This window comes from Eurytemora carolleeae, unplaced genomic scaffold, assembly GCF_000591075.1.
Source record: "Eurytemora carolleeae unplaced genomic scaffold, Eaff_2.0 scaffold443, whole genome shotgun sequence".
Classification (NCBI taxonomy): domain Eukaryota; kingdom Metazoa; phylum Arthropoda; class Copepoda; order Calanoida; family Temoridae; genus Eurytemora; species Eurytemora carolleeae.
Genome location: NW_019396329.1, coordinates 183748 through 252548, shown reverse-complemented (window position 1 = coordinate 252548; position 68801 = coordinate 183748). Strand labels below are relative to the sequence as shown.

Here is a 68801-nt window from a genome sequence, read left to right as displayed (position 1 = left end):
CATATGCTATCTGATCCATACGCTATCTGATCTATACGCTATCTGATCCATACGCTATCCAATCCTTACGCTATCTGATCCATACGCTATCCGTTCCATACGCTATCTGATCCATACGCTATCTGATCCATATATATCCGATCCATACGCTATAAAATGGCTGAGGTCCCCATTAACTTGTTATGAAATGAAATATTCCGTCTGTTTAAGGTACCATACGGGAATATAGATGTATCAGAACATCATTTAACAGTTTGGAATAATAAACAGATTAAATGGTTAGATCTCTCTCCAAACTATACAGGTCTGCATATATATTTAATATTTTATTGTTCAAAACCCTTATATTCATACTTGTAATGTGTTTAGAACCCTTCTATCCTTGATTGTAATGTGTTTGGAACCCTTCTATCCTTGATTATAATGTGTTCAGGACTCTTCTATCCTTGTTTGTAATGTGATGATACCCTTCTATCCTTGATTGTAATGTGTTCAGAACCCTTATATCCTTGATTTTAATGTGTTCAGGACCTTTCTATCCTTGCTTATAATTTGTTCAGAACCCTTCTATCCTTGATTGAAATGTGTTCAGAACCCTTATATCCTTGATTGTAATTTGTTCAGGATCCTTTTACCCTTGATTGTAATGTGTTCAGGATCCTTTTACCCTTGATTGTAATGTCTTAAGAACCCTTCTATCCTTGATTGTAATTTGTTCAGAACCCTTCTATTCTTGATTGTAATTTGTTCAGGACCCTTCATCCTTGATTTTAATGTGTTCAGGACCCTTCTCTCCATGATTGAAATGTGTTCAGAACCCTTCTATCCTTGATTGTACTGTGTTCAGAACCCTTCTATCCTTGATTGCAATGTGTTCAGAACCCTTCTATCCTTGATTGTAATGTGTTCAGGATCCTTCTATCCTTGATTGTATTGTGTTCAGGACCCTTCTATCATTGATCGTATTGTGTTTAGAACCCTTCTATCCTTGATTGTAATGTGTTCAGGATCCTTCTATCCTTGATTGTATTGTGTTCAGAACCCTTCTATCCTTGATTGTAATGTGTTCAGGATTTACTATCCTTGATTGTATTGTGTTCAGGATCCTTCTATCCTTGATTGTATTGTGTTCAGGATCCTTCTATCCTTGATTGTAATGTGTTCAGGACCCTTCTATCCTTGATCGTATTGTGTTTAGAACCCTTCTATCCTTGATTGTATTGTGTTCAGGATCCTTCTATCCTTGATTGTATTGTGTTCAGGACCCTTCTATCCTTGATTGTATTGTGTTTAGGATCCTTCTATCCTTGATTGTATTGTGTTCAGGATCCTTCTATCCTTGATTGTATTGTGTTCAGGACCCTTCTATCCTTGATTGTGTTGTGTTCAGAATCCTTATATCCTTGATTGTATTGTGTTCAGGATCCTTCTATCCTTGATCGTATTGTGTTTAGAACCCTTCTATCCTTGATTGTATTGTGTTCAGGATCCTTCTATCCTTGATTGTATTGTGTTCAGAACCCTTCTAACCTTGATTGTATTGTGTTCAGGTGACCTGACGAACTCTACCTATGAGAAGTTGAAGCCTAAGATGCTGGTTGACCAGACTATGTGCTACGAGAACTATCCTTGTCTAAACTATGAGATCAGCTCGGAGGATCAGGTATTAATTAATCTTTCCTTGTGATAATTATATTGTTTAAACTTGAAATCTTCATCTAATAAATATTTGATTTGATATGATTTGATTAAAGGAATTGTAGATCAATTTCAAGCGAATCTCCATTTAAAGAAATACATGCATGATTCACAACGGTACACTTTAATCTCTTCACAATGAAGAGAATAGGGTATTTTTTTCGCTTTTGTGAAGTTGATAGTACTGTAAATTACTTTTTATGTCTATGCTGCATTAATCCGCATTTAACTTTTCTAGAAAAACCACTGTCGTGTCACTTGAAAACACACTGATCAGTCTTATTATCTAATTGGAAATTGTTTGGTTTTCGATTTTCCTGTTCATGTAAAAATCTCTCTTATAGATTTATTTCTAACTTATTTTAAACATTTAAACGTTAAAAGAAAAGCAAGAAGAATGAGGGTTGGATTGAAATTTCTCTATGGCATTTTTTTACTTTCATATTTACCGGAGATATGAATGATTTCGTTCAGTATCAGACATTTTCATGGTTTTATTTAATGTTGAAATTTAAACATAATTATTAAAATCTCTTTTATTTTTGTGAGCAAAAAAATGGCAGACCACATTTTGGAAAGCGCAGGATTAGGAATATTAGTGATTATTGTAATTAATAAAAATATATTGGTAAAATTAGAAACTTATCTATGTTAAATGCCGCAAACTATTTTTAAGGTCAAAGGCGACTTTGAAGTTATCTATCAATTATCAATCTACATTATTCCGCGTTATTTAGAGTTTCACTGCAATTTAATTACTTTTTAACGCTTTGAATTGAGAGATATAAAGATTCCATAGAAGCAAATATATTATTTTACCTGTACTCCCGGTAGGCCGGTGTGCTGCCCTACCTGAACCTGGAGGAGTGGGTGGAGGGTGTGGAGTGTAGAGAGCCGGTCAATCTCAAGCGGAATTCGTTCCTTCTTCATACTCAAAACATAAACACTATTAAAAGTATTAAGGTAAATTCAGTTTTGGTTCCCCCCAAATATAATCTATATATAAATTTGGCTCGTCTGTCTTGGTGTCTGTTTGTTTGTATCCAATAAACGTCAAAACGGCTGAACCGATCGGGCCCAAATTTTTTGTGGGACCTCACGGAGTCCCAGGGAAGGTTTATGAATGATCAAAATTTCAAATATTTGCCTCCATCAAAATTCGATCTTCATTAAATTTTTGAAAATTTTGAAAATCCACGAAATTTTTTGTGAAAATCTGCAAACTATTTTTGTTCTGTTTTACGATGTACACAAAGAGAACATGTTCACAATTAATTTAGAAGATGGGCGCGAAGCGCCCTATAAGGCTAGTTATAATATACAGCGAGTAATAATTTATTTTTGAATGGGAATGTTAGCGTCTTTTTATTATTATAAGAGTTGGTAACTGCAACCGACTTAAAATAGAAGTTTTTTTTTCGGTAATGTCAATTTTTACAAGAGAATCGCTTTTAAGGGGTTATAGTAGGAATAATGCTTCTTTTTTTACAAAGGGATCTTCAGGTTTGCTCAAAAATGATGAGACTGTGAAGTCGACTTGAAATTCCTAATGGAGATTTCAAGGTCTTCTTCCTTTATTATATGCTATCATTAGTTATTCTATCATCACTTCAGAGGTTTATTTTTTAGTGAAACTTTTTTTCTTTCTAACAGCTATACAGCGCACTGATTTAAGAAAAATATCGTCTAGCTATTCCGAATTCTGTTGGGGCCCACTGTAGTAGTTTGTGATTCTTAATATTTCATTCTGCGGTGGATTTTAAAAAGCTGAAGAAAACAGGATATTATTCTTCATTACAGTTTGTCATGTTACCCTGGATATACATCGTCTCGTAGGCAGAGAAGGTTTGGGATCTGTTTCCGCTAATTCTCTTTACCCCTAAGAGAAGTGTTTAAATGGTATTTGTTTAGGTGATAAAGCAGAATATTATGGTTCTCACTCAAAACAACCAACTCTTCTCCATTAATACTCAGTTTAAAACAGTCACACATATTTCCAGGTCAAAATTTCTTTTCTTGTAATTGATGCCTATTCATCTTAGTCTAAACGCAGCAAGTTACATTTGTTTTCATAAATGTTTATTTTTACTGAAAAGCCCGTTGCAAGCTATCATTTAACACTTCTTTACTTTGGAATGAGAAAAAACAAACCTAAAGGGAAAAATACACACAACGATATATTGAAGAACTTGCACTTTTTCTATCCTAAATTTCACAAAGGAAACTTATTCTTTAACATAAAAGTTTTTAAAGTTTTAAAATTCATTTTCTGATATTATCTGAAAGTCACTAAAAATTGGAACTTCATATTTTCTCCTTTTTTATTAAGAATCTTCTTTTAGAAAATAAAATAATATTTTTAGATGTTCCGATAATCCCTGCTACGTTGTAGATAATGGTTCTGTGATGTGCTCAGGCTAAAATATGGAATTGTATAAAACTAAAACAGGCCCTTTTTCATTGCAGTTCAGTTTATGCCATACTTTACATTAGGCTAATCCTCCCTGTTTCCTGTATTGCCAACCTTCTTTCCTGTTTCCTGAACAGTCTAGCATCCTTCCTGATTCCTGTAAAGTTGACCTTTGTACCCGCGCATTTTCTGTCTTGTCTTCCTATTCTAGTGTACCCTCGGTCCTTTTTTTTGAAAAGTGTACCCTTCTCCCTACTCCAGTTTCCTTAACAGTCTACAATCATTCCTGTTTCCTGAACAGTCAGCGCTTCTTTATGTTTCCTGAAGAATCTAACCTTCCTGTTTCCTGAATAGTCTTTTTATTTTTGCTGTTTCCTAAACAGTTTACCTTCCTTCTTATTCACTGAAAAGTCTTCCATCCTCCTTCCTGTGCTCTCCTTCCTTCCTTTCTAACCCTATGTGGTAATATGTAATATACAGTATGTCTCTCGAAACATGAAAATTTAAGTATGATTTCATTTAGTTTTCTAGTTGGAAATACAGTAATTAAGATTTCTTTTCAAGAATATTTCTTATTAAAGGGACTGTAAAAGGAATAATTAAAGGGTGTATAGGCTGAAACCTAAGCTATTTAGCTATTAACACCCTCTTTCATTTTTCCTTTCCAGCCCCTCTAATGTTCAAAAGTTTGCTTTAACTGTCGATAAACAGGGATCCATTAAATATCAAAATCAAATTTGATCACTTCTTGAATTTCTTGTCTACTGCAGTATACACTATACATTTAACTTTCTTTAATTTTGGAAAGTTTTCCTCCCGACATCTTTCTTACAGATAAAGGAAATTGAAATCCTCTAAAAACAGTTTGAAGCTAATATTTCTAAATCCTCTCCACCTTCTTTCCTCAGTTTTCTCAATTTAGATTTTTCTAGAATTCCAGGGAGATATTTATTGAAAACCCCCTGGGCAAATATGGTAAACAGTCCCCAGGGACCAATACATATATTTACATAAATTTACATTTATGAAAAGAGTCAGAATGTGGTAAAATACAGAAAGGCGTAAACTGTTTTACAAATTTGTAATGCAACTCTAACGTCAGCTTGTGTCACGTGATTGACAGCTGCAAGATATTCGGCTCGACTTTAGGAGTTAGGCCCAAAGAAAATAAAACCGACCTTGGTTGGTTTTAGTGGAGAATAAGGCTTAATTTTGCGTCTTGTTCTCATAAAAACTGGGAATGCGACAATTCCTACCATGAAAATCCTCCAAATAAAATATTAAATCGGTTTTTTTAAAACTCGATTCTGTGAAAAATGAGATGCAACTTGAATCCGAAAGCTCAAGCTTTAAATAACGCCAAAGGACAGCTTAGACCCGACCCGTATTTTCCAATATTATTTAAACTCGGTCTCTGGTGATATATTGAAATATTTTTTAAAGACACTCCCTGTACAAGGACACCTTGTATATTATAAAGGTGTATGTACTAGATATATTTTGCACACTTGAGAGATGTTTTCTTCTTCTAATCCTTGATTTCGACTTTGATGACTTTGCATTTACTTTCATTCATCAGACCTTGACTACATCCAAGTTAGATATGCATCAGGAATCTCCAAGTTATTAAGAGCAATGCACTATCAGTTCACATTGCTCTAAATTTGAATTGTTTTAATTCTTTAGACTCTAACTAAGCTTTAAGATTTCAACCTAACTAATTCCAACCTTAATTAAACAGGCCTTGAACTTTATGCTTCTTACTGAATTTAATGACTCAGTCCATCCTCCTTAAATATCCATATATTGACTCCGTAAATCCTCCTTAAATATCCATATATTGACTCCGTAAATCCTCCTTGAATATCCGTATAGTGACTCCGTCATGCATCAAAGGAATATCCGTAAATTGACTCCGTCCAACCTCCTTAAGTATCCCTAGATTGACTCTGTATATCCCCCTTGAGTATCATTATATGTACTCCGTCCAACCTCCTTGAGTTTTCCTTATGTTGACTCCGTCCATCCTCCCTGAGTTTCCATATATTGACTCCATCCATCCTCCTTAAGTTTCCTTATATTGACTCCGTCCATCCTACTTGAGTATCTTCCTATAAACTCCGTCCATCCTCGCTGAGTATCCGTAAAATGAATCCGTCCATCCTCCTCGAGTATCCGTAAAATGAATCCGTCCATCCTCCCTGAGTATCTGTAAAATGACTCCGTCCATCCTCCTTGAGTATCCTCCGTAAGTTGACTCCGTCCATCCTCTTTGAGTATCCTTATACTGACTCCGTCAATCCTCTCTGTGTTTCCGTAAGTTGACTCCGTCCATTATCTATTTAGAATTGGCCTCTTACCCTGATGAAGGAAAAGACGGAAATCAAGAAGGCAATAACATGTTTTAATTGAATGGTAGAAAATAAAAATCTTTTTTCTGAAAGTTTCGTTCTCAAAAAATCTGCAGTTTTTTTCTTTGCATCCTTATAAGGAATACAAATTATAAATGTTAGGACTCAGTTATCATAGTTCACAATCCATTATCCATATTCATGATTTCTTCAGTTTCTCACAGAGTTCTAAATATATTCTACAACACAGCGCACAACCATGATAGAATATGCAGGTATTACTAACTAAGGTCAAAACTTAAGAGATAGCGCTAATCTACAGCGCTTGATCTCAACAACTTTTCAATCAGATGATAAGTGATTGATATCTCAAATTTAATCGGAGGAATTAATTCAATCCATAAGGATAACTGTTTAATCCCAGGATAAACAAAACAAAGTTTTGGACTCATTCATTCATTTATTAATTTTTAGATTTTACTGTTGGGTTAGTTTTAATTTATTATTGAATTCTTTGGAAACCCTTTCATGGTTATGAAAACTGAGTTTTGGATCTAATTGTAACTTAAGACAAATGAAATTGATATAACATAAATGCACATTGCACAAAACCTTGTCTTTACTGAAAGGGGGGGGGGGGGCAACGATGGTTTCAACCCTCCATTAGATATGTGTGAATTCGTATAAAATGCCTTTTTTTCGACTACGAAATGTGCATCCTTCAGAAGGTGGGTGGTGAGGATTGTAAAGGTCGGAGAGTGTTATGAATGCCAGAAACAAGCTAAAACAATTTATTTAATGAGAATCGATACCCATATTACTACCGTCCGTTTTTGGATAGACCCCACCCCCACCCTTGACGCTGATTCTGAATGGCAACTACCCTTACTATCACAACTACCGTCTGTTTTAGAGAGACCCCACCCCCACCGTTGAAGCTGAATCTGAATGGCAACTACCCTTACTACCTCAACTGCTGTCTGTTTGAAGCTGAATCTGTATGGGAACTACCCTCACTACCCCAACTACCTTCAGTTTTTAAAGAGACCTCATCCCCACTCTGTGTTATTCTGTGCGCAAGGTATACAATATGCAGCTGGTATCGATTCTCATTAAATCAATTGTTTTAAGCTTGTTTCTGACATTCATAACACTCTCCGACCTTTACTATCCTCACCACCCACCTTCTGAAGGGTTCAAATTTCGTCGTCGAAAAAAAGCATTTTATACATACTGTAGATATGTTGCCCCTTCCTCAATTTTTAGTGAACCCTAATCCCTTGATTCATTTGCTAGGCTCAACTGTGAAGAGTTTGAGAATATCTGTTCTCCTCTTGTCAGTCTTAACTCTACATCTGTTATAGGTAAATAGAACAGTCAAATAAAGGGAAGAAGATATAAAAAATAGGGGGGGGGGAGGAATTTTTTTTATCGCATGGATTTTCTAATGGCTTTTTTCTCAGAAAAAAAAATCAGAATATTTGTAAAACAAATTTATGTTGGAGCTGAAAGTTCTTTTACCTATATAACCATCCAAGCATTGAGAATTTTTAAAAGTATTTTTATTTTAGAAATTTAATACTCTATTCAAGGAAATAAAAAATTGATTTTTCTAAATAAAGTAGAAAATATATCGTGTTCAGCTGTTTTACAGACTTTACCTAAAATATAAGTTACCGATTTATCTTGCCAACATTTTTTAGCATGAAGGAAAATTATTATATTAGAAATATCTATTCACACACAAAGATATAAATACATATAAATGTAGTTTAAATTTGTTTAAATACATTTTGAATATATATTTTTACAAAAGAAAAAAGAAAATATGCAAAGGAACTGAGTTTTTGCCACAAACTATGATTTTACAATCGCAATATCCTTTCAACCTGATTGTGTAAACCTTTGATATTTCAAACTATTATTATTTGATCTGAAATGATTCATAGTTTGAAATATCTAAGGTTTCCGACATTCAAATGCAAAGATATGAGGATAAGAAAATCAGAGTTTGTGACAAAAACTCATTTCCTTTGTGCGCAAATATTCGACGTTGATCATTACTCATTACATAAGGTGTTTATCATTTCAGTATTACGTAATCATAGAATCCTTCAACATATAAATTATTCATTCTTGTATTTAAATATAAATTTGGCTTGTCTGTTTGTTTGTTTGTATCCAATAAACGTCAAAACGGCTGAACCGATCGGGCCCAAATTTTTTGTGGGACATCTAGGGACCACAGGGAAGGTTTATGAATGATCAAAATTTCAAATATTCGTCTCCATCAAAATTCGATCTTCGTTAAATTTTTGAAAATTTTGAAAATCCACGAAATTTTTTGTGAAAATCCGCGAATTATTTTTGTTTTGTTTTACGATGTACACAAATAGAACATGTTCACAATTAATTTAGAAGATGGGCGCGAAGCGCCCTCTAAGGCTAGTGTATTTAAAAGTTCTTGTAAAACCGGAACTTTCCATGCATGGTCCAATGGGACATCACAATATTTCATTTGTTTTTTAACTGACATTTTACTAAGATCAGAAAAATTTATAGAACAATCATTTGCAATTGAAAATAAATTTCTGCCAAGAACTGTGTTAAGGTTATTTTTGCATAAATTAGAAAGAAATCTAATGCAAAGCTTAGAACTTGCTTCAATAGTCTCATAGAAAGACACACATCTACTAGCTAACATAGTTTTTTCATTTAAACATTGTAAAACACTTTCAATCAAGTACCTGGCTATGCGTGTATTTCTAGGTACATTAAAAAGAATTCTAATAGCAGTATTTCATGCTGTATACAATTTTGACTGGACTGTTAAAATAAAATTCTTGGGTAAGAGAATTAATTTTTGAAAGAAAACAGCTCGTTTTGATATTGTTTCGATAATATCAAGATACTTTTTAATATTGTTTCGATACGTGATACACAATCGGATTATCATTATTATTCTTTTAAGAAATATCGCTTTTGCAATTATGTTAAATATGTTTTATGATATATCTAAAGAAATATTCAGTGCCAATACAAAATGTTATAACAATAGAAAGAAAAAAGACACATTTCATTCCACAGTTTTCTGGTTACAAAAGGAAATATAGTAAAAAGATCAAATTTAATGAAAAACTTATCCTAAGTTGTTTTGATTTTGAAAGTTTCCGCATTCTTATTATTAAAAATTATTTTTTTACTACTGCTCTCAATAAAAGTGAGCAAATTTAATTTTTTGATCAGACAAAAATGTTTTATCTCCTCATTTCTTATTATTATTTGATCCTTTCAACTTTAATTCATTCCATTTAACTAATGGATTCAACTTTTGCATTAAATACTGATTTTAAATCTTTTTAAAATTTTAATGAGAAAACTTTTAACAAGTCTAGTTTTTGTGTTCACTGAAAGGAAAGATAAAGTTGATTTTGAAGTTGCGAAGTTGAAAGATAATTTTTCGGTGAAAATGGTTTTTTCTTTTCTAGGCATTTTTAGGTACCAATATTTGTTGAGCAATTGATTAAAATGGTTCGGAAATACTTAGTAATGCATTATCAATTTATGGTAGAATTACATTTTACATCTCAATTAATCTTTTCAAGACACAAAATTTTGTTAAAAAAGTAGTTCTTATCCAGATTATAAGAAAACAATTGGTTATTATATAATACATACATTTCTTAGATGATATAATCTCTATAGTTTCAAGTTTGCGTGGTTAAATCAGAAACGCTCAGTATATTATAACAAAATTGGACATTGGTCAAAATTCAGACTATGCCCTGTACAAATATACTTTTTTCAATAATGTATCTGGAAAGGTAGTCGGATGTTATTTTTGAGACACGCTGTTTAAACATGTTTTTTTTCAGGAACATCCCGCGGAGGTCACCTAGTTGAGATATTTGATTTCTGGAACACTAACTGTGATACTGAGTGCCAGCATTAAAAAGATTCTTTATTATTTTTGCTGGAAAACAAATGTCGAACATTTCCTTTGCGTGGCAAGATGTCAAAAAAACTGCTCATTCGCTATTTATTAGATTTATTTATTAATTACAGTGGTAAGCGATTATATCAATACAATGAAGACGACTTACAAGTAATCAAAGAGAAGCTTTTTTAATTAATAGATTATCTTGACTTCTATGTTTAAGTTTATCCACGCTGTTTAACAGCTTCTCTTGACTTCTTTATTTAAGTTTATCCACGCTGTTTAACATTTTCTCTTGACTTCTTTATTTAAGTTTATCCACGCTGATTAACAGCTTCTCTTGCCTTCTATGTTTAAGTTTATCCACGCTGTTTAACAGCTTCTCTTGACTTCTATATTTAAGTTCATCTACGCTGTTTAACAGCTTCTCTTGACTTCTATCTTTAAGTTTATCCACGCTGTTTAGCAGCTTCTCTGGACTTCTATATTTAAGCTTATTCACGCTGTTTAACAGCTTGATTTAAATCAAAATTGAAATCGGAAGTCGTCTTCCTTGTATTGATATTATCGCCTACCACTGAAAATGAATATTTCCACAACTATGAACTCCGTTATAAATTAAGACAACGTCTCTATAGTATCCTCCGGAAAATTGAATTTTTCTCAATTTTGAACTTATGTGTTACTTATACTCAACCAAGGGACTGTAAGCTTAAATTAAAGCGACTCTCCGTGCAACGATGGCAACGCCAGATTAACAACGTTATACTAAGAAGATTTGTCTGATCAACTATTGATTCGATGTGCATGGCTTTGTTTATTTAAACTGTGGCCAAATTTAATGAATTTGAGCCGCCAAAAACCGGTTTCAATTGAGCGCCGGCTTAAATCTTGAAACATTGAATACAATTTTAAGTGGAACCAACCATATTTGAGCCGCGGCTCAAATTCTTTAAATTCTGCCTCTGTTAATATTTCCCTTTGTACTCTGCAAAATTCAGAAAAACTACCTATATATCTTTCACATTGTTTATCAGATTAAGGTTCTAGGGGTATCGTTATAAATCAGACATTACTACTTACTATGCTGTATAATGAGGGTCCCCTAAAATTACGCTTACAGTCCCTACCGAATACTTTTTCCATTAAAAAACGACAATAACATGTGTTTTAAAGTTTAAGCGCTGTAATAAATTAGAATATTTTAAATTATCTTTATATTGAAGAGAGGGGTGGATGCACATTAAATCACGAATCGACTGTTGTAAAATTTAAATTTAAATTATCATGTCCTAATTAATATCTAATTTTACAAGATATTTATATAAATGTTGGGGACTGTCGTAAAAAAAATTATCATATATTTTCTGATTATATTTCGTATATTCACAATATGCTTTGTATGTAAGTATCCTTTTATAAGATCTAGGGTCTCCCATTCTAAAGATTGAACTTAAATTAACAACCTTGAATTTGCTGGAGAACTATTAGTGGATTTCTGCTGTAAAGATGAAAATGAAAATAAAAGCGAGAATGTTTTTATTTCTATAATTTATCATGAGAAGTTGGTTGGATGAGACTTCAACGACGTCTCTGTACGGATACTTTAGTCTTCGCTCTTGGATTTGTTGCCTGCAGGCAGCAGCATTAGATTTATTTATTTGATAAATCATTTAATATAAAATGAACTATGTTTTAAATAAAAAAGTTGTACGTCATTTTTACAGTCTCATTCTTTGTAGGTAACCCTGTAAACATTATACTAGAGAGAGATGGCTTAAAGGGAGTGTTTGCGGAAAGTGATGGGGTATAAGTTTAATTGGTATTTCGCTTATAACTTGTTTACACAGCTGGGCTGGATTTTCGAACATTTCTGGAAAATATGAAATTGTCGTCTTCATTACCAAAAATCCTTGAAACAGAAATGAATGTTTTCACAAGTAACTATCGGATCATAAAAAATAAAATATTATGAAATATCAACTATATACGAATGCGTCGAATTAAAATCGATTATAGGTTTTAATATCTGAACAGAGCTGAAAAATTTAGATTATGATATCCTTAATCCCGATCGGTTAATTAATCTGAGCTGGGAACTTTAGAATGGTGGATATCGGGATTAATGCTTGATCCACTCTTTTTCTTAATCTCCAGATTAAATATTGCTTGTTGTCCTCATGAATTTAATCTCCAGATTAATTAACAGATCGGGATTAAGGATATCACATTCTAAAGTTTTCAGCTCTGGATATTAAAAACAAGAGGAGAACAAGCATTATTTAATCTCGAGATTAAGAAAAAGAGAGGATCAAGCATTAATCCCGATATCCACCATTCACAAGTTCCCAGCTCTGGAGATTAATAGCAAGAGGAGAACAAGCATTATTTAATCTTAAGATTAAGAAAGAGATAGGAACAAGCATTAATTCCGATATCCACTATTCAAAAGTTCCAAGCTCTGAAAACTTTAGAATGGTGGATATCGATATTAATGCTTGATCATGTCTTTTTGCGAATCGCAAGCAAGACTAGTTTAGTCTTTTGATTAACTTCTAGAGACTAGAGATGCTCTCTTCAGGGGCGTATGAGGGGCCCCCCTGGAAAATACATAATTAAAAGTAAATTATGTTTAAAAAGTAACACCTGACAATGACAAAGACTAAGGATTTGTCTAAATTCACTGTTAATACAAGGAGAGAAAAGTTTTAGCCTTCTAAAACGAATTCTTGATTACACAAGATGCACTATGACGGAGAGCAGACTTAACGATTTTGCACTTAAAGCTTTACACCCTATAAGGCTGTCTGAGCTCTACTGAACAAATTATTGAAATGTTTGTGCAAGCAAATCCCAGAAAATTGTAGCTTAAAAGAGTTGGTGAATATGTAGATTGAGTAAATTATATCTAAAAATTTCAGAAGAAATTTCGTTTATTAGTAAAAATATAATTTTTTTAATGATGATTTTATTATTGATTTAGTTAGCTGTGATGGAGTTAAGTGATAAATTTATTAAGTTAAAAAGTTAGTTTTTCAAGCAAAGGAATAATTTTTAGACTCTATAAGGTTAGTAACCACCCAAAAAGGTTGTCTTTTTGGTGTATTTTTATGGTGAACAAAACAAGTCCAGGTGGGAGGGGGGGAGCACAAATAATTTAAAAAGGTATCAATATTTTTTCAAAAAAGGTGTTTTTAAGGGGGAGGGGGGCACAATGTTGCCAAGGGGGGGACCCCAAATTTTTTTTTGCGCGCTTACGCATTTGTGGTGTCATATCAATTGGACTAATGATCGATTAAACGAACAGGTTTGGGATTAATGTTTATTAAGACTAATGTTTTAAAGAACTAAAGTTCTTAAATGTGATAAATATATTTTTTAATAAGTTAATATTAACATGATTAAATTTATGTTTGTTTAAATACTAAAAAACTGGCTTGTGAACAGTACTTTAGTTCAATCAGATACAGGGTGTCCCAAAAAACATGGGAATTCAGTGACGAATTCGATATCGTCTTTGTTATGAATTAGCATTGTAATACCTAATTTCAAAAGAAATAATATTATTATGTCTGCTAGAGTTTATTTTATGAAAACGGTAAAAGACTGTAAAGATGTGTCTATAATGTCTCCGCAAGATGAATAGTGAAGACGGACAAGTTTACTCTGTTTGTATACTGCAATTTTCTTGTTTTACTAAGTACAACCGTATGCAGTCAAAACATAAACAAACAAATTGTAAACATCTAGCAGACGAAACTCTTACAGATTACAGCTTTCTCATTAGGTATCACTATACTAAATCAAAGAATTATTTAAACAGACGATATCGAATTCGTCACTGAATTCCCATGTTTTTTTTTTAATGTGATATCCAACAAGAGCGGATTAAAAAGAAAATTAAAAGTTTCAATAGTGAATATTCAGATTAAGCGATCAGGATTAAGGTATCAAAAGCTGAAGTTTTCAGCTCTGAACAATTTGTTTGGAATTAAATTGTTTTTTTTACGATCCGAGTCGAATATTGCAACTTTCTTTCTTCGATATGAGTCGTTTTTAACAATTTTCTCCTTTCAGACGCAACAGATAGAAGTAAGATTAGTAGCGATCACCATCGATATTTTTTTGCCGTAATTATATTTTTTCCCTATACTCTGTAGACATAGAGAATAGAATATATAGAGAGGAATTTACTAGAAAAAGTGTAAAACGGCCATTTTGTTGTACTGTTTCCATACTGCAGGTGTACTTCACATATTTATGCTATATAACCTGTTGGGCCCTGGAATATCATTTTATAGAAAATCTAAAATTATTGTTAAAAGAAAACCAAATTATGAAATAGGCTGGTTTCATAACTGACCAACATTTCACATAGACACTTTACAAACGATGATTTTCCGTTATAACTATAAACCAAATGATGTTTTTATTCACCTAATTCATTATATAGTTTATTTAACAGTATAATTTAAGGTTTTTATAATTCTATACCGTGTGCATTATAATGTCTCATAATTTAAGGTTTTTATAACTAAAAAAAAGATTATCCAAATTTTTTAAAAATATTCAAATAAAGTTAAAGAATTAATAAACATAGTTTTTACTTTTTTTTTAATTTACTTTTAAAAATATATACTATTGAAACTTAGTCTTTTTTGATATTTGTTTAAACTATATTATCTTTACTTAACTCTATCTATAAATCTATCTACAGGGTGTCCCAATAAACATGGGAATTAAATGACTACTTCTGTATCCACGTAAATCTGCCCCTTTGGTAAACGTAAATTCAACCTATATGAAGCATAAAGTCTAACCTTGTTGCATCGGCTAGACCTGTCCATAGAGCTAGTTACAGAACAAACTGGGACCGCAAAGGTTGACCCGGCTCGGATATTCAAACGTACTACGGCTGCCCATGTATCGTCTTTGATCCAAGTGGAAATATTTTGTAAACATAATTGTGTAGTATTACAGCTAAAACATTTAATACAGAAAACTAGTAGTCTCGGGATTTCCAAAATATGGTCTACCATTTTTTCACTTTCAAAATTGACGGAAAAATTAGAAAATTCGCCCAAATTTCAGCTAATTAGAAATCAACAAAACTGTTCAAATATCTCCGTCAACTTTAAAGATAGAAAGAAGACCATATTTTGGAAAGCTCATAAGACGCTGAATTTTTTTGATGCATCTTTATTTCATTTATCAATTGTCAGAAATCAAAGACGATATTCATGTCGTCTCTCACACCCTGTAGTATACACTTTTTGGTCAAACTCATAGGAAACGGGTTTAGGATATGTATTTGAACGATGTTTTAATAATAGTGCATCAATCTGTCCTTGTAGTTTCAAGTGATGTTCCATTTAAAAAGGAAATGCCCAATTCACACAGGTACTCTTGAAACTTTTTATCTAATTAGCAATTTTGTTCCTATAGCTTGAAAAGTCATCTCTCAAACAAAAAGATTGATGTATCATGCATTCTTGATCAGGCAAACCATTTACGTTTGTGAATTAGACATCTTCCATTTGCAATTACGTCACCAAAACGCCCCTAAAATTAAACTTATTTACGATATTAATTTTTAGTAATTATGTTATAGTACAAAACAAAAAAAAATTGTTTCTTTTATATTTTAATCTTATGTGAGGCCGAATTTAAAGAATTTGAACGGCAGCTTGAATTTGAGACGAGGCTCAAATATGGTTGGTTTCACTTAAAATTAAATACATTGTTTCAAGAGTTAAGCCGGCGCTCAATTGAAACCGGTTTTTGGCAGATTTGAGAGGCGGCTAAAATTCACTCTGGTCCTTGTTTAATAAAGTAATTGAAATAAAACAATTACATTAAGGAAAGTTTAAAGAACTTGAATCAACATATAGTCTTTCTTCATTTTAAACACTTTTCTTTTATTTTAGAAAATTTAAATATAACTGTCAACAATTCCAACATTTGAAAATAGATCGTAAAATTATAGCAACTTATATAATTACTTTATCTTTGCAGCCTGCTGACGTTGTTCTATGATATTTCAAAGACTTAAGGGATTAAAAAATTAGAATGTTCAGTTCCTTTGCACGAATCTTCTGGTTCTTACCAGATTCTAAATAATTAAGAAATATACATAATTGATCTATATTAATATTTTAACCCGACTAGGGGGGGGGGGGTAGTGTGTGTGTTATCATTTAATGATTTTTCAAAGCTCACAATACATTTGTAATGTAACCCTTTAGAGAACCTTAGAAAGTAGCTGTTAGCAGTATCAATTAAATTTATTAAACTATGTTACTTCTAACCGAAGAAGCTTCTCCCCTTGAACCTCACTGTATCAATATTTAAATTCAAAGTTTTCTATGGAACGAATAGAAAAGTAACATTTATCCCCAACAATGTACATGTTAGTCAAATAATTCTTCAATTCTAAATTCTACAATAAGTTTTCAACGGTTTCAGACTTCTACTGTCTCAAGAGTCTCAAGTCCATTTAGACATATTCGACTAATTATAAGTTAGGAAGACGACCTAGTTCAACTGTTTAAAAATTAAAAATAAATATAAAGTAACGGTCAATGACATAATTATTGTAAATGTACAAATTAGAAATCGTTGAAAATGTTTGCGACGTTAATGACGACCTATCACAATGAGGCGCTATTAGGATGTCTGAACTTTTGTAAGAAAAAATGGTGGATACAAAACTGAACAATAAACTTTTTACTTTCATTTGCTTAGAGTTACGGTTTGATTTTTGCTTCCCAACAAGAGTAAAGACCCGCTTAATTGTGATAAAAGTATCCTGTTATATTGTTATAAAAGTATCCTGTTATATTGTTATAAAAGTATCCTGTTATATTGTGATAAAAGTTTCCTGTTATGTTGTGATAAAAGTATCCTGTTATATTGTGATAAAAGTATCCTGTTATATTGTGATAAAAGTATCCTGTTATATTGTGATAAAAGTATCCTGTTACATTGTGATAAAAGTATCCTGTTATCATAGAAAAGTCACTTGAAATTATGCATATATTCTTTGTATGCACATTTTGCTGAACCCTTGACCCTGGATTTAAGATGATAGCATTTTCTCAATTTAGCAAACTTCGAGTCATGCTTATCCAATATCCTTGATCTTTACATTCTTCAATCCATAGTTAGATAATTCTTCTTAAATCCATAGTTAGATAATTCTTCTTTAATCCATAGTTAGATAATGCTTCTTCAATCCATAGTTAGATAATCCTTCTTCAATCCATAGTTAGATAATACTTCTTCAATCCATAATTAGATAATTCTTCTTCAATCCAAAGTTAGATAATATTTCTTCAATCAAAAGTTAGATAATACTTCTTCAATTCATAGTTAGATAATACTTCTTCAATCCATAGTTATATAATACAATTCTTCAATCCATAGTTAGATTATACTTCTTCAATTTATAGTTAGATAATACTTCTTCAATCCATAGTTAGATAATACTTCTTCATCTATAATTAGATAATACTTCTTCAATCCATAGTTATCTATATATAAATTTGGCTTGTCTGTCTGTCTGTCTGTCTGTCTGTTTGTTTGTATCCAATAAACGTCAAAACGGCTGAACCGATCGGGCCCAAACTTTTTGTGGGACATCTAGGGACCCCAGGGAAGGNATTTTGAAAATCCACGAAATTTTTTGTGAAAATCCGCGAATTATTTTTGTTTTGTTTTACGATGTACACAAAGAGAACATGTTCACAACTAATTTAGAAGATGGGCGCGAAGCGCCCTCTAAGGCTAGAAAGAAGGGCGCGAAGCGTCTTGAATTTCTAGTATAATACAATTCTTCAATCCATAGTGCAAACCAGAAATATGTAGATACCACACAACTAATCTAGGGGGGTAGGTAAAATAGGCCTATGACAAGAAGTCTGTCATTCTTTTGAATTTAAGGCATCCAAAACACCCAAAATAACATTCCTATTCCTATTATTGAAAGCATAAAAAAAAATTAATATTGTTAGAAATATGGCTGCGCTATCAAAGTTTAAACCAGGCCGACATAAAGATAGGGGCGGGGTGGTCCTTGCCTCGGCTTACTTAGACCTGTACAGTGTACATGCGGTCGGTCCGGTTCGAATTCAAACTGACCCTGATCCACCCTGATACTTTAATTCTTAAAAATTGCCTTTTAACATTGTTTAATTCCTTTTTTATTGATATTTGAATCAGAAAATTTATATGAGGTATTGTTACGTGTCAAGAGGAAATTTTTATTTTCCCTTTAAGTCTGACTTTATGATTTTAAACTTTTTAAATCCCTTTCTAATCTTAAAATGGAAATGAATATTAACTCAGATTTCTAGATACAAATGTATATCTACTTTATATTTTAAAACTATGCTTTGAAGTTGAGAGAAATAAAGGAGAAAAATGTAAAAACTGCAATAGTTACTTTCACCTTTTTTTCAAAATAAGTTTTTTCTTGAAGTTATTAAAGACTTAATCTTTGAACTTGAAATTTTCATGATTTATTTTTCACACAATTATTTATCAACTTAAAAAGATGAATTTTTGAGAAAATGCTATGGGAAAATACCTGATGCCTTATTTAGTGCCAGCTGGACAATCCTTAGTAGTATTCCTAATAATAAGATAATCAGTCTGCTATATATGTGTTATGCATGTTATTAACCCTATGGTCTTGGGACATAGCGAAAGGTCTTTTATATTTTTCATTGAAATTACCATTCATTCATATTTTTTTATATCATACTCGGAATAGTTTTAACAGTTTTATCTTATCAGACCCAAGATGGTTTTACGGAATGTAGTTCCCACGCTGGAGAAATTAACCCTAGGTTCAATCTCAGATCTTATCATCAACAGGTTGTATATACAGATTTTTCTAAAAAAAATATTTTTTAATTTTTCTTTTATCTGAGGATTAAAAAAGCATAGATATACCAACTTAATATTTATATATGTTAACTTTTAAAATCTAGACTATAAAGTGTTTACTTCCAAGGAGATACACTGGAAATACATTAGACATTAGACATTAGACATTAGACATTAGACATTAGACATTAGACATTAGACAATCCAGGATTTTAAAAATTGAATTTGCGCACTGTCTGAACAGTTATACACTGTAAAAACATCTCTTAGGTCTCAAATGAATACTGAAAAAAATCTTTATAATACTACGTACTTTTAGCTTAATTACCATGTTTAATCCATGTATCTGAGAAACCCATTATCTAAGGTCTACAATATTAGGTTGAAATGAAATAGGGCAGTGTTTGTGACAAAGACTCAATTTCTTTATAATACCATTTATGATTGTTTCCCAGTAAAGTACTTTTTTAATAGGATTGTTCTATTGAAGAAGCTTCTAGAAAAAGTTTATTTGCACTAAGATTTACAGGGTAAACATACTTGAGATACAGANTCACCCACTCCACCACTTTCTCCTCATCTCCTTAATTTAACTCCTATTGCTAAACTAGGAAGAAAAAGCTTAATATGTAATATTGTTCCATAATTAACCATGTAAATTGGGTTAATGAAAGATTCATACATAGATTATAAAGTAATAACTAGAAATCTAAGATAATGAATTATATATGCAAATCGTGTAAATATGCAATATTGGCCAAACAACCTTTTGTTTTTAACCTTACCAGAATTTTTCGTTAGTTTTCAAAAACTGAGGCTTTTGGCCTGGGTTACCAGCACCATTCTAGAACCCTTCTAGGATATCTAACCTCCCCCCCCCCCAACAAAAATTGAAATTATAAATTATTCCGAGGTTTTTAGAATTGTTGTTTTATAACCTTTCCCATTTTTGTGATACTAAGCCAGTAGGATTGCTTGTTGATTCTATTAAATGTTTAGGATTGCATCATCAGAATTAGATTAGAAGTAAACATGAATTAGATTCAAGATTATAGCTTCAAACTACAATCTCATGTAAACTGTTTCAAATATCAGAATAAGTTTAAATTGTTATTTGAGAAATATTGATTCACAAACATCCCATCAGTGTTTAAAACAACATGATCGAACTTTAAGGGAGTGACCGTCTATGTAAGGTAATTGAACAGAGTATGCAGTGTTGTCGAAAACTTCTTTAGGATTCATTAGAGACATATTTCACTTTTTAAAAGTCTGTAAATCCTGAGTTTGAGCGCAAATTTGACGTTCTAAACTCCGGATTTAGGGGTGGATACGCTTTCAGAATTAGTTTTTTTTTAAAACTATTAATTAACGACGACATAAAATGTAAAAATATTCTACAATAAACTACAGACGCCGTGTATAGGAACATGTTGAGAAAATAAAAATTAATCTTATCATCGAAAATAAGTAATCTTGTTTAATTATCAGTTTCTATTTTCTCATTATTCTAGTTTCTCGTTATTCACAAAGATGTTCGCAGATTTTCTTTAATTATTATTGAAAAGACGACATTTAAAGAATTTGAAGAAGTCTGCGAATAAATTCAAAGAAAATTAGAAATTCAATATAATAATGAAAACGAAATAATCGATTTTAGCATTAATTTATTGACAAATTTCTGTAGTGAAATATGTTCCAAGCCATCTAATTAGATTACTACAGGGTGTCCCACGAAACATGACAATAGAAAGACGACTTGAAAGTCGTCTTTGGTATTTGAATTTATTTGTGACATTTAGTCTTCTATCTACTTTAACATGTATGATTCTTGAAACAATTATCACATAATTCTCCTAGCCCTGGCATTTCCAAAAAGTGGTCTGCGTTTTTTGTGCTTTCAATATTACCGGAGATATAAAGAATTTGGTTCAAATTTCAATTTTGTTAAATAAAAGCAAAATTGTCGAAATCTTAACGAAATTCTTCATATCTCGGGCAATATTGAAAGCACAAAAGCACATTTTGGAAATGGCAGGACAATGGAAATTTTGTGATTATTATCTCTAGAAATTTACTTCTAAAATTAGGTTGACAAAATAAACGCAGCAAATTATATCAAAAATCAAGACGACATTCAAGTCGTCCTGCATACTGTCATGTTTCGTGGGACACCCTGTATATAATGTTTACTTTATTTTTCGTTGTCGTTATTTAATAATTAAAAAAAAACTAATTCTAGAAGCGTATTCACCCCCAAATCAGGAGTTTTGAACGTCGAATTTGCGCTCAAACTCAGGATTTACAGATCTTTAAAAAGTGAAATATGTCTCAAATGAATCCTAAAGAAGTTTTCGACAACACTGCATACTCAGTTCAATTACCTTACATAGCCGGTCACTCCCTTTATTTACTATATTCCCCTCAATTTAAAAACCTAGATGTTTAAGTTTACTCAATTAATGATATTCTGAAAATATACAATAGAGTCTCGGAAGAATGTAAAAAAGTTAAGAACAGGAAGGAAAATGTTAATATATTAAAAAATGAAATGTTTTTCTAAGCCACAAAAGAACGTGATTGTGTTGTTGATTCTCCCTAAATCAAGAATAAAGTTTTAAACCAGGTTTTAATTTCTAATCTCACCACCAAGCAGTTGTAAAATTTTCACTCCATTTTCATCCTTTCTCGTAGAAACCACTTTAAACTTTGCTAAGAGTTAAACTTCAAATATAAAGATTTAAAACTTATGAAAATTAATATGAAATGAGTTTAAATCATTTGACTAGAAAACAATATATTTGTGTTTTAAAACACAAAAAGCATATCTGAAACGATATAACCGGCCATTTAAAAACCATCTGATGAATTTTTATAGAACAGTAGATAAAGATAAGAGAATACACAGAGATTTAGTAAAGGCTAGAAAATGCGACATTTTCCACAGCAGGTTCCATTGTGTACAACTGGAGTACAGTACCAATAAAAAGACGTCTATATTCAGGGATATTTATGTACCCTTTGGATAAGAAATAAAAAGCCTTCAAAAATAGACTAAATTCATAAATTTTATGTTTAATGTTAAAAGTTTGAGTATTTCTTTAAAAATTGTAAAACTTAACCCCTGAATGAATATTTTATACAATACATCAAGCCTTTCATGGAAAGGTTGCAGCTATTCTGTGGTTCAGTTGTTAGTTGTTAAAATTGTCTATTCTAATATCATTGAGTACATTGCACGTGCGCACGAAGTGTGAGATCAAGGACTGTACAATTCCGCGCGGAATGGAAATTTCACTGACAATATCTTCTTGGGGCATTTATTGTTAATGTTACATGATACATTTGAATTTCTTAAAGTTTTAGAAGGTCTTTTTTTCTTATCTTTTACTAAATATATTTTGCGAATGAAAATGACAGAATATAATTATATAAAATGGAATACCGTTTTTATTTCAAGCTCAAACAGTTACTTCGTTGAACAATAATAATTTCAAAAAAGACAATTCTTCAATATCTAAAACACAAATAGCTGGCGAGGGCGTATACAGGGGGGCAGTGCCCCTACCTAGACCTTTAAAGGGGGCGTAGCCCCCCCCCCTAAAACTCAGAGCTATCACAATTTTCAAATCTGAATTTTAAGAATGAAGAGTATTAAAAATATTAATTTGCTGTTTTTTTCTGCTATGTTTTGTTTGATTGAGAGATAAAGTAGTCCTTTTATGGTAATTGGAGGTCATAGTGTATGTGTACCTTTAGAAGAAGCCTAATGTTTTGAATTTACAGTTTAAATTTTGCCCCTCTAGATTTATTTCTGTATACGCCCTTGATAGCTGGATGTTTAACCCAAGATTTTTTTTTATAAAAAATTGACGATGATCTAATTTTTGAAAAACATAATCAATCAGGAATTGAAAAACTGTAAAGTTTCTCTTCATCCAATTGTTGTTACAATTGACACAAGTGGTTGCAGGGTGTAATTAAAATTATTTATAGAAAAAGTAAAGTTTTTTCAGTGTTTTTTGAGTTTTTTTTTTGGTGAGTGCACTGAGCTTTAAACGCCAAAGCAATTGTATCAATTGAACTGTGACAGTGCTACAATTTTAATGTCGTCTTTAAAGTGTTTGTAAATTCTCTGAAGACCTAAAACTTAATATCAATATATATGTGCTAAATCAAAACGAGCTTGTAAGACAGTATTCCCGGCTAAATAAATATTGGGTCTCATGGTTTGTTTAATATTTATTTATGCAAATAGTCTCTAGTCTGGAGGGGTGTAATCAGTTGTTTTATCAGGGGTAAAATCAAGAGTGTAATCAGGGGTGTAATCAAGGGTGTTATCAGGGGTGCAATAATGGTTGTAAACAGAGGTGTATTCAAAGGTGTAATCAGGAGTGTAATCAAGAGTGTTATCAGGGGTGTAATAATGGTTCTAAACAGGGGTGTATTCACAGGTGTAATCAGGGGTGTAATCAATGGTGTAATCAGGGGTGTAATCAGCGGAGTAATCAGCATATTATAAACAGGAGTTTAGTCTCTGTCCTCTTTAGAGGCCACGATTTAGAAGCTTAGTTGTCAGACAAAAACTTTAAATTTAGACCCGATGAGATGAGTTTTGTCGTTGTGAATTATTGATTTTTAGATTAGACTCAGCTCTAAGAAAAATTAATCCTAACATGACAGCTTGGTACAAATTATCCTCAGAACTCCCCTTAATATTCTAAGCAAAGCTGTTGCAAAACTTAGGGATGTGATAGCGCACCTGGCTAAATCGCTTGAACTTGATTTCTACCGCGGATAACTTTTGAATGGAATGTTAAAAAACCGGGAGTTAATGCGATTTTCTGTATATTAAAATATAATTTTTGTTGAAAATATAATCTTGTCAAACAACAACAATATGTATTATAATCTCAACAGGGATATCCTTCGTGGTTGAAAACAATTTTCTTTTTTTTATCTTCGTTCTTTCTCGACTTTCCCAAACATAATTCATTGTGAGATTACACCAGACAAGTGAATTTAGGAGAAAATAAGCACTAAATTTTCAAAATAGTTTTCAATTAAAAACAGTACGAATTATTAATCATATTTGTGTTTGCTGCAAGGAATATGGAAAATCAATTTTTAATTTTAACAGATCTGAATCATATCTCAACAAATACAGAAATCTTTGTAAAGAAAAAAATGAAGGTTTCTTGTCAAACTCAAATTTAAAAAAGGGGGAAAATGCCCAACAAGTCTTGCATTGAGTAACATTTTATACATAAATATATATATATAAAATAAACCATATCATGAAAATCCGCAACTTTTTGCAAATTAAAGTTTTGAACATATTCATCATTTTTTTCTAAGAAATTCGCATAGTGGAGCCAGGTGGTGCTTAATATTTTGCACTAGTTTAAAATTGTTCTTTGACAAACTATATCAATTTATAACTTTCTTCAATCTCCATGTTTTTAATACTTTTGGGGACTTTTTCATTTGCCTCGACTTTAGTGTTTTGTCGAAACGACTGAACCGGTCAAGCTAAAAAATGTGTGTGTCCCATGTAAAGTTAACCCCGGGTAAAGATTGTAAAAATGCCATTAAAAGTTAATAATGTTTAAAAGAACTGAAAAGGAAAACTAAAATGTGGTATTACGTCACCAGAACTTTAGCCAATGGCAGTGAAGTATCATTGTCACATGATGCTGACGGAAATCACGTGACCAGTATACTGCACTGCCATTGGCTGAAGTTCTTTTGACGTAATACGGACAATGCGGACTATATGTAATAATATTATCAATTACATCTCTTAAAAATGCAAAATTGAAATTTAAAAATTATAATGGGAGCAAACCTGAGATTTTCAGGCTCCTGTGGGATATCGTCGTTTTCAGATTGGTTGCCTATTTGTTGAATATGATCTGTTTAAAACTACTACTTTTATACAAAATTGCATATCTATAAATTTTCGTATAAATTTGACACAGTTTTATATCAATTTCTCGAGGCAGGAACATCAGATAGATGTCTGATATGTATCTTACAACCCCTGAGATTCTTAGGTTTCATTTTTAAGTTAAAAAATTCACCTTAAAACCAGGAAAACCTGCAAAGTCAATGGTCACAAAATAAAAGGCTGCAATAAAAAAGGGGCCCTGGAGGCCCTTTTGGTTTTCCATTTAGTATCTAACTTTCCTAAAGTATGTTGAAAGTTTCGAGCTCTAGTCTAGAGGCTGAACATGTTTGTATTGTATCATTTACTCCTGGTATGTTTTGAAAAGGCTGAACCGTAAACACTCCTGATGAAATAAAGCAATCTTTTAAAATTGTTTATCCTCCCTCCCCCTCCTTATCCCACTTCCCCTCAGGAACCCCTCCGGCCTCCCCCCCTCCTCCCAGGTGATCCTGGTCCAATATTGAGTTTGCTCAAGGATTCAATCTCGTCAATTGTCTCTCTATCTCTCTGAGTATCTTTATAGTATCTCTCCTTCTTTTCCTTATTTCTATTTCTATCTATCTTTTTCTTATCTCTCCTTATTCCTCTTTCTCATTATAAAAAGAAATCTCTAAATCCTTCAATTTCTCTGCTTTATCTTTACATATCATTATCTCTCTATCTGTTTGTTTCTCTTTCTCTTTGTTCTTGCACGTCATTTCTTTTCTTTCGCTCTCTCTTTATATCTCTTTGTTTTGTTTTCTCTCAGAATCTTTAATTAGCATAAAATTATCTCTTTATTCTTTAATATCTATAATTCTATTTTTCATAATTTTTAGAAAATCTTAAAGTTTTTTCCACGCAATTTGGACGAAATTTATGTTTCCCAAAATAGTTTTTTTTTTGAGAAAATTTCCTAAATTTTTACACCATTTTTCAATTTATTTTAATTAAGATAAATATATATCGTTTGTTAAACGTATAATTACCTTATAATTTATTATGATCATATTGAAAAAATTGCAATATTTATGAAATCGATAAAATTAAAAAAAAATCCGCAATTTTTGCAGAAAGTTTCGATCTTTCTGCCGTTTAGGGACATCGTTGACCAGTAATAAGCTTGGTCGTGTTATTTACCCCAAATTAATAATCTAACATGAAATAGAAAGTAAAAATTCCTAAAATAATTTATAATTTTCTAGATGTCGTGTACTAGCGGACCGGGTGTGTGGATACGATGAAAAAATTGGAAATCCAAAAGAAAATGAACTTTTGTTGAATTTTCAGGTTAGTGTTTTGATTTTCATTCATAATGCATAATGGAACACTCCAATTGCAACATACAAAAACGTATATTTTCTGTGTAATTTTCCGTAAAATTTGAAATTTTAAAACTCAAGTAGTGTTATGCTATTGCAACTATTTATTTAAATTCGAAAGAATGTCATCATCTATTCCGAACTCTGATCCAACTTTAAATAAAAAAAATAATACTGCAAGAATTTTGTGAAATCTAAAAATTAAACACTGGAACATTTCCAAGAAATTATAAGAAGACGACCTTTATGGTACCATTTTGAATCATTTATGTATAATACTTACTATAAACATCTCTCAATATATTTTCATGAATTGCATATTCTATTTTGCCAATACAAGCTGTAGCGCGCATAGTAAATTGAAATTTGTTTAGAACACAAATCTTAGGTTCTAAATATTCTGTAGTAGGAAGCATAAACTTTAAAGGGAGAGACCGACTAGGTAATGTTAGTTGAACTGATTTTAGGATTCATTTGATACCCATGAGCCGTTTTTACGTTGTATAATTTCTAAGTAAGCGTGTAAATTCGTTTTTAAAAATTTCACTAGCAGGGATGGTTAGCAGAAAAAAACGTTATTTTAACAATTACTTAATAACCCGGACGAAAAAAATGAAATTCAAAATGTGTTCCGTAGTCTCCGCACTCTTGGTTCAACTAAGGTACCTAACCGGGTTCTCCCTTTAAACCGAAAAAGAAGCTTTGACTTTTTCTGGAAATTTTATTTGTTATTTATGTCAAATCCAAAACATAATCCAATAAAACAAAAGCATTATCTAAAATGTTCTAAAAAGGAAAGATAAAAAGTGCAAATTATAATTTGTTCTTTACTACTTTCTTTCATAATATAATTTTTTCCTTCTTACTTTCTTTCAAACACAAAGTTTGTAAAGAGAATTTAATATATATACACAGGCTGTCTAAACAAAACGGGTAGTAAGGGTCTACAGAGTATAATCAGATTTTCTAGATTAAGGCACTAGATTTAAAAATATTTAAAAAACAATTTCCGATTCAATGAGCTCAATTTTATACGTGTAGTTGGATTTCTATTTGATTCAGAAAAAAATTTTCTCGCAGTTTTTTTTTTATAATTTCCGTTTTGTTTGAATAACCTCAATAAAAATTGAGATACCCAAAGTATAAAAAGTAGAATAATTGTCAACAGTTTGTGTCAAAGGGACGATCAACGTAGTTTTAAGTTACCCCTTAATTAAATTGTACTTTACGATGAACTGATAGATTTGCAGACGAGAACTTTGTTTACAAGATAAAGGGAAGGTTATTTCAACATTTGTATACGATTCCTTTAAATTTTACTTAAAATAACGGTGTGTTAATGTAGGAAAATGAACATTAAATTGATTACGATATTGAACATAATTATAAACATGAATATAAATATTAACATAAAACATAAATACTACATGAACATACGTATCACCATGAAAACAAGTATAATCATCAATATAAAGTTAGAGTTGAACATGAATGTGAAAAAACAGGATACATATGAACATTGTTGAGTTACACCCAAAGAGAATAGAATATATACAAATTCTATTCTCTTTGGTCATACCATGTATGTCAATCATAAGTTTAGCTACCGAAAAAAACTGTCAGATCCTATAAAGCTTCATTTTCCTGAACAAAACCCGGATTATTTATAAGTCTTTCCGAAAATATTTATTTTCGATATGTTTGCAATATTCTTAAAACTGAAAATATTTGAATGTATATATATCTATATATCTATATATATCCATACATCTATATATATCTATATATATATATATATCCATACATCTATATATATATCTATGCATTTATTCTACCCTTTGCAGAAACAAATTCAATTTCCTCCAACCCTGTCTTTTCTTCTCAAATATTCAGTTTCAGGGAATAGATCTTTAAATGATTCAAGGCTTTTAGAACGCTTTGCGTCCCTCCTTCTACATCTAATTTTTCCTCTTTCTAAATCTACTTTTTCCTCTTTCTACATCTACTTTTTCCTCTTTATACATCTACTTTTTCCTCTTTCTACATCTACTTTTTCCTCTTTTTAAATCTACTTTTTTATTTTTACAATTTCCCTTTTTCCATTTGTACATTTCAAAGCAAGAAGAATTTTAACGCTTCTGTTTTATTCAGATTTTCAAAGTTCTCAAATCCGAATTAACCAAAATTAATTTCAAGTTTCAACACAAATGGATTGAGTCTTTTCCACAAACTCAAATTGTCTAATTCCTATATCTTTTGCAACCTGATATTTCAAACCTAGATTATTTAATTTGATCGAACTCATAGTTTGAAATAAGGTCTACGACATTGGGTTTTAAAGATATTATAATTAGAAAATCAGAGTTTGTGGCAAAGACTCACACACTTGTATGCCGATAACATTAGCGCCTGATCTAATCTGGGTTCAGTCAAATAGAAATAGTATGTCAGTAACATCTATCTTTCAATCTATCTCATTATCCAATTAGCCAATTAGAGATATGAATCCTTCAATCGGAAAATGGAAATATTTACTTCTACCCGATGAGTTGCTGACGGTTTGCATTTTTTGAATTGTTTTAAAGATTGAATTAAAGTAGTCAGAACCTTCCCTCTCTCTCCCGGCTTAGTTACGCCTATATTTTTTAAGGATGAGTCGTTCAATATTTTTCCAGGATATCCCCCCCTGGCTGTTATTAACTTAATTTTCATGTCCCTTAGTTATTAAAGTAGAAAAAACTAGTCCCAGCTTAACGATATTTAAAAATAGCATAAATAAGTAAACAGTTAAAGTTAAATTCTGTTCGTGGCATATTCATCAAAAAAAGTATCAAGGTTGAAAAAGAGAATGCACACTTCCACTATTGCATTATTTGCAGTTTTCACTACATACATATTAAATACTGTGAAATAATTCATAACATTTTAGGTCGACACCTCTTAAATTCTAGGAGATAATCGCCACGAAGGATTTTAAAAGTGATAAAGAAAGTAAAAATAAAAATTTCATGAAATTATGATGTTACATATAAATTTCTTCATTTTCAACGAGAGAACTCGGATCCGTTGAAATTTTGAAAATTAGGTCCAAAAATATTTTGGAGCTATTTAAGTCATTTTCACAGCAGCGATTATAGTTATAGTATTTATTTTCAAACACAAAATACAAAATAATAATGTATGATGGTTCAGCTTAAAATAAAACACAAAAGAAACTTTATTATGAGCCAATTCAAAATATAATGTTTGATAATTTTGTTTGATCGTTTTTGTTGAAACAAAGTATACATATTGAAATCTCAACTGAATATATATTCATTGTGCCTTTACAAGTAGATAATTAGTCAGCACTTAATTAAATAATCAAAACATTTTCAGGAATGCATTCATTGAACTTATAAATACATATTGATTCAGCAAAAGTAGAAATGTATTCTCGTTGACTGTAGTAGACTTGACATCTACCATTAGCAAAGGGTGTGAACCCACACTCGTTGACTGTAGTAGACTTTGACATCCACCATTGGCAAAGGGTGTGAACCCATTATTGTTGACTGTAGCAGACTTTGACATCTACCATTAGCAAAGGGTGTAAACCCATTCTTGTTGACTGTAGCAGACTTTGACATCCACCGTTTGTAAAGGGTGTGAACCCATTCTTGTTGACTGTAGCAGACTTTGACATCTACCATTGGCAAAGGGTGTGAACCCATTCTTGTTGACTGTAGTAGACTTTGACATCCACCATTAGCAAAGGGTGTGAACCCATTGTTGTTGACTGTAGCAGACTTTGACATCTACCATTAGCAAAGGGTGTGAACCCATACTCGATGACTGTAGCAGACTTTGACATCCACCATTAGCAAAGGGTGTAAACCCATTCTTGTTGACTGTAGCAGACTTTGACATCTACCATTAGCAAAGGGTGTAAACCCATTCTTGTTGACTGTAGCAGACTTTGACATCCACCATTGACAGTATAAAGGTTATATAAGGGTTGCGGCCCTAGTCCTGAATATATTCTGCAAACATTTTGCATGCTTTTTCTCAGAGAGAGAAGGTGTTGACACCTCAACTGCTTTCTACTAACTATATGCTTGAGTTTTAGATATTTTGAGCTAAACGCTACCACGTGCATCTATTTTCAAAAGCTCGTCATCCCTGTACACCTTACTGTACACATACAGACTACATCCATGGACACCTCACTGCACACATACAGACTACATCCATGGACACCTTACTGTACACATACAGACTACATCCATGGACACCTTACTGCACACATACAGACTACATCCATGGACACCTTACTGTACACATACAGACTACATCCATGGACACCTTACTGCACACATACAGACTACATCCATGGACACCTTACTGTAAACATACAGACTACATCCATGGACATCTCACTGTACACAGACAGACCATAGACGACTAAAACGTGACAGTACACATACAGACTAAAAATGACTAAAACGTGACAGTGCATATACAGACTATAGACGACTAAAACGTGAGAGTAAACATAAAGACTAATAGACGACTAAAACGTGACAGTACACATACAGACTATTGACGTCTAAAACATGACAGTAAACATAAAGACTATAGACGACTAAAACGGGACAGTAAACATAAAGACTAATAGACGACTAAAACGTGACAGTACACATACAGACTATTGACGTCTAAAACGTGACAGTAAACATAAAGACTATAGATGACTAAAACGTGACAGTACACATACAGACTATAGATGATTAAAACGGGACAGTACACATACAGACTAAAAATGACTAAAACGTGACAGTACACATACAGACTATAGACGACTAAAACGTGAGAGTAAACATAAAGACTAATAGACGACTAAAACGTGACAGTACACATACAGACTATTGACGTCTAAAACGGGACAGTACACATACAGACTAAAAACGACTAAAACGTGACAGTACATATACAGACTATTGACGACTAAAACGCGACAGTACATATACAGACTATAGACGACTAAAACGTGACAGTACACATACAGACTATTGACGACTAAAACGTGACAGTACACATACAGACTATTGACGACTAAAACGTGACAGTAAACATAAAGACTATAGACGACTACAACGTGACAGTACACATACAGACTATAGAGGACTAAAACGTGACAGTAAACATAAAGACTTTAGACGGCTAAAACGAACAAAATGAACCTTCTTTTGAGAGTATTATGTTTTCAATGCTTGTGCTATAAGTTCTCGTTTTTTAGGATTTATCAGTGTTTGAATCTGTAGAAGAGAGACAACAAATGGTTCAAGAATTTATAGAGCTATATAAAAGGTGATTCAAATCAAGGTTTTAATGCAAGGAAAGTTATTTCAGAGGTGTACGCATCTTTTGTACTGCAGTGTACTGTCTCTGGGCGGTAATATAAACACAAGACGGATGTCACATCCTGACATGGGATCCATCTTTCACATAAAATATCAATAAAATAATCTGGTCATAGGAAACTATTATGTGAATTATGAAAATTTTCAAAGTTCAATGCTTTTATCCTCCACGGATACTAAACGAACACTGATGCATCTATTACTGTTTATAAATTACGCCAAGATAGAACTGGTTTCAATATGTACGCAGAGTATACGCAACTGCAATTAACTTTCCTTGCATTATAACCTTAATTCAAATCAACTTTTTCTAAAAAGTTCAAAGACAATTATAAATCATAAGAAAGTTTAAAATTAATTTATAAAAGTCAAGACAATTATAATGTTTTAATGCATAAATTAAATCTATCAAACTTTAAAAACCTTTGAACAATGAATTTACACAGGATGCATGTACACTGTACAGCTATTGGTGAAGCTATGTGCCCTGGTATATGTATATGNATCTTGTGTTGTCAGGAACCTAGAAAGCTTCAAGGGACTCAAAATCTTGTATTTGTTTAGGTATTGAGGGTTGAAAGTATGCCTAAGATGTTAAGATCTTGTGTTGTCAGGAACCTAGAAAGCTTCAAGGGACTCAAAATCTTGTTATTATTGTTGTTGTTGTTTTTATTTTATCATTGTTATCATGATCTAGGAACGAATATGCCTGTGTTTACTCTACGAGTCTGGGCAATGGTTAAACTGTTTGATATTATCCAGAATCCTTTTCTCCAGGTTAATGTCATTTCGTCTTTTCGTCTTTATTCTAAAAAATTATACCCCCCCCCCCCCTCCAACCTTTGCCTCAAATTAATCTTCCTTATTGGAACACTAACGAAGGGATAATGAACATGTAAAATCCAGGGGTTTTTGAACACCAACAAATGTTGAGCACTTCTCCTTACCGGAAAGAAAAAAGTTAAACCCTTCTTAACGAATTCCTGCATACGCCCCTGGCCTGCTAGATCCACAAGTTTTAACAATGAAAAGCACAGACTACACAGACTGCTCAGTGCTCATACACTCTACCTGGATAGGCTGAGTAGGCCTATCACATAGATTCTATCTGCCTGGAATAGTCCCATCCAAACTAACCAGGCAAAGAAAACCTTGCCGGGTCTAGCAGACAGTTTTAAAGGGAATCATAGAAGATGAAAATATTCGATTAATCGGTGTTGTCGTCTCTTAATTAGTAGATTGAGTTGAAGTATTGAAACTCTTGAGGCTATCAAACTACATATTCTAAAATTCCGCCATTACTCCTTCAGTTCATTTTGTCAACAAATGTGATTTCGGTGAATTTGCAATAATTTGACATTTAAACCAGCCAATTTGGAGGAAAAAATCAATTTATTTAGTCCTTTATGTTTATGGAATAATTTTGAATATTTTTGTTTTTCACATTGAAAGGATTTTGAAGCGAAAAAGGTCGAAAAAACGGTTTTATAAATCCTTCAAGACAAAAGGTTGACAATTGAATATGATGATTGTTGATTTATTTTGTTATGGGAAATATTAGTAGTTTGTAAAAGTAAAGTAGTGAGCTAGATAAACAGCTGCAGTGCCGGCACACCATGCTAGGGTTCCATGTAAAGTTTTTTGACTGTAACATCTCACGCTACTTGTTGCATTCAAGGGTTAAGTTTTACAACTTTTAAAGAAATACTTCAATTTTAAACATAAAACATAACGTTTATGAATATTGTCTATTTTTTAAGATTTTGCATTTCCTATTCGAAGGAAATTAAATATCCCTGAATACAGATGTCTCCTGATTGGTCGTGTACAGTACTTGTACACAATAGAACATGCTGTGGAAAATATCCCATATATTATAGGTGTTAATCGATCTCTGTAACTCTCTTATCTCTGTTGAAAAACATGTGCGGAACTTCTTTATTTCTGAAACTAACAGAGAATTCCTAGTTAAAAAATATGAAAGGACTTTCTTGATTCACAATTTTACAAGTTTAATTTTAACTTTTATAAATAGAATAATTCCGTAAACCGGAACTATAGTCCGTACTCCGTACACCGTCCCTAGACGCTCCTTCCGCTGGTATTTCTCATAAATGTTGAGTACATTTCTACAATTGTTCTCCTTGGAATCATATTCCAGGAAATGTAAAATTTTAGATCCTTACTTCGCCCCCCCCCCCACCCTAACTATAGCTGTGTTGAAAAAAATATTAAGATATGGTAAAATGAAACTAAGGCGTGTAAACCAAGGAGTTTGGAATACTATGGAGCTGAAGTCGACCCGTTCCGCCTTAACATAAGATTAAATAGATGTTTTGCTGACTGGAACTACATTCAGGGAAAAGAATATCTGTTTTTTTTTGTGTGGTTTTACTTTATATAGATACATTATTTAAGACATAATTAAAAAGAATTACCTTCGTGATGTCAATTTTGCTGCAACTCATAGATTCTTTTTTATAAATTTTGACACTTGTGCTTTCCTAAAATGTTTCATGTACAAACGCTACGTTTTACAATGAGTCATTGTGTACATAATATACAGTAAGACAAATAAGATGGAAAACGCAAAAAAGACATTTTTTAATGCAAAAAAATTGACAACACAAAGATATTTTTTTGCATTCAAAAAGTCGGTTTCATTTCTTGCTCTGAGTTTCAGTAAAGTATAAAAATTTCATTTAAAAAAAGACAACCTTTAAAAGTTTTCCAAATGGAATACAAATCAGCAAAACATTAATCTAATCATAATAATAACTCATTCTCCATGATGTTTCATACTCCTTGATGTAAATGCATCTCCCCCTCTAGCTCAACTTTAAGTAATTTATTTTGAACAGTAGATGATTGTGAAGTTAACTTCTTTTATTGGCTGATTGCTAGGTTAAGTTTTCAATAGTTTCTAATTTTCTCAAGATTTCTCCTAGTGCACCAACACATACAGAAATAGATAAAAATATATATCATAAAAAATAATATCTTGAATTGAGAAAATAATCTGCTCGGATAATTTGTAAAAAATCAATTCATTGTTTTTAATCAATTAAAAACAAAAGATGTATGACTCACTTCAAGATCTAATTTTCTAATTTTGATATCTTTGCAACCTGATTGCGCAACTTTTAATATATCAAATTTTGACTGTTTGATAGAGCAGAACTCATACAATTAGAAATATCACAGGTCAACCATTTCATGTAACGTAGATAGCATTACGTTTTTCGCAACTTTTTGGGGAGTCTTAAAAAAATATTCTGCTTTGGATTGCTTGGTTTTCAGATCTATGTTAAGAAACAAAATTACCGTTATATTTCATTCATACAAAAATACATTTAAATGATAAATATTAAAGTTAATAACTTTTTATTTGTTTAGGTATTGAGGGTTGAAAGTATGCCTAAGATGTTAAGATCTTGTGTTGTCAGGAACCTAGAAAGCTTCAAGGGACTCAAAATCTTGTATTTGTTTAGGTATTGAGGGTTGAAAGTATGCCTAAGATGTTAAGATCTTGTGTTGTCAGGAACCTAGAAAGCTTCAAGGGACTCAAAATCTTGGGTTAGTTTATTTTTAAATCCTTGTTGTTGGTTCTTCTTCATTTTTCCCATGGTCCTTTCCCATTCACGGTATTTTCCTCTTTTTCCTCTTTTCTCTCTTTTCTGTCTTAGTCCTCACAAGATTTTCATTGCACTAAATCTAGGTTTAAATTTGTTATTTCTTTTGTGAGATTGAAATTTTAAATTGAAAAAGATTTTAAATTGGATCCGATATATATATACTAAGAGTAGAGAGGATTTATAAATTTACTGTTATTATAGTTTTGTTGAGAATGAAAATTTAAAAACAATGTCGTCTTCTAACTTATTAACACAATCTAGAAAACTTGATGAAATTAATGAATGAAATTAATTCAAAATTTAAATGCAAATATTTCTTGTTGGCGCAATTCGTTAAAATAATTATTTAACAATTTTAAGGTACGTTTTTCATTTTGGTGTTTCTAATTTGTGACATTTTTGATATAATTTAATCTTTTCATAATTTGATAGTTTGCAGACACTCATATAACCTTTCATAGAGGTTGCTCTTAACCATTTACGAAGTTTTGAGAAGAATAAAGTAAATATTATTTATTTGTATGGGGTGGGTAAAAGAAACAGCTAAATAGTAGATTTTAGTTCTGTTCAGATGATTTGATGATTATCCTTGTTGAGTTACAACACTCACCAGGAAAGGGATAATTGATTTGGTGTGTACAGTTTTCAATCTATGATCTGTACAACTGTACAACTTTCTTTAGCCGCCAAGAGAGGTCGCTACTTTAAACATGGATAAACTACAAAGGATATATTGTTGACGCGTACTGGGCGTCTAACAAGTCGGGTTGGAGTAGCTCAAAGCAACAACGTTTATTTAAAAATATACAATGTGCTAAAATAGGAAAATATTTGTATTTCCATGTTTACTGAAACTACGTTCTAAACAAGCCCTCTCCTCGGAAGAGAACCACTAGACCCACTGTATAGAGTTTTTATGCAGACAATAATGTGCACCATATATTCATCCATCTAGATTGATTGATTATCGGAAAATATAAACCAATAGTCAATGTAGTAAATCCCGTGCGGGCTATACATGGGCAAGGCAGTCCGCGTCAAATCTGCATCAGCTGACTGGTTTATTCATGACTTTAAATTATCGAGCTCAGAAAACTGGAGTTGCGGTGTTTATCCAAACAGTGTCTGAAGTTAATGAATTCAAGCGGCGTCTCAAGTCCCCCAAAAACCGGTTTCATTTGAGCGCCAGCTTAAATCTTGAAAAATAGAATATAATTTAAAGTGGAACCAACCATATTTGAGCCGCGGCTCAAATTCTTTAAATTCGGCCTCAGATTACAGATATGTCATCTTTTATATTCTCTCTACAACCAAGGATTCCCGTAATATTATCTGATATTTTGTTTTCAAATGCATACTTTTCCTTTCAGGTCTGGAAAACAAAATTAAAATTCTTTTTTTAAGATCTAGATATTTATTTTACGTATATCTAAGTTACAAGATTGTTAACATTGGAATACAAAAAATATTTTTTTTACATATAATTATAAATCATTATAAATCATTTAAATTCTGGAAAAACAAAAATAAGATGAGAATGATTTAAGATGAAAAAAATTATAATTATCTTTAGTTATGTACAACACGGACTAGAGGCGTTTTACCCTTTACACCTTGGATCAAAAAATAAATCTAATATTCTGATTTTCTAGATAAAAAATGATTAGCTTTAATGTGATATCTCTAGAAAAATGACTTTTATATGAGGAAACTAAGATATTCCAACCTTTAAATTAAGTTATTTTGAAATTATGCCCGGAGTTTCCTTTAATAATGTTAAAATATAAAACCCTACTGTCAGGTTTAGTCTTGAACTCACCTGAAATCTAAGGACGGAGACAAAAGAATTAAATTCCTGAATATCCCTGAATTCCAGAAACACCAAAACCTTTTCTTTTCAGAATTTCCAGATTGTTCTAGAAGAGTTAAAACTCTTTGAAAAAATTAAATTTCTGTGTCAATCGTTAGACAAAAGGCCGGCCTAGTTTTCCAGTAAGTTAAGGGAAATATTATAAATTATTCAAAGGCGCGACTAGAGTATTTTGTCGNTGAGTTTTAAAGTTAAACAGTTATGAGATTTTTGTATAAATAAAAACACATTTCGAATATCTAGGAATATATTGTTTTAAGAATCATACTTGAAGAATTAAGCGCACGAGTGAATGCCGCAACTTATATTTTAGGAAGACGACATATCATTCTCTGAATTCAGTTAACTGTTATATTTTCTGGGACACAATATGGACAAAATTACAAAAAAAGTTGATGATTTTAATCCTGCTTAGACAAATCACAGATCTAAGTGTTCCCAGTATTTTAGGTAAATATTAAAAAACAATTTTCAAACATTTAAAAAAAAAATTAATTTTCTTTTTGTTTAGAGTTTTCTGGTTTAGAAGAACTGAGCATATCTAGAACAGGGATATCTGAGGAGGGACAAGCACATATATTAATCAACCTTCATAATATTGTCAGACTGCCAAGGTCATTTTTTTAGATTAAAAGAGGCTTTAGGACGAACCATTATGAAATGGACTGCTTAGTACTGATATGGTTTTAAGTCAACCCTCATTTCAAGATTTACTTGCCCGATTCATTATAGTACCATTTACTTGCCCGATTCACTATACTACCATTTACTTGCCCGATTCACTATACTACCATTTACTTGCCCGATTTACTATACTACCATTTACTAGCCCGATTCACTATAGTACCATTTACTTGCCCGATTCACTATAGTACCATTTACTTGCCCGATTCACTATAGTACCATTTAAACCTGTGTCTGAGTAACAACGAGTAAGATTCTCATAAAAAAATAAATTTTGTCAATTTAATTTCTTGACTCTGCTGCATAGATCTACAAATTACTTATGTAGAAAACCACAATTGAAAATTGTCAATTTTTAGTTGAAACAAAATATGAATTGGAGGGTCTCTTACAATTACATGGAGAGTCCCTTTAACATTATGAATTTAACGGTGCTGGTTTATTTCTGTCTAATGTTTCTATGTATGAAAAGAATTATGAATTAAAATGCAATGAAAAAGAGAAATGTCTCTGAATAGCCGCCTTCTTTGCTTTTAAGGTTATTGCCTGTTTTTTCTTATACTTTCTTAACTAACTTTAAAAAAAAATTTCTACCGAAAGAGGGAGGCTGGGCGTCCGGGCCTGTTTTATAGATAGGAGGGGAAAGGAAATATGAAAAGGGAAAATGAGAGTGACGGGGAAAAGAAGAGGAAGGAGGAGGATAGATAGGGGTAGGAGAAAAGTAGGAGTAGGGCGACAGAATAGAAGAAAAGGGAAGGATAAACGGAGAAGGGTTTAAGCAGAAAGAGAGTAAAAGGACGACCAGAAGGATGGATAGGAAGGCGCAAAAACGTGTGAAGAAAGGGATGGGTTTGAAGAAGGGGGATGGGTGGGGGCAGGAAATAAGGGGAACATTTAAAAGGCCAGCCGAAGGCAAGTATTATAGAAGAAATCCTAGAATTTTTTATGTTTCTTTCATGATCTATCTTTTGTACGATTATGTCTCCTTTTTTGTAAATGTAAATCTACAGGGGGTAGGGGCAGCACCTTTGCAATTTGTTTGAACAGTTAGTTTAAACAAATTGCTGAGAGTCCCTGTAAACGGTTCTGACAAATAAAGCTCTTTAGACATTTTTAAACAACTAATATTGCAATAATTTTGTTTCAGGGCTACAGGCTGGAAACTCGCTTACTCCGTATATTTGTAGGAATAATTCACTTTTCTTTTGAAACTCTCAGTTCTTTTCACAGTTACTAAGTTTTCAAGTTTTGAAAACTTTTTAAATTCTAAGTTTTCTTTCTTATGGTTTAAAATAAAAAAGCCCAAGAATTGCCAAATCTAAAGAGAATTTTTGCAGAGGAATTGTTAATATGCAGAGTTTAGGTAATATTTAAACTTATTCTGAATTTGAAATTGAAAAAACTTTAAACTTTCGATACTGCAGGGGGACTTTCTAGAAGAAACTTTGCTACACTTTACTGGTTTTAGCAGAAATGCATTGGAGAGATCTTGACATTTCTTCTATAATTTTTAAAAGCTTTTGTTTCATAATTTTCATTTTTTCAATGCAATATTTTTTTTAGTGTCTTTTTCCTTGAAATATAATTTTACTGATGAAATGTTATCTGCCCTGTTAGCCTGCAAATCTACACTTAAGGTAAGGTAAAAGAATATGTCTTAAACAAGACATCTATATATATTTATATTGTATATATAGAATATGTCTTAAACAACACATCTGTATCTTAAACAACACATCTATATTGAAAATGCAGCTGGTTTCCCGCAAAGGATGAGACTTCAGAGACGACTTCACATTTTACAGACATTCCCTACAGCTTTAAACTTGCTTCTTTTTCAAATAATTTATAATACCTGAGTGTAACTAAAATTAAGGTAAAATACAGAAGCAAGTTTTTTAGTCTCATGCTTTGTGGATAAAATATTTTTATTTGATAGTTTAACATTTAAATTTTAGGTTTTGGACATTGAGAACTCTAGGGAGGGATAAACCAACAACTTGAAATCTTTGCCGGATTTTCTCATTTTGTTGACCTAATCTAAACTAGCTAAACCTAAACAGATTACAACTGAACTAAACTAAATTTCCAAACCAAACCAAACCAATATAACTAAACTGAACTAATCTAAACTAAACTAAACTATACTAAACTAAAATAACTAAACTAAACCAACCTGAAACTAGACTAAAAAGAGTGTTCCATTAAACATGACAAATGAGAGACGGATATATTTTTTAGCCATCCCATTACAAAGTGGGAATAAATAAGAGTTGCTGCACAAACGACTTTTCATATATTTCTTTTGAGTTTTAAAGTTAAACAGTTATGAGATTTTTGTATAAATAAAAACACATTTCGAATATCTAGGAATATATTGTTTTAAGAATCATACTTGAAGAATTAAGCGCACGAGTGAATGCCGCAACTTATATTTTAGGAAGACGACATATCATTCTCTGAATTCAGTTAACTGTTATATTTTCTGGGACACAATATGGACAAAATTACAAAAAAAGTTGATGATTTTAATCCTGCTTAGACAAATCACAGATCTAAGTGTTCCCAGTATTTTAGGTAAATATTAAAAAACAATTTTCAAACATTTAAAAAAAAAATTAATTTTCTTTTTGTTTAGAGTTTTCTGGTTTAGAAGAACTGAGCATATCTAGAACAGGGATATCTGAGGAGGGACAAGCACATATATTAATCAACCTTCATAATATTGTCAGACTGCCAAGGTCATTTTTTTAGATTAAAAGAGGCTTTAGGACGAACCATTATGAAATGGACTGCTTAGTACTGATATGGTTTTAAGTCAACCCTCATTTCAAGATTTACTTGCCTTTTCTATTTATGAATCCAAAAAGTGCGTTATGTTCGGGGCTGAGAACATACTTTTCATTTGACAGTTTTATAATTGACCTAACGTAGCCAATAGGAGGGTATGATACATTTTTTAAATTTAAAAATGTGAAGTGAGATAATTCCCGAATATTTTCAGAGGAGACTACCTATGCGAGGCTCTGGATTGGATTGCCTGGGAGCTTAAACCTCGTCCTCAACCAATATTCAAAATTAGGAATTTCATGTTCATTCAATTGATTCTCATCTCACAATATATTCTGCAAATTAGGTTTAGGATCCGGACACTCCACTCATTCAAATATTTTAGAAACATTCGCCACATCCAATACAATACAAGAAGGACCACATCCTGTACAGTACAGTTAGACAGATTAGAGGGACCACATCCTGTACAATATAGTTAGACAGATTAGAGGGGCCACATCCTGTACAGTACAGTTAGACAGATTGGATGGACCACATCCTGTACAATACAAGAGGGTCCACATCCTGTACAGTACAGTTAGACAGATTAGAGGGACCACATCCTCTACAATAAAGTTAGACAGATTAGAGGGACCACATCCTGTACAATACAAGAGGGGCCACATCCTGTACAGTACAGTTAGACAGATTATATTAGAGGGACCACATCCTGTACAATACAGTTAGACAGATTAGAGGGAACACATCCTGTACAATATAGTTAGACAGATTAAAGGGACCACATCCTGTAAAGTACAGTTGGTCAGATAAAAGGGACTGTACAGTTGGACAGATTAATGGGACTGCACAGTTGGACAGATTAAAGGGACTGTACAGTTGGACAGATTAAAAGGACTGTCGATGAAATTTGAAGTTTCCTTCAATCTAAAGAGTTACATGCTAATTCGTAAGGGTACATTTAAACCTTTCGTCTGTGCAAAATTGGTGGAGATATCCTTATTTACCTTTATGAAAATTAAAAAGTTGAATTGCGAAAACTTCCCCATTTTTGCTCAGATTTATGTTGTAATCTACAGGGTACCGTTGTGAATAGGACATGTAAATTTTAAATGAAGGATTTACTTCATTTCAAAGAAAAGCATTTTCTCGTGGTTTAAAATGTTTGTTTTTTATTTACTTTTGTGTACGTGTACATGCTTTAAATATTACAGTTACTTGAATTGTGACACATCATCTCGTGTACATGCTTTAAATATTACAGTTACTTGAATTGTGACACATCATCTCGTGTACATGCTTTAAATATTACAGTTACTTGAATTGTGACACATCATCTCGTGTACATGCTTTAAATATTACAGTTACTTGAATTGTGACACATCATCTCGTGTACATGCTTTAAATATTACAGTTACTTGAATTGTGACACATCATCTCGTGTACATGCTTTAAATATTACAGTTACTTGAATTGTGCCAAATCATCTCGTGTACATGCTTTAAATATTACAGTTACTTGAATTGTGCCAAATCATCTCGTGTACATGCTTTAAATATTACAGTTACTTGAATTGTGCCAAATCATCTTTTCTTCCGGAACAATTATCAATCCAATTCCGCGGACAAACTCAAATTTTCTAATCCCTATATCTTTGAAACCTGTGGGTGTAGACTTAGTAATTTCAAACTTAGATTATTTTATCTAACAGAATTCATAGTTTGAAATATCTATGGTCTACATAATTGAGTTGCTAAGATATTTGGATTAGAAGATCAGAGTTTGCGGCAAAATCTCAATTCCTTTAAATGATTAGAAGAAAATGTGTAAACTTCACCCCCTCAAGTACGCAGAATATACAGTGCATAGAGAATATAGAAAAATTAGTTTAATTAATAGTTTTCCCAAATATTTACCTAATTATACCACCAACTCCTCCTACACGAAAAAATAAAAGGGATTTGGCAATTTAATAAATGTTGGTCTATTATTTATATTAACCGCGAACAAAAAATTACATTTTTGGGACATTTTTAAAACGATACTCATGATAATGATATTGCAAGATGAATGAAATGTTATTCAATTGGTACCTGCATCTGTATGTGTGTATATTTGGGTTCTCTGTTTGTCTGTTTGTCTGTCTTGTTTTATTTTTATAATAAAGCTCTTCGCTTAAGTACATATATTTGTATACATATTTATATGTTAGCTATAACTGGCTAAACGGCTGAACCGAAAGGACTGACATTTTTTGAGTGAACACATATGGGTATCTTCAAAAAACTGGAATTTTTTTTAAAAATCATTTTTTTTCAAAATTCCATTTTTTATTTCTTGGCAGACGCCAGGCAACTTAAATGACTAAAGGGAAAAATTTGAGCAAATTACGATTCAAATTATTTTTTTAAATCCACAAAAACTTTATTTGTGAAAGTTAATAAAGAAATGACCGGAGACAACAGTAAAAAAACAACTGTTAAGAACTAAATTGTTATTAAAATTAACCGTGAATATCCCGGTTCTACTATATAAAAGCCCCGAAAAGCCTAGTTCTACTATATAAATGCCCCAAAAAGCCTAGTTCTACTGAATAAAAGCCCCTAAAAGCCTAGTTCTACTATAAAAAAACCCAAAAAGCCTAGTTCTACTGAATAAAAGCCCCTAAAAGCTTAGTTCTACTGTAAAAAAGCCCCAAAAAGCCTAGTTCTACTGAATAAAAGCCCCTAAAAGCCTAGTTCTATTGTAAAAAAGCCCCAAAAAGCCTAGTTCTACTGTATAAAAGCCCCAAAAAGCCAAGTTCTACTATAAAAAAACCCAAAATGCCTAGTTCTACTGTTTAAAAGCCCCAAAAAGCCTAGTTATACTGTAAAATAGCACCAAAAAGCTTATTCCTACTGTAAAAAAGGCCCCCAAAAGTCTAGTTCTACTGTAAACAAACCAAGAAGCTTGGTTCTCCTGTAAAAAAAACCCAAAATGCCTAATTCTATGGAATGAAATCCCCCAAAAAGTCTAGATATACTGTAAAAAAACCCCAGAAAGCCTAGTTCTACAGTAAAAAAACCAAAAAGCCTAGCTATACTGGAAAAAGACCCTAAAAGCCTAGGCCTACTGTAAAAAAGGCCCAGAAAGCCTAGTTCATACTGTATAAAACCAGAAAGCCTAGTTCTACTGTAAAAAACCCAAAAAGCTTAGGTATACTGGAAAAAACCCAAAAACCCTAGTTCTACTGTAAAAAACCCAAAAAGCCTAGACATACTGGAAAAAACCCAAAAAGCCTAGTTAAACTGTAAAAAAACCAAAAAGGTTAGTTCTACTGTAAAAAAACCCAAAAAGCCTAGTTATAATGTAAAAAAACCAAAAACTCTAGTTATACTGGAAAAAAACCAAAAAGCCTAGTTATACTGGAAAAAAAACCAAAAAGCCTAGTTATACTGGAAAAAAAACCAAAAAGCCTAGTTATACTGTAAAAAAACCAAAAAGCCTAGTTCTACTGTAAAAAACCCCAAAAAGCCTAGTTCTACTGTAAAAAACCCTAAAAGCCTAGTTATACTGGAAAAAAAACAAAAAGCCTAGGTATACTGTACAAAAACCAAAAAGCCTAGGTATACTGTAAAAAAAACCAAAAAGCCTAGTTATAATGTAAAAAAAACCAAAAAGCCTACGTATACTGGAAAAAAACGCTAGAACGTTCCCTTTAAAATTAAGTGCATCAAATTTACGTATTCTTAATATTCTTATAATTGGGAAAAGATAAAAATAAATTTCTCCAATATTCTGTACTTTAAGCTATGCTATGGTAAAATGTATCTGCATTCTGCATTCAAAAGCATTACGTTCATCTAAATAATCGGCAAAGGTTATGAATGCATATTTAATTTTCATTTTTTTAAATTATGTAATCGTCAAATCATCAATCCGCTCTCGACCCCACTCATTTTAAAAATTGAATAAATTCATTGCTCTACTTTTTATACATTCTTTGGTTTCAAACTTTCATTTCTAATCTTAACTCTACTTTCTTTTAAATGATCCGCCCTAATTTTATGTGGTCATAGACCAAAATTTACACATTTCTAGTGTTGTATATTTTGGTAAATGAAAAGTAACTTTATCCCGTACTGTGATTGTAAATGTAAATGGTGATTTGCCACATTTTCCATGATTACACGAATACTTTTGCCAAAAATAAATAAACCATACTATATCAGTTCAGTTGTTATACCACTTGCTACATAGCTTTAGCTTAAGACATGCTCGATCAGAATTGATTGAATGAAAAAAATGATTTAGAAACTTCTGGTCCTCCGAGGTTTATTATTTTCATAGTTTAGATCAAATACAGTTGGTTCTCGAAATGTGTCCTTATATCCAGGATATGCTCTTCATGTTCCAGGATAGGTAGGTATATAGGAAGCGTAAATAGTAATTAGGGGATCCGGAAAATTATTAATCCATTTCGACTCCCTTAATTTAGATCCACAATATTTCGACTCCCTGGATCCGAATCCGCAATATTTTGGCTTCAAGTGCATGACAAATGTCAACAAAAGTGTAATAAAAACGAGAAGTTTTATTAAAATTTAAAATTCCCTGAAGAATTGTTACAAACTTGGATAAATATTTTTGAGCTGAAATGGACCCGGGTCTGCATTTGATGTGTACCTTTGATATTAAAAACTATGAACTCTGCTGGACCTAATATTTAATAGTTAAAGTTTAAGATAATAAATATTCACTCCATCAGGTTACAAATATATAAGGAATAGTAAGTTTGTTTGTTTTCTGCTTGTTTTCAAAACAATATTTCAAAATCAATATTTTGTCTAGATATACTTGTCCTCTTTCTGTCCTTGGAAGCTTCAACTGTTTAACGGTAACAATTTTAACAATTAATTATATAGGTTGGATCATGGTGGATCCACCATGGTGGATCATGGTGGATCATGGTGCATTAGGGTGGATCATGGTGGATCAGGGTGGATCAGGGTGCATCAGGGTGGATTAGGGTGGATCAGGGTGGATCAGGGTTGATCAGGGTGCATCGGGGTGGATCAGGGTGTATCAGGGTGGATCAGGGTGCATCGGGGTGGATTAGGGTGCATCAGGGTGTATCAGGATGGATCAGGGTGCATCAGGGTTCATCAGGGTGGATCAGGGTGGATCAGGGTTGATCAGGGTGCATCAGGGTGGATCAGGGTGGATCAGGGTGCATCAGGGTGGATCAGGGTGGATTTGGGTATCAGGGTGGATCAGGGTGCATCAGGGTGGATCAGGGTGGATCAATGTGCATCAGGGTGCATCAGGGTGCATCAGAGTGGATCAGGGTGCATCAGGGTGAATCAGGGTGGATCGGTGTGCATCAGGGTGCATCAGGGTGCATCAGAGTGGATCAGTGTGCATCAGTGTGCATCAGTGTGCATTAGAGTGGATCAGGGTGCATCAGGGTGCATCAGGATGTATCAGAGTGGATCATGGTGGATCAGGGTGGATCAGGGTGGATCAGGGTGGATCAGGGTGGATCAGGGTGGATCAGGGTGCATCAGGGTGGATTTAAGTATGCCATCCGGTCCAAAACCTAAATATAAAAATCAATCTCATGAAAAAGGTTGAAAATATTTTGATCTCTCCCATTAAATCTTAATTTGAATCACTTTTAAAAAAAAGATATTTAGGTCAGATTAAAACCAAGTTACTTACTTAACTTTTAATTGAAACTAGTCTCTTCCCTCATTCTTGATAAAAATATATTACTGTGAGTTTGGGTTGAATTAGATTAGTTTTAATCTTGAATATGAATATTGAGGATCAGTTGAAACATAATCTCGGATTTGGAAAGGAATTATCATCCTTGGGTCGAGGAATTTTGTCAGAAAGCAGAGACCGTCCTTGACTCACCGGAGTCCACAATATCCCTTTTTTAAATCGTAGAAAACATTTTAGTGTTGTCTGAGAGCACACTCAAAGATCCTTTTTTAATAATAAGAGACCACAGTTTAGTGTTGTCAGCAAACAATTTTGTTTTATCAGAAATTACAGAAATCATTTCTTGTTTCTAGGAATCCAACTTTTAGTCCCTCTAAATTTGATGAAGATTAAAAAAAAGAAAAGGTCCCTTATGTGATTAAAAAAAAGAGGTCCCTAATGTGATTAAAAAAAAAGAAGATGTTCCTTATGTGATAAAAAAAGAAGAGGTCCCTAATGTGATAAAAAATAGGTTCCTTATGTGATTAAAAAAGAAGAGGTCCCTAATGTGATAAAAAATAGGTCCCTTATGTGATTAAAAAAGAAGAGGTTCCTAATTTGATTAAAAAAAAGAAGATTTCCCTAATGTGATTAAAAAAAGAAGATTTCCCTAATGTGATTAAAAAAAGAAGAGGCCCCTAATTTGATTATAAAAGGAGAGGTTCCTAATGTGATTTAAAAAAAGAAGAGGCCCCTAATGTGATTAAAAAAAAGAAGAGGTTCCTAATGTAATTAAAAAAAGAGAGGTTCCTAATGTGATTAAAAAAAGAAGAGGTCCCTGATGTGATTAAAAAAAAGAAGAGGTTCCTAATGTGATTAAAAAAAAAGAGGTTCCTAATGTAATTAAAAAAAGAGAGGTCCCTGATGTGATTAAAAAAGAAGAGGTCCCTGATGAAATAAAGAGGAATCCAATGAGGTCTTTAACTTTAATGTAGGAAACAGAAATAGACGTAAAATCCGAGAAAGATGTGTCTAATATGAGCAAGAGGTTTTTATTGCAAGAAAGAGTTATTCAATGTAAGAAAAAGGTCTCAAGTGAACAAAAGAGTTCACCAATGTAAGAAGCATCCAATGAAAGAAAGAGACCCCCAAAAAAGTAATACAATGTATGAAAAAGGCCTTTAACCCACATAGGTCTTTTATGTAAGTAAGAAATATCCAATGTAAGAAAGAGGCCTTAAAAAGTGAAAAATGAGGTATCTAATTTATGAAAGAGGCCTCAAAAGAACAAAAAAAGTTCACCAATGTATAAAAAGATGCCTGAGATGAACAAAAGAGGTCTGCATCAGAAGAAAGAGGCCCCCAAAAGAGTTCTCTTATGTATGAAAAAGGCCTCGAAACCACATACATTGTAAGAAAAGAAGTATAGACAATATAAAGAAAGAGGTATACAATGTATGAAAGAGGCCTCCAATGAATTGAAAAAGTCTCCGGTCTATAAAAAAGGCCTCCAGTAAAATGACAAAGTCTCCAGTCTATAAAAGAGGCCTCCAGTGAAATGACAAAGTCTCCAGTCTATAAAAGAAGCCTCTGATGGAAGGACAAAGTCTCAGGTCTATAAAAGAGGCCTCCAATGAAATGACAAAGTCTCCGGTCAATAAAAGAGGCCTTCAGTGAAATGAAAAAATCTCCAGTCTATAAAAGAGGCCTCCAATGAAATAATGACAAAGTCTCCGGTCAATAAAAGAGGCCTTCAGTGAAATGAAAAAATCTCCAGTCTATAAAAGAGGCCTCCAATGAAATAACAAAGTCTCCGGTCTATAAAAGAGGCCTCCAGTGAAATGACAAAGTCTCCGGTCTATAAAAGAGTCCTCCTATGAAATGACAAAGTCTCCGGTCTATAAAAGAGGCCTCCAATGAAATGAAAAAGTCTCCGGTCTGTAAAAGAGGCCTCCAGTGAAATGAATATCCAATGAAGGAAGGAAATGTTCAATGAAGATAATATATTCTGATAAATAATCTAGGATTTGGAATTATGGGGCGGAGATTTCTATTCTGATGATATGGAAAACGTGCTCCAGCAAATTGGATCCAACCTTACTAAGTATAATTTGAAATTTCTGGGATATGAAAAGATTTAAAATATTATCCATTTAATAGTAATTTAGTATAGTCTAAGTTGTTAAAAATGTTCTTTACTGCAAATTTAGCTTCTTTAATCATGTCTTAAAATCGAAAAGAGTTGTTTCCGGCACATCTTAACAAAATTAACTTCGTACAGGAATTTGTCGATGTTTGGCTTTATGTTTATATCCTATTCTTCCTCATTTCTTCCTTCGTAATTTTTAGCTTAGATCTTTTAGGATTTTCTTGAGGAATATTAATTTCTGGGTTTGACAGAATACCATTACAGTATTTATGAAAATTGGTGTTTACATACACACACTTTCCTGTACACACTCACATACACCCCTCTTGATCCAGTCACACACTGAGAAACCATTCTTCATTCATACTTCCTTTTTTTCTTCCTCCATTACTACCATCCATATACAATCCTTCCTTCCATCCTACCATCCATCTACCATCCTTCCTTCCATCCTACCATCCATCTACAATCCTTCCATCTATCCATAATCATAACACAGAGCTCACACAAACAAAACTTATGATTTCAGACTTGACTTGCATCATTTTGAAAGCCTGGATTCTCAAGCAATTGCCTTGATATCCTTCTACTGCACCTCCTTGCAACATCTAGGATTCAGTGGGTGTGGGTTTATTGGTGAGTCACCAAAATAAAACAAAAATCTACTCCTCCACTCAACCAATTTACTCGTCCCAATATCTGTGTAACTTAATGGTGTAAATCTATTTGATCTAGAAGAACACATAGTTTGAAATATCCAAGGCCTGAGTGCTCAGATTACAAAGATGTAATGATTAGAAAATCGGAATAATTGACAGTAATCATGGTTGCTTGGAGATAAATTATTCCATGAATCTACCTTAGGAAATGAGAAATCTTTCAGGAATCTTTTTCTAGAATCAAAATTAAACTCTAACTCTGAAATATAAAATCAAATTATAAAACGTATATTTTTTAACAATTATCATACTCAAAGTTTAAAAAATAAATACAGAAAATCAGTCCAGGGGTTCAAGAGTTATGCATAGAAATACATGAATATTACTAATTTATATTGAAACTAGCAGAAGTGACCGGCGTTACCCGTAAACACTTAAAGAAAAAATAAATTTCGAATTTAAAAAATCTATTTTTGAAAGAAGTTCTTTTGGAAATGAATACATAGATCAAGTTGCCAAAAAAATATATTTATCCGACAACCATATTTAAATAATTTCCTTTAGCTTATTTCGTTCTTTACCTGGTGATTTTTGTTCACTTTTTAAATTGTTAAAAGATGATTCCAGAAAATGCATAACCCCGGCGGCCTTATATCATTTTATACGGGTTTGAGAATATCACAAATATAAAATGTTAGCCTTTATATTGGGTTTATTCGGATCAGGGGCATAAACAGAGAGGAAAGAGGGGCTTAACTTTTTAAATTTATGCATATTTTTTCTATATTCATTTAGTTAAGAGTTTGAGTCAAAATAAGTATTAATAAATATTGCTTTATATCGAGTAGATATCCTTAAACATACCGATGTAAAACCTTTCAGAAAGTAGGAAAGATTCTGCAAAAAAAAGTTGCCAAACCAAACAGAATTTTTATTTTGAACAAAAATATTTAGAACTTATATAGAAGCTTTTCTGGGTTGCACTTTACTCTAGTTTTGCATTATTTTCATTTGTGTATAACAGTATAAAAGAGGTCGTCAACCATAACATGTAGAAAAATCGATGCCAAACCTGCAGTATAAAAAAAGCTTTTGTTCTTCAGAGTAAAACAACAATATAAAAATTAAAATGGATTATTTCTAAAAAATCTTTGCTAGGGTATAATCAATTAATAAATTCGAGCTTGCATGATCAATTGCTTATACTTTTTAAATTGTTTAAGATTGAAGCGATCAAAAGTCTGAACGTTTTTTTTTCAAATCTCTGGATCAAGCATTGATCTCTCCTCTTATGCAGATCGTCGGATTACTTTAATCCCTCTTGTTTATCCTATAGTGGTCGTTCTCTGCAAGGATAAGTTTAATTGAGGGATCACACCTAAAAGTGTCCACATTGTTTATCGAGATCAAGCATTTAAGAATAATGATACTCAAAACAAGAGTTTCGACCTCGATACAACTTTTTTCCTGTAAAATCGTCTTTGTTTTAATAATTTTAAGATTTTTCAGATAAAAATAAACCTTGATGAAACAAGTTATTGATTATTGTAGTAAAAAGAAAATTAATTTTCAGTGAGAGTAGATCTGACAAGTAAAAAATTACACGTCAAAAGAAAATAAGGATTTCAGCTCTCTTTCCTTTATTTATTAATAATATTGAGTTCTAATTGATAAATATAATTAGAACTAAAGCTTTCAAAGGAGGGTGAATTTTTACCCAGGCCTTTTATAGAGTGCATATAGTTTTGGAATGGTTTTATGGTTACACAAAATTTGATTCGACTTTATGAAATTGAAATTCTGAAACATTTCTTTGAGTATTTGCTATATTTTAAGTTTAAAACGCGAAAACGAAAACGTAAAAAAATGATAATATTTTCAATTCTTATGCTAACTTTTTTTCATCTAAATAATATTTACTCTCACCTGGTAACACTTCTTAGGAAACATGATCAAGGGTTCAAAAGTTCAGGAATGCATATGACAGTAGTTCATTCAGCATGTTGTTTTCTCTCTGAGATTCCTGACTGTAGTAATAAAGTCTGGATTATGTGGCACATTTTTAAGCTAACTTTCGATTTTGCAAACTATAGAGAATAATTTCAACATTTATCGAATTGTTTTAGGCTCAAGTTTAATCAATCTATGTTTGGCATGCAAACTTATTATTCAAGTCCTGATATCTTGATTTTATTAGATTTAACGAGTCGAGTTTTGAATTGATTCATTGTTAAGGAAACAGTTGGGAGGATTAGTGCCATGTGATTTGGTGATATCTTTTGGTATTCGTGAACACTCTATTTGATTTAATGATAATCATGACTTTGAAAAGCCTGTAATTTAAACAGAGAAAAAACAATTGTCTCTTTATCTTGTTTGGTTTGGTTTGGATTGGATTAACTTGGCAGCCATCTTGTTTGTGTTTATTTCGTAAACAAACATTTCCCGTAATAAATATAAATACTTGCACCAGTATATTTTCCTTCAAGGGGCCTGGTTGGTCAAACACTAGAGAAATACATAATATTGTTCAAACTAAGCTAAGATATTAATCAAACATGTCTTATACCTCAATAGAAGTAGAACTAAGGATAGGAGGAAAGGGTTTCTACTTTCTTTACATTTTACTAAGACATAGTTAGGAAAAACCATGAACTAAAGTTTTATAATAAAAAATATTGAAAACAAGGCTGGGATTGGGTTTTCCTTAGCAAGATAGGAGAACCTGGCCTAAGCAATTACTGTTGACAGTTTTACTACAGTGGTAGGCGATGATAGCAATACAATTAAGACGACCTTTTTATTTAAGTTTTGATTGTTAAAAAGCTTTTATCGAATTACAAATTTACAAGTAATTAAAGAGAAACTATTCTAAGAGACAGCTTCTCTTGATTCCTATGTTTATGTGTATCCATGCTGTTTGACAGCTTGATATAAATCAAAATTGAAATGGAAAGTGATCTTCTTTGTATTGATAAAATTGCCTACCACTGTAAAACAATTTAATTGTTGAGTCAAGCTGTAATAAACACAATAACTTACAATAAATATATTCAGAAAAAAATAACTTTTAATCTTAGGAGAAATATCGACATTGAGGAGATGTTGATACCATTCCTGGAGCTTAAAGTAAGATATTCAATTTATTTTTACAAAAATCGTAATTATAAAAATTGTAAAGTACGACGACATTTAATGAGTTCTTATGTACAGATGGGCATCGTTTGAGGCCCCTCTTTAATATTCAAGGTTTGTTAATCAAAAGTATCCGATTTTCTCTGACCAAAGATATTAACCAAAATCGGTTAAGTAGATATCTTTCGTCTGAGAAAACATATTGCATTATGTTATAAAGCAAAATGATTGAGCAATACAATTTAAAAATTATAGGAAAACAGATTGAGCAATACAATTTAAAATTATAAGAAAAGCATATAAAAGTAAAGTGATTGAGCAATACAATTCAATAATTTTGAGAAAAAAATATGAAAGTAAAATGATTGAGAATTACACTTTTAAAAAGAAAAACATATAAAAGTGTAAAAACCTCGAATGTTTAAAAACGAACCTTTGATCCAAGAAATATATATAGACCATGCAGGAAACGCCATATCTCATGCGTCAAATCTGTGTACTGCAGTGGGAGGAGATCAAAACAAAGAATTCAGGGGCAACGCATCATTTTTGAGGGAAAAGGGCCCAAGGGGTGGAATAAAAATATATTGCTATTGTATTTTCCATATTGACCAGAAAGCCAAAAATCATATGTATTCGCTCTAACTTGATATATTAACTTGTTTTTTGTTGAACTGTAATATCACATCAGAGCTGCAGTCCTTTCCCTTCAACTTCTGTGTGGGCACTGGGGACACTGGGTTTGTTTAAATTCCTCCCTTAGTGTACAGTACATAATATGCGTATATCTGAGTTGGGCGTTCCTGTATATAGTTCCTTGCTCTGATCAATGCCCCTCCCTGGTGTTAGAAAACCTTTTAACAATGTAATTTCCATTTTTAGTTTGTTTCAATATCATGCAGTTGTCCAACAAGTTTGCTCATTCTGATTCTAGGACAGGCAGTTAATGTCAGGTAAAAACAGTTTTTTTACAGTTTCACTTCAGATGGGAATTAGAAGACGACTAGAAAATCGTCTTTAGATTTTTGCCATCCTAAATAATGACAATAATTGTATCAAACAAATTAGTTTGTTTGATTTAAATAATATAGGGGCTGTTGAAATGAGTCTAAGTGACCCTCTATTTAAGAAGTGAACAGTCCGATTTACCTCCAGCTGTTCCATCTAATTATTTATCTAAGCAACATTAAGGGAGAAATCCTCATTTTACTGAAATATTGTTAAACTTTGACAGTTTCCTTCTTGGTTTCTGCTGCATAAGTACATAAGGGACTTTTACATAAAACCCGCAATTGATTATTATCAATTTTCATATTAAAAAATCAACAATGTCAATATATTCATAATTTTTGTTTAGACGTTGTTAATTGAACATGCCAATGAATGAATTAGGATGGAAAAGTCACTTAAAAAATATTTGTCTCTTTAAATTTTATTGTTTAGGAAGATACAGATCGGGATGAACTGTGCTTTTTCAGACGAGATATTTGATTCAATTTTACAGAAGAATAAATTCCAATTTCTTGAGGTAATTTTTTTTATTTTACATTTACATACGAAGAAAAAAATAAATTTATAATGTATCTCTAAACTTTTCTTGCTTTAAGGAATTGGAGATTAGAAAATCTGATTTGTTGACTCTGAAAACTGTGAGTAATATTCTGCTTCATTGTGAAAACATCAGGTTAAACATTAAAAACATATATTTTAAAAATTATCGAAAAAAGTTTATAAAAAAATGTAAGGTTGCAATATTTTTGTGTTTATTCTTATTGTCTGTTATACGCGTGAATAGCCTACAGAGTGCAGAGGTTGTAATGATACTCGGCGCAACCTTTTCCATCCTTTTTAGTGGGAAAATCGGTCAACTCCTTCCTATCTTTCCGCCTCTAATCTCTACTGATGTTTACCTAAAACGGGTTGGAGTTGTCCTAAAAAATCTCTAAAAATTGTTTAATACACCCTTATGATGGATGTCAAAGTCTACTACAGTCAACGAGTATGGGTTCACACCCTTTGCTAATGATAGATGTCAAAGTCTACTACAGTCAACAAGAATAAATTGTCTTTTTCTGAATCAATATGTATCTATAAGTTCAACGAATGCATTCCTGAAAATGTTTAGATTATTTGAATGCTGACTAAGTATCTATCTTGTCAATGCACAATAAATGTATATTCAGTTGAGATTTCAATATGAATAGTTTGTTTTAACAATTATTAATCAGAACAAAATTATTAAACATTATATTTTCAATTGACTCATAATACATTTTCTTTCGTGTTTTATTTTAAGCTGAACCATCATACATTATTATTTTATATTTTGTGTTTGAAAATAAATACTGTAACTATAATATTGTTTCCCCCTAACTCAGATAAATACGTACTTTATTTGACAGTTATAAGATGAACAATATGGTTTGCGGTTTCATATTAATTAATACGATATTAGATTACAATTTTTCAGGAGTATCATGGATATAACCTGCTGGTCGTCTGTAACCAGGTATTAATAATATTTATAATTGTTCTAGCTTTTGACAAATTTCACAAAAATACGGTTTTTGTTTAAAGGGAGTGTTCACGAAAAATGAAAGGGGGTATAGGCTAACGTCGAATCGAATTTGATGGTGATCGCTACTAATCTTACTTACATCTGCTGTGTCTATAAGGAGAAAAGGGTTAAAAACGACTCATACCGAAGAACGTATAGAACCCATACAAATTCACGAAAATTGCATTATTTCACTCAGATCGTAAATAATTCAATTGATCTCAAAATTAATTATTCAGATATTACAACCTATATATGTCGAATTCAATTCGATGCATTGGTATATTATTGTTCATATTTCATAATATTTTTAATTTTTTGTACACGATTTACTTTAGAATACAATTATTTGGCGGATAAGCGTCTCTGCCCTCGACATTACATAGGGGTTCCACGTGGGAGTTAAATCTGGCGACCAAAAAATCGTATATCTTATATTAAAAGATTAAAAATATTATGAAATATCAACTATATATATGAATGCATCGAATTATATTTGACGTTTATAGGGAATAATATCTGAATGATTAGTTCTAAATTTAATTCAATTATTTACACTCTGAGTGGAATATTGCAATTTTGTGAATTTGTAGTCTTTTATAACCCTTTTCTCCTTATAGACGCAACAAATTTTAGTCACATATTACATATGTTTCTTATATTTTTAGTTCAATTTCATGTAACATGCAATATAATCGTAGAGACATGAAACTGATCTCTTAGCTAAGCTCAATGCTTAGTTTATGAGGATATTCAAGTTCTTGGTTGCTGATTTCGAATCAATTTCTTTACGTTGTAACATCGCATAAATTTTACCATTTCTGAGAACACTCTCTTTATAGGGAGTACAGACATAATTTTAAGAGAACTTTCATTTTATAAAGTTGCATGTCCGAGTTACAGCGGTACCCTTAGAACCTAATCTAATCAGATATATGGATGAGATATGATTAATTTTCTGTCTAAAACTTGATATCTTTATTGTGATTTCTTTCTAATTGATACTTAGATAGATGTATAAAGAGTATAAATACCATCTCCTAAAATGGAGAACAACTTGAAATTATCTCAGTCCTTTTTACAGAGGTTGTTTGGGGAAATCAAAACCGTAATTGAAACATGAATTTGATCTAATTATGTTGATAAGAGATTTAGAAATAAACCGTCTATTCATTATTTAGCAATTTCTAAGTTAGTCGCGACATTTTCCGTATTAACTAACTTTATCATTTTAATGGCTTTTTAATCCAAAATAAAAAAATAATCAAACATTTTGGTGGCTTTTTAAAACAGCTATTTTTTTCATTCGGACAAATTACTGTATAAACCTGTTTTGATCCACATTTCTAAAATCCATCTATTTTGAAATTTACAGTGAGGACTTTCTAGAACTCTTCCAGCACATGAAAGGTAGATTAATCATTTAATAATTTAATCAAATAAGTTCAAACATTTTTGAGAATTAATATTTTTTTATTTATTCCATTTTCTAGAAAGTAATATTAACATCAAGCTGATGGACTCAATTGAAAGACAAGTTAGTCTGTATGAGATCTGTCAGTCACAGCTTAAGGTGAAATCATTTACCTTATTTTCTAAGCATTATTCTTGGCGTCCTGACTTTATTTACCCAGCACATCCTTTAAAGTTTATATTATATACTTTAGTTATAGGTTAGTTGGCTTATATATTTTTTATCATTCATTATTCATTAACCATTGGACATTGGGAATTCTTGATTAAAACGTCTACAGTTCAGCTCTAATATACAGAAACGTCACTTCTTGGCTATAATATAATAAAAGAATTTAATTTCTGTTTTCCTGGAGAAAAGCTGAGATGAACCAAAAATTTAAGTTATTAAAATTCTTTGTCTCTGGTCCTGTCTGGGCTTAAGTTTTAATTTAATCAACCTCCATCCAAATTGAGTTTGGTTTAAAAAGAAAATTTGGAGTTTAGAGGCGTTCTTTCACAACATAGTATTAAGTTAAACTTTGGAACCTTTAGTAAATATAATATAAATATGAATATAAAAAATATTTTACTGAAAAATATTTTAAAAACGATTAAAATTTTGTTGTATTTTTTTTTGCTCAATATTTTAGAACCGAGAACAGTATCAGAAGAGTTTCACCAGACAGACAGATGGTAAATATTTATACTTCAAATACTTTAAATACTCAAAAGAACCTGTCAAATCTTTCGTTGGGATGTTTAGAAAGATGAAAATTTCCCTGTATGATAATTGAAGGACTCCAGTATAGTTTTGGTGAATTATATTGGTGTACAAAGGCTAGGGGTGTCAGAAATGATTTTTTTTGCATTTTTTAAAAAACTTTAAATTTAATTTTTAGTAAATATATTTTCAATCTGTCTCAATGTTTAATTGTTAACTTTTACTTGGAGCCACAAGTTTATATTGCATTAATAATCTACAAAAAGAAAATGTCTATGTCTAAAAGTGCTATTTATGAAACAGATTGTACACACATCTCTAGTTTCCTGTGTTCGAACCTTGGAAATAGAAAATTGAACTAAGTGAATTCTGAATTATTCTTATTATGGTTTGCACCAAACTTCGATCTAAAGATTTTTCAGTAGAATTAATTTATTTCAAAAGTAACTCGACCCAAAAGGAATTTTCGATGGTTTTCTAGAAATGAAATAAGTTTAGAATTAAACTTAAGTTTGTAACTTCAACCCTCTCTTGAAATAAATGTTTCTGTTTTCTAAAATTTAATAATTGGAAAAGTTAAAATGCTAGCTGCATGCAATGTTTGTATATATTAATTTCTATTAGATGCTGCCCTGTATTATTCTTAGTCTTGATTAGATCAAGCGTACCTTCAAATATACCATTAAAGAAAAATAGTTTTGAAAACTAAAGAACATCCATCATTTATACTCCGGCAAAGGAGGTTGTGATATGAGTAGGTAGGTAGGTTTGACTTGTGAGGTTGTGATATGAGTGCGTAAAATTTTGGTCGAGTACAAATTTGTTGATTGAGTTTTGGTGGATTTTCTCAATTTTTGGAGACATAAACAGTCGATTGAAATCGCTATTTCCTCTAAATCGGTTGAACTCGTCCCAAAGTTTGAATCTAACAAGTTCACATCATTCTTATTTCAGGAAAGATACCAACGAGTGGAGTGGGCTGGGGAGTACTAAAACCAGTTTTTCATGTACAAATTATTTGGTTTGGTTAATAAACAAGTAATAGAATATTTGCTCAATGTTAATAAGAGCTTTGGCAAGACTAGAGAAACATGAATCAAGACCATTGATATGTTTTCACAAATATCCAGTAAAATATTTTTTTTTTTAACTCGGCTTATTGCTTTTTTTGTTTTATGCTTCAATGTTCCCAAAGAGATCTAATTTATCGTCTAAAGAAGGGAAATTTTAACGTTGATGTAACCATGGATTTAAAACTCTTGGTGCACGGTGGGGTATTTTAGGGGGTGAGAATTTGTCTTGTGTTTCATGGTGAGAATGGACAAATGAATAATTCTGATAATTTTTTTCATTTACAAACATTGTATCAATTATATCTTGTATTGATTCATAATGATTTCAATTTATAATTACTTTTCCCGCTCATATATTTATCCTTGAATTGATCCTGTAAACCCACAATGTATTTATAATGTCTTTGTTCCAGAGAACTATTTCGTGAAAAAAACATATACTTAATAGCTTTTTTTCAAGGAATTACAACGGATTCAGGACAATCTAGATATATGAATAGATTCTAACAACCATTTTTAACAGATGTGGTGGCTCCGGCATCCCGCCAAAGTATTAGTTTGGTCTCTGATTCGTGTTTAAAGAGTTTAAGAGTTATCACGTAAATTCAGTTTTCCGCCAAATTTATAAACTTCAACACAACATTACTAAGCCTTAGAGACTTCTCTAAAAAAATACTTTAGCGACCGAGCCTTCTTTGACTCAATATTGCTCCCCTGATACCTCACTGTGTGTTGTACGGTCATGGTTTGACATTTTGAATCTTATCTTGCTATGCTTGGGACATATTCGATCTGAAAATTATATCAATTATATTATTAATTATTATTTGTTATTATTATTATTATATATTGATGATTACAAATTTTTCATTATTCTCAAAATATACAACAAATAGTTTTTATACGCGGGAGTGATTGCAAAAAAAACTAGATAAATAAGAAGGTAAATAAATAGTTAATGCAGCTCACCATAGTTTCAGTAGAAGTAAATATTTCCATTTACTGATAGCGCCATTGAAGGATTAATAACTCTGATTAGATAATGAGATAGATAGAAAGATATATGTTACCGCCAAACTATTTCTATTGGTTTAGAATATACATCAAACACATGAATGAACCCTGATTGGATCAGGCGCTAATGGACTCGACATACAGGAGTGGCAGTTGGCTTTCATAATGGGTAGCCCTGTATTTATGTCCTTTTTAACATGGGGTCGGCAGAAATCTATCAAATCTAAATAAATTATAAATATTTATTTTTCTTTTCTTTCCTTTCATTGAAATTAATTTTAATCTATTTTGATGAAAAACTTCTTTTCAAATTGATTCTCAAAATCAATCTTTATATTTGAAAAAGTTTATCTATAAAGACAGGAATCTGAAAATTCTTTACATTGTTGTTGTTATGCAGGTCGGACGGCTGAGACGGATTTACTTAAAATAAATATTTTCTGAAAAGTTCTAAAGTTTTAAGTAAAAGCAATTACTAAACTTTTAAATACCTTACGTACAGTTAACAATGTCAAGAAATAAGCTTTTTCAAGACCAAGTTCAAGACTAACTGCATCGAACATTTTAAACTGGAAGTAATCATCCCAGAGGGTTTTTATCATGAGATCTAAAATGCTATAAAAACTATTCATACTTTTACTTTTAGAATACCTTACTTATTCAATTATACTTTATTGTAGCCCTAGAAATGTTCAGTTTAGATCTGTAAAGTACTTATTCAATTATACTTTATTGTAGCCCTATACATGTTCAGTTTAGATATGTAGCTTTATTTTCTTTGAAGTATTGGGAAACATTCTCACCGATTCATGCGCGATAGCTCGCGCAAATCTGCCACTTTAGTAAAAGTAAATTTAGCCAATATGAAGCATAAAGTCTGACCGCGTCAACCTTGTTGCACCGGCTAGTCCTGTCCATAGAGCTAGGTACAGTACAACTGGGACCGGAAAGGTTGACCCGGCTCGGAAATTCAAATGTACTGCGGCTGCCCGTGAGCTTCCAATTAATGGATCCATGTGAATTAATCCCAAAATAATCCGAATGTTTTGTCAACTAAAGGATTATTTTGCTGTTGTTTTGGTTGAACCATTACATTGTATTTTCCAGGTGTGTTGGTGATGCAAACTCAGAGACGTTGTTAACACAGAATTTAAAATGGAAAAGTAACATGATGAGAATATTAATTCAATCTTTCCGCCCAACACAATTTCTGTATATTCACAACAAATGATTCAAAACATTCTTATTATTAAAGCTCGGTACTTTTGTATTGTTAATCCGTAATCAGTATTACCAATATTAAGCGAAGGGAGTGTTCGTGAAAAATGAAAGGGGGTATAGGCTTAGTGCGATAAAAAAGCGCGTTTAATCGCTACTTATCTTACTTCTATCGGTTGCGTCTATAAGGAGAAAATTGTTACAGACGTCTCATACCGAATAACTTAGCGGCCATACAAATTGAATAAATTCCAACATACGACTTCGACTGTAAAAAATCAATTTAATTTCAAACAAATCATTCAGATATTACAACCTATAGTCATCGATTATCTTTCGCCACATTTGTATATAGTTTATATTTATAATATGTTTTCATTAATTTGTTTGTTTCTCTTGTCGCTTGCCGCACACCACTCACAATTTTCGAAATCCGTTGAAAACGTTTTCTAACGTTTTACGCCGACTACGAGTAACTCCTTTGGGCTTCTACCACAGGGTTATTGTGAACCTCACAAAAATCTATAATGACTACATCTACTGTCCTATCTGTAATTTTAATTAATCTATGATTAAAACCATGCATGTTAAAAGAATCTTAATTAAAGAGCCTGGGCTATGCATGGTCTATCCATAGAGGCTGACCCAGGTTGTATTTACCAATGTACAAACCTAATTGACCCCTCCAGACCACTTCAATAATTGTATGATCCGAGCCGGTACACCATGTACTCTATATGTTGTACTGTCCAGTCTGGACTACCCAGTGTAGTCTGGAAAGATCCTCACTCTTACTTGAGAAGTTGAGACTTACTTCTCATTATCTCTGGGTGTGCTGATGGGTTTCCCCACTCATTTTATTTATAAATAAATAAATAAATAAACAAAGTTATTTATAATGAATGGTTTATAATTTTTTTCTTCATTTTTGTAATTTCAAAATATTTGTTCTTTTTCTTTTTCCTTCGTTCCTGCTTCAATGTACAATTGTGTAAATATATTACATCAATAAGTTTGATAAATACCCTGCTTTCTATATTCCACTTACCTTCGACATTTTAGAGTAAAGAAACCCAATAACGTGGAACCAAGTATAAGAAGGGGGGAAGGGTAAAGGGTAGATATAAGTAGAACTCAACATGTTCTACTATTTCTAATAATACTTGTTAGGTTCTAACATATACAGGGTGTCCCAATAAACATGGGAAATAATTGACGACTTCTATATCGTCTTTGATCCAAGCGGATTATTTTATTTACACAACTTTGTAGTATCAAAGTAAAAAAATTTAACACCGAAAACCAGTTTCACTCTCGAGATTTTCAAAATGTGGTCTACAATTTTTTTTGATATTGGGATTTTTTTAGAATACAGTTTATTAAAAATCAACAGAACATTTTAAACGTTAAATTTCTTCGTCAATTTGAAAGACACAAAGACTTATTATTAGATTTTCAATCTTATTTTGATAAAATGTAAGTCATTTATCAATTATCGGAAATCTAAGACGATCATTCAAGTTGACTCTCAATTCTCATTTTTATTGGGACACCCTGCATGTACAAGATTTATAGCCAACGTTAAATTAAATAAATAAAATATTTTATAATTTTGTGTTAGAACTTAAATCAGATTCCTTTTGGCTCCGAGAACAATGAAGAAATCAAATTATTTTGTATTTATTAATTTCACCTCAAACTTTTACGAGATAAAAGTTATGTCAGAATTAAATTGTCTTTTCTTTGAATAATTTGATTTAAATTTTGCAAATAAATGTTAACAGAATTGCAAAAAAATTGTATCGGAAAAAATGAAATGTTTTAAAATAAGTCTTATTTTCCCTGTAGATAAATATATAAAACTGACACTGTAACAGATGACAGTAATTTATTCACTGAGAAGCAGGAAATAAATTGATAAGAAGAACAAAATAAAACTTTGTTTTATGTTGAAGAAGTTTGTTATTAATAATTCTAAGCTCTTCAAAATTTGCGTTGATTTTCAACACAGGAATGTTTGCTCCCCTTTCTCTAGTAAAAATGGTTTCTATTACATATTAAAACAAGATTTCTTACCGTAGCATTTTTTGTTAGTACATAATCAAAAATTCTCTTGTTATTTTATGGATTTTTTAGAGGGCATTTTTTTAAGTTTTGACCAGACTTAACATTTTGATCTTGAAGTTTTGCTACCTTTCTTTAGAAAACTAATATTCCCACAACCTAAATATTAACTTCGGGGGTTAAAAGCATTATGAGAAAAGAAAAATCTTAATCTTTCCAAAACACCATAGTTTTCGATCTGTTGTATTACAAAATTAAATCAGCCAATCTATAATATGTATAGACAGTATACACATCATAAGCTTCTAATGTTAAAGGTTACCCACAAAGAATGAGTCTTTATTGACGACCTTAAATCATGAGATATAGCGATCTGGAGATTGAATTTGTTCAGTTGACAAAAATACAGATTTTGATTGATTTACTTTATGATTTGGCTTAGAAAAAGTTTCAAGTTGTCTGAGAGAATCAAAAATGTAAAAAAGGCTTTATATATTCCGTACAGTCATCTTTGAGTTTCATATTTTTGGGGTAACCCTACACTAGCAAGGAAACCCAGCTTTCCCTGGAACTCTAAAATTTTTCCCACTCACCTTCACCTACCTTGGTCTTCTCATATATTCCTTCTTCTAGCCCCGCCTCACCTCTTATCCCCCCCCCTTCCATCCTCTCCCTTCCCCGACTATAACTCCTCACTAAATATTAATTCATCCTTTATATGATTATCTGTCTGGAAATCCAGAACAAAAAGAGATAATGAAAGAAAACCAAGGGAAGGTCAGAAATAAAATTAAATAGAAAAGCTAAATATTTCCATTTTATTAAAGTACTAGCTCGAGCATCAAGTTTTCTCTAAAAAGTCAACCTACTTAACTTTTTAAAGAACTTAAAAACCAAGCAAAGCACTATGGAGTTCCACAATCAAACCGATCTAATGCATTGAAAGAATGAATCATTTATTTAATTTGATTTGATTTTCCAATTACAGGATATATCTCAAGGCATAAAGAAATTCAGATACTTGTGGTTATGTCTGATTAATTGAAAAAATTCGTCAATTTTAAAGGAAAACAGGAAAACCACATTTTGAAACCCACTGAAATAGGAGAATATGTAAATATTATGGATCATCAGTTGCACTGAGCCTCAGGAAAGTCTAGTTATTATATAAAATCCTAGTTTCCCAGGGCTGAGCATGAAACATGGCAGTACACCCCACTTAGAAAAAAAAGAAAATAATTGTGCAGAGAGGGAGGGGTTTCTTTGTGCTTCTCTTCCCCCTCCCTGTTACCAGAAGCAAGGAAAAGAGAAACATAGAAAGTAGAATCCTGATAGGTTGTGCACCATGCATAATAATACCTGTTTATACTCTGTCGGCATTCTGAAGTACAATAACAGCAACTCCCATTTATGTGTTGCAACTCCAATGGTAACCTTTTAAAAATTCCGCAGAACTTGGAAAGAGTACAAATCTGGGAGAAAGTATGGATCTTCTATGGGAGTCCCTCGATACCCTCCATTCTTGACCTACTCCTAACTTCAAACTCCCCTTTTGTCGCAAACAACATTTGGAATTGATTTCTTAGTGGACACATGTTGTGGGCTCCTCTTTTTAAGACCACTAGGCGTAACCAGGATTTGTACATGAAACTCAAAGTAACAAATGGCAAAACGTTTTTTTCAACTGCACCCCCCCCCCCTATACACAGTCTCCACCCTCCCATTATACCCAGTGTCTAAAAAATACTGGTTTTGACCAAATGTTTTTTCTTTCCAAATTATTAGAACACCGGGGACAACAGAAGAAAAGAAATAAAGTAAGAAATAATGAAGAATAATAGAACTTTTCTGTATTAAATGTATCCAAATTATAAAATTAAAATTTTTAAGTAATAGATTGTAAAAAATAAAATATTATTGATTAATTCTAGTTTGTTATTATCTTGTTTATATTATTCCATGTTAAGGAATTGAGCCTTTATCACATTTATCCATTTATCCAATCCCTTTATCTTTGTAACCAGATGCTGTAAACCTTTGATATGTCGAATAAATAATTTGAAATATAATATCAAAGGTCCACAATATATAGGGATATAGGGATTAAAAAATTAGAGTTTGCGGCAAAAACTCAATTCCTTTGGAATCAATAAAATAATGATCGTTGTTGACTGCAATGTCGTTGTTTCAACGTTGTTGTATTCTACATAATGTGAAATCTCTCTGACCAGCTGATTAATAACAGTGTTTGCCAGCGCTTAATTAAATTCCTTTGAATATTTGAATTAAACATGAATCAAATATTTAGGATTTTTATTCTCTTCAAACAGATAAAATGGTTAAATTCTCTTTTTATTTTGACTTGAGAGTAAATGCAAATTGCAAACAATTAAAATCCAAATGATATATTTTCTGCGTTGGTTTTACGTGAGGCCCTTCATTTAAAGTACCTGGCGTTTATGATTCACAATGGTACTTCACTAATTTTGTAGCATAAAAACACAAGTAGTGTTGTTAATTAATTTAGATTAATTTTAGAAAGAATTTAATAAATCTTCTAAGATTTAAAAACTAAAATATATAAAATTTTTAATTGAACATTGCAATATCTTTATCATCAAAAATTATAATGGAAAGACGATCCAAAAATGATCTAAAAACGATCCAAAAACGATCCAATAACGTTCGTTTTTGCATCGTTTTTCTGCCAGGGCCAAATTTCACATAGTTCAAGAAAGGCAAATGTTTAGAATAAAAAGTTTTCTCTTCTAACATTATGCCAAATTTTGATTTTGAAAGAAAATGTAGAACAAATCACAATGCCAAAACAAACGAACTGATATCACATCCGGCACTGTTCACAAGGATGTGAATAATAATAATACAATAAATTAACAAATAGTAATTAATAACAATACAATATGTGAATCGAAGTACGTCTACAGTTCCTTTAAAGTAGAGAAAACAGGTTTACGAATTAATAATAATACAATAAACCTAGAATTGTTATAACTTATAAAATGCAAATAATTTCCGAACATGCAAAACAAAAATTTAGAAAATTCTGTCCGGGATTTTTACTCACTCTGTATATGATTGTAAATATCTATTATATTTATAGTTATAGTATTTATTTTCAAACACAAAATACAAAATATTAATGTTTGATGGTTCAGCTGAAAATAAAACACAAAAGAAAAATTATTATGAGCCAATCAAAAATATAATGTTTGATTATTTAGTTTGAATGTATTTGTTGAAACAAAGTATACATATTGAAATCTCAACTAAATACACATTCATTGTGACAAGTACATAATTAGTCAGCACTCAAATAATCAAAACATTTTCAGGAATGCATTCATTGATTCAGCAAAAGTAGCAATGTATTCTCGTTGACTGTGGTAGACTTTGACATCTACCACTATCAAAGGGTGTGAACCCATACTTGTTGACTGTAGTAGACTTAGAACTAATGTTGTAATTTTCAATTTATTTATTTTATGAAATATATGCAATATACAGAACTAAAGATACTGTAGATACTTCAAACTGTATTATGGATTGCAAATATAATTCATATCTATAGAACTTATATGTCACAAGATGGAGTTCTCAACAAATTCCGGTCAAAATAATCAAAATATTTCTTTTGTCAAAAACTGTTGAATAAATTGAATCAACTAATCTTGAATATATCCAAAAGTTAATTAGCCCCTCTTGGTTTCATTGCTTATAAAATCCTTCTCTAATTGGTCGAGGTACCAGGAGTTCCGACCAGTACCAATGACAAGTTTGAATAACTCAAACCTTGACCAACAAGAAACCAGAAATAAAACGGATTTTGATTTTAAAAGTTTTTATAGTTTAGCTCCATTTATCAACTAAAAGTTTTCGTCTCTCAAATGTATTTTTATAAAATACCAGAAAGCAAATGTTCGTCGTATTTTATTTAGAGGAATATTAATAAATTTTCTTTCTCATCTTCTTATATTTTTGTTTTGTTGATTTGTCGGCAAAACTGTAGAACCAACATATGGCAAACTTCCAGAATTAATTACTAAGTTACACAATTTTTTTCCTTTTATCATCTTCAAGATTTTAATAAAAAACTCTGCTCTTGGGAGCTATTACTGTCAAAAGATAAGAAGGATATAGAAAATGATTACCCAGAAATCCTAGATTCAACATTCTATGAATTGGAAATTCTAGAAACAAAATTCTTTTTATCTTTTTCTACATCTTATAAATTGGATTTTTTTAATGTTTTACTTTTATATTTTTTTTATTAAAAATCTAATACAATGTTCCCATTCCACTGTAGTGTTGGTAATCTTTTTAGAAAATATTTAATATAACTTCAACGATTTTAAAACTGTTAAACTTTGATTTTATTAAACTTAGCAATGTCTTTGACCTAAAAAAAGTCCAAACGAACCGAAGAACGATCGTTACGACACTTTCGTTTTTGTATCTTTTCGGGTAGTTTTTTGGTCGTTTTTTTGCATACAATTTCTGCCAGAGCTAAAATTTGAAATAGTGAAAAAAATAATGTTTAGAATACACAATTTTAAATATATTTGCCTTTGTTAAATAATGCTAAATTTTGACCCTAAAAGAAACTATAATAAAAAAGTTAGCCAAAAACTAACTAACCGAAGGCACTAAACCTTAAGGGAGAGCGAAATAATTTATTTATTATTAAACTTTTTTAAAGGGATGAACAACAATAAGGAGATTAAGCATTGTCCCTAAAATTAAAGGTCATGCATTGGATTTTACAGTTCTAGAAGCTCAAATCATAATGATAGGACGGGAAGTAAAAGTATTTTTTCGGAGTACGATATAATTGAGGGAAGATGTTAGGAATCGGAATGGAAATCAACTCAAAAAATGTTTGAATTAACAAAATATATGAATAGAACTTTATGAGACGAATACGACAGTTTGAAGGCTATCGATGAGCTTTTGTTCTTCGTAAAATATAAAACAATATAAAAAAACTTTCCCTCGAGTTGCCACAAAGATTATCCAGGTTTTTTTCGAGTTCCCGAGAATTTAAAATTAAATAAAATATTGAGCAAGAAAGTTGAAAATCTTAGAGTTTAAAAACTTTTATCAGTCAACTTTCACTTTGCTTACGTTAGACCAGTTTGGAATAAAAGTTGTGCAAAACAAAATACAAGTTAAATTTTTGATTGAATTCAATTAAAAGTTTTAAGATTGAGGACTGTAGTTGAGATTATCTGCATTAACAGAATTTTATCAATTTGAAATTTTTAAATAAAGAAAATAACCTTTATTGATGATTCACATCCCTAAATTTTTTATTTTACTAGTTTTGCACTGATGTATTTCAAAGGAATTGAGTTTTTGCCACAAATTTAAATTTTCTAATCACTATATATTTGCAACCTGATGGTGTAAACATTAGATATTTAAAACTTAGTTTATTTTATCTAACAAAACAAAATGTTTGAAATATGTAAGGTCTCTGACATTAGGCTGTAAAGATATAGGGATTAGAAAATCAGAGTTTGTGGCAAAGACTCAATTTCTTTTGTCAGAATTTATGATAACCGGATATATATAAGAATTCAGTATAAACCATTTATCTAAAGAATTCAGTATAAACCATTTATCTAAAGAATTCTGTATAAACCATTTATCTAAAGAATTCTGTATAAACTATTTATCTAAAGAAATCAGTGTAAACCATTTATCTAAAGAATTCAGTATAAGCTATTTATCTAAAGAATTCAGTATATGCCATTTATCTAAAGAATTCAGTATAAACCATGTATCTAAAGAATTCAGTATAAACTATTTATCTAAAGAATTTAGTATAAACCATTTATCTAAAGAATTCAGTATGAACTATTTATCTAAAGAATTCAGTATAAACTATTTTCTAAAGAATTCAGTATAAACCATTTATCTTAAGAATTCAGTATAAACCATTTATCTAAAGAATTCAGTATAAACTATTTATCTAAAGAATTCAGTATAAACTATTTATCTAAAGAATTCAGTATATGCCATTTATCTAAAGAATAGGGATTCTTTGTAAAATTTTTAATTCTTTAAAACTTATCCAAGACAATTTAAAAACAAATCAAATTAAGGTCAAATTTTTTCAGAAAACTTATCTGAA

General features: G+C 31.7%; 2 protein-coding genes and 1 long non-coding RNA gene across 3 annotated transcripts; all 3 read left to right on the top strand.

The window, feature by feature from the left end:
• The first annotated feature begins 190 nt into the window (after positions 1-190).
• Positions 191-10483, top strand: LOC111701047 (uncharacterized). Its single transcript, XM_023472163.1, has 8 exons — positions 191-304; positions 1551-1663; positions 2533-2661; positions 3610-3698; positions 4062-4114; positions 6674-6734; positions 7756-7823; positions 10335-10483. The coding sequence occupies exons 2-8, from the start codon at positions 1592-1594 to the stop codon at positions 10409-10411; spliced, it is 549 nt and encodes a 182-aa protein (XP_023327931.1). The 5' UTR covers positions 191-304; positions 1551-1591; the 3' UTR covers positions 10412-10483.
• A 181-nt stretch (positions 10484-10664) lies between these two features.
• LOC111701048 (uncharacterized) lies at positions 10665-12114 on the top strand. The gene is made up of 2 exons (XR_002765129.1): positions 10665-11102; positions 11520-12114. It is a non-coding gene; the product is annotated as an uncharacterized LOC111701048 (long non-coding RNA).
• Positions 12115-32637: 20523 nt separating this feature from the next.
• Positions 32638-57254, top strand: LOC111701049 (uncharacterized). The gene is made up of 14 exons (XM_023472165.1): positions 32638-32715; positions 35430-35514; positions 39275-39314; positions 39465-39490; positions 39691-39764; positions 40086-40108; positions 40670-40704; positions 40766-40868; positions 41132-41209; positions 45211-45318; positions 45748-45793; positions 48627-48706; positions 49281-49387; positions 57208-57254. The coding sequence occupies exons 1-14, from the start codon at positions 32644-32646 to the stop codon at positions 57252-57254; spliced, it is 924 nt and encodes a 307-aa protein (XP_023327933.1). The 5' UTR covers positions 32638-32643.
• Positions 57255-68801: the final 11547 nt, after the last annotated feature.

Coding starts and splice junctions, on each gene's coding strand:
- LOC111701047 (XM_023472163.1), top strand. CDS start 1,592: ATGCTGGTTGACCAGACTATGTGCTACGAGAACTATCCTTGTCTAAAC. Junction 3,699..4,061: donor ACAGTCACACATATTTCCAG/GTCAAAATTTCT, acceptor TAATATTTTTAG/ATGTTCCGATAATCCCTGCT. Junction 6,735..7,755: donor AACCATGATAGAATATGCAG/GTATTACTAACT, acceptor TTCATTTGCTAG/GCTCAACTGTGAAGAGTTTG.
- LOC111701049 (XM_023472165.1), top strand. CDS start 32,644: ATGCCTGTGTTTACTCTACGAGTCTGGGCAATGGTTAAACTGTTTGAT. Junction 39,315..39,464: donor CTTACTCCGTATATTTGTAG/GAATAATTCACT, acceptor GAATTTTTGCAG/AGGAATTGTTAATATGCAGA. Junction 40,109..40,669: donor TTGGACATTGAGAACTCTAG/GGAGGGATAAAC, acceptor AATCCTGCTTAG/ACAAATCACAGATCTAAGTG.